Source organism: Lutjanus erythropterus, chromosome 15, assembly GCF_056507025.1.
Source record: "Lutjanus erythropterus isolate fLutEry1 chromosome 15, fLutEry1.hap2, whole genome shotgun sequence".
NCBI classification, from domain to species: Eukaryota; Metazoa; Chordata; class Actinopteri; order Lutjaniformes; family Lutjanidae; genus Lutjanus; species Lutjanus erythropterus.
This window is the reverse complement of record NC_139331.1, coordinates 17237590-17309678: the sequence shown is the minus strand read 5'-3', so window position 1 is coordinate 17309678 and position 72089 is coordinate 17237590. Positions and strand designations below refer to the sequence as shown.

General features: G+C 39.7%; 1 protein-coding gene across 2 annotated transcripts; it reads right to left on the bottom strand.

Annotated features, from left to right (window-relative positions):
• Positions 1-23116: 23116 nt before the first annotated feature.
• Positions 23117-43621, bottom strand: vegfab (vascular endothelial growth factor Ab). Of its 2 annotated transcripts, XM_084736899.1 has the most exons (8): positions 42939-43621; positions 39970-40012; positions 37879-38075; positions 36816-36892; positions 32569-32601; positions 27759-27833; positions 26007-26150; positions 23117-25002 (listed from the first exon to the last, which is right to left on the bottom strand). In XM_084736899.1, exons 1-8 carry the CDS (start codon positions 42990-42992, stop codon positions 24981-24983), a joined length of 645 nt encoding a protein of 214 aa, XP_084593025.1. In that variant the 5' UTR covers positions 42993-43621; the 3' UTR covers positions 23117-24980. The 2 variants fall into 2 exon arrangements, with proteins under 2 accessions (XP_084593025.1, XP_084593026.1); XM_084736900.1 differs by lacking the exon at positions 27759-27833 and having other exon boundaries at positions 42939-43620.
• Positions 43622-72089: the final 28468 nt, after the last annotated feature.

Here is a 72089-nt window from a genome sequence, read left to right as displayed (position 1 = left end):
GATATCACTCAGAACCTGCATGTCCTGACTTGAGTGGAAAGACTTACTTGTGAGTTGGAAAACAATGACCCCCCCCCCCATCATAAATTTGGTCATAAAAACAATTTGATCATAATTATTTGGTAAAATTTTGACATGGTGATGTTGCTAAATGAAACATTAGGAGATCATTAAAGATTCATTCTATGGGGGACATGAATGTGTGTGTCAAATTTAAAGACAATCTGTTCACAAGGTTTTAAACTCAAAACCAACACCAAATTTCAACCTCACGGTGGCGCAAGTGTAAAGGGCAGGGGATCACCTAAGTCAGTAGGCTTCATGACCATCAAAAAATGAATGCACTCCATCCAAGATATTTCAAAGGAGTGGACCAGACAACGTTGAGGACAGACTGACATTGCCATGTCTGGAGACACATTGTTAGTGTGGCTAAAAAAGTAGTACACTTTGTGACTTTTTAGGTCAGATTTATGTTGATTTACATCTAATACAACACACAGTTTCACCATCAAAAAGGAGATGAACTCAAAATAAAAGGTGGAGGGTAGAACAGTAATGGAGACAGTGAGCACAGATGGCAGGAGACGGGTGGAAAAATTGAATTATTGCTCAACGAGTGCAAGTGGGGTGGAGGCATTACGTGATTAATGAATCGATAAAGAACAGAACAGCGGACATTGATGGGACAAAATAGCAATAAAGGAGAAGTCCCCTGCAGGAAGTAGGTTAAAGGATTAAACAACTGTGGGGTGACTCAGCCAAAATATGACGTATTTTTAGTGTATCATTGAGAAGAAAAGGGTGAAACCAGAGAACCAGAATAATGATGACGATTCAATGTAATGTTCCTGCTCTTGCTCTTGCTCACCTTGACCTTTCACTGTATATTCCTGCTTAATGTTACCAGTCCCAGTGACATTCTGAACACACTCGTGGAGCCAAGGCTATAAATTGTCTTAAATCTTGCTCTGTGTGCCAAGAGAAATATGTGAATGAAAATGAGTACATTTGGAAGTATTGCATGACAGATGTCCTTTCAATATGCCACATACAAATGCACAGTGCCTATGCTGTACACACGCTTGTCATAGACTTAAATATATATTATACACATACATCCAGTCACAACCACTTATGCACTATACACAGACTGTTGATTGCTGGTGTAGTTGGCAGAGTTGAGGCTATTTGCACTGCCAAGAAAGTTCTCCCTGTGCCACTTTCTTCTGAAACCTGAGCAGCAGCATTGACATTATCTATGTGCATAAGTGTTGGTACAGAGTGATAGGGGGTTGCTGGAAAACCAAAGCACTAACACCTGTCCAGCGTGAACCTGTGTGCACCTGTCTGATCCAGTGGCTTCCTCCTAGATGTACCAGTTCCTTCTCAAGCTGTCAGAAATGTTGGGGAACTGCCTCCCACTGAATCCTTAACTCTGGCCTCGCGGTGCAGTTGACAAGCTACAACCTGTAGCTCACCCACCTTGGCCTCCAGAAAGCCCCTGGTTTGTGCTTGTGCGGCCAGCGTCCGTTAAGCTGCCAATTGGGAACACATGCCATTCCTAAGAACTCTGCGGGACTGGAGGGATCTGGTGACAGCGGCTCTTGGCTTACAGATAGTCGATGCTAAAATGAGATACACTTAGGGGCAGGCAAGTGGAGGAGGGTAGGGTGAAGCGGTGCTGGAAGAACGGGAGGTATGAACGGGAGAAGGAAGAGAGGAGTGTAATGTGGGGCTGCGATGACCACGTGCCAATGAGTTCATGTTTATCCCTCCTGACTTCACCCAGGAGTGAAGTCAGAGGGGTTCTTGCTTTGCTAAATCCTCTGCACTGTTAACTTTTCTGTATTATCTTTCTGGCAGAGAAAGAGTTAAGATTATGCGACTGGCTTTCATCTCCACTTGATTTAACATTGTTTATATAGTCTGTGTACACACTGCAGGAAGTGAAATCCCATTAAGGACTCGCCTGATCGTTGATAGGTTGGTTACATTCACAGTACCTGACATGTAGTCTTAATGGGAGCTTGTTATCACTGAAAATGTCTTATGAGGTTCATAGAAGTACACTCTGACAACTAAAGTTGCCAACTAGAACCATAAAGTGTTCTTTGGCTTGTCCTCATCGAAGAACACTCTTTGGTTCCTGGTAGAACCTTTTATAAAGGTTCTACCTGGAACCCTTTCAGAGAGTTCTACCAAGAAGCTAATGTAAACAACACTATACCAAGAACCCTGCATGAAAGGTTCCACTCAAACCCCCTATTAGAGCTTCTACAAAGAACCCTTTTATATTATAATGGCTTCAACTAGAACCCTCTCTGGGGGTTCTACCATGAATCTTTACACCTCCTAATGGTGCTAACAAGAACATACTCATGGGGTTCTGCCAATAACTACAGCCCATCCAGGAGATTCTACTAAGAGCCTTAACAATTCCATCAGTTTTGTCAAGAACCCACCCAGGGGTTCACTAGATAACCCTTTTATATTTCAAGGCTTTTATTTGGAGACTACACGCAGAGTTCTCCCAAGAACCCTTTTACAGTCCAAGAACCCACTCAAGGGACTCTACTGAGAACACCTTTATATACCAAGGGTTTTATCTAGGACCCACCCAGAGGGTATATATATATATATATATATATATATATATATATATATATATATATATACACATATATATGTATATATTCCCTTCAGAAAGAACCCCTTTGGAATCCTTATTTGTAAGAGTGTACAGATCTGTGTACAAGGGTAAAGCATATATACTGTATGTATACTCCCTCAGGTTGTAATGAAGAGTAACTGACATGTTGGACAGAGAACATTCACTTTCATGAATCCTGCATGGAGTTTATATCTGAGGCAATGTTTCATTCCTTTCTAACTTTTCCCTGAATTTGATAAATATTTGATTTAGTCTTGGAAACGTGTGAGAGTGTCTGTGTGTACGTATGTTCAGTGAGTGTGTGTGTCCTCTTATCTGTCTGTCCTTGAGCTTGAGCCTGGCAGACAAACCTGGCAGGGTAAGCCTGCAAACACAGACTATAGAAGCAGTATGAAATCTGCAGTATTTCTTGGATATTTCTTCAGTCTATGCAAAGTGGGAACAGAGATTTAACAGTGTGGGGGTTCTAGTGGTTGGGATGTATGCACCGCAACCCTCCTGCTTTCGGCCCACGTTCCAGTCTCCACAACATGCCAAATCAAAATGAATGCCACACATTTCTTCATTTTCTTCACCACCATATGCAAATAACACTAACTTCAAAACTGTAACACCACACCCCAGGATTTAGTATTCTCCAGTGTTGAGCATACCAGAGTATTAAGCAAATACTTTAGATTTGAAGTGTGTTAACTTTAAAACTTTAAAAAACTAAAAGCTTTTCATAAAAATATAAATTATAAGCTTATTATAAAATTACAAGATTTCATATACAAAAAAATATACAGTTTGTTGGCCAGCTGGCTTGCAATTGATGCTTCCTAAGTCCCAACTCTTTTTTTCTCTGTGCTCCAGTAACAGTTTAGTCCTGCACCAGCTTGGGTTCCCACGTGTTACCCCTTGGGTACCTGTAGGTACCATGTGACCAGCAAATTGTTGTGTAACAAGTAAAAAAAAATATTTACAAAAATTCACAGGTGTGGTCACAGATAAAAATTAAATAATTGCAGGCAGGCAGCAGGTGAGAACTATCATAAAACACATACAATACAATATTAAATTCTGTTACGCCGACACAGTAATATCAAGCCTGATAAGCCTAATGTGAAAGTCTGTGACACAACTTTTGACCCCACATCCTGTCAAACAATGGGATGTCACTGTTAGATGTAGCCTAGCTGCTGGCTAAAACTGATGACATAAAGTGAAAATAGCCACCAGAGGATACCAAATTGTGGACAATACATTATTAAAGGCCAAGTTGGACATTTGGGAGGATATGGGTGCGCTTGAAGACTGTGAGAATGAAGTTGTTGGACTTTGCTGCTTGTAAAAAATTTTCAAAAGTATTGGCTTTTGATAGCTACAAGCAAGGCTTTTGGTCTTTATGGGTGGTGGGTGCCAGCGGGGGTGGGTTCGCAAAGGTGGACCTGTGTAGGACTGTGCCTGGCAGAACCTAAGTCAACTTTCTCCTTTCCTGTTTCCTGTAGGCTACTTATGCTATGTGCTAGGTTTGTCTATGTTGAAAAAAAAAAAAAGAATATTGGTAAAAAATAATGCTTTGGGACCAATAAAAGTAACACATAGTCACATCTTAATTAATCTAATGTTAGCAAAACATTAGCTAACTAGCTTGCTAATCTACATCAATTATTAGGTAGGTAGTTAGCTAGCGTTTTAGTGGACCAAAGAAGTTGACTGTGGTTCTGCCAGGTATTAAGCTTGCTCAACTGTAGTACAGAGGTTTGGAGCTTGATTAGGGTAAACTGGGATGCTAGTTGACACATCATATTACAAGACAAAATTACAAAAGACAGTTCTACATTATTAAGTATTTCAATCATTGTTCCATACCTCTGATTTGTTCTTATTCTGTCAACATATCCAACGAGTGACAGAAGCCCCATTCCTGAATGCGCATACTTATTGCACACTCTCCTCTGGCCTAGTGGGTTGGCCAAGTGGCTGTGATTGGCTGGATGGCTCAATCAATTTGTCTTGACCAATGGGAAACTCATTCCCTGAAGCACTGTTCTTTTTTTTTTTTTTTTGTTTTTTTTTTTTTACAGATTTTTGTTTTGTTCCATCAGTGGCCTTCTTGGGGGAGGAACTGGTTGAATGTTTCTGTAAAAGCGTGCCTTCACAACATCTGCAAAGCTTGCGAGTGCGACGCCTATGTCCAGGTGAAATGACAGCTCTGAATAGATGTTTCACTGCGCTTGGCAGCCAAATCTAGCAGGCTTTCACAATGAAGGGTTCCCAACTGGTTCAAATCACCATTTTGTCTGATTTTACAAGCCTATGTTTTAAGGTTTGTTTAGGTTCTGGCACAAAAACAACTTGGTTAGAGTTTGGGAAAGATGGGTTAAAATTACTTCTATGAGTTTACAACCTTCATTGTCATGGTTACAATAATAACCACTGGGTTAAGGTTTGGGGATGACCGCATGATCGTGGTAAAGGTTAAAAGAAACCAACATTCCCTGTTGGTAGGAAGCAGAGAACGAATGGCGGTGTCCAGCATTTGGTTGACTCATCCAACCACCCAGGCTGCCGCCCTCTGTGGAGTCTGTGGCTCTCTAACAAAGTCACATTACTTCCACCTTTGCTCCAGACGAACAAGAGTCATAATTACCATGGCTGCTACAGGGCTTTGTCACTTGAACCTAAACATATGTTTTTGGGCATTTGCTGAAACAACTGATGCTTTCGTTTTTCTTGGAAGGACATTCTCACTAATAGTTGCTTATTTGTGTCATGCCCATTTAGACACATGGACTTAAAAGGCACCAAAAAGGCTGTCGCTGTCAGAAAGAACATTTTACATATAAAGTTACACTGTTAAAAAAAAGAAATCTGTATTTTCTTAAACTCTACATATCAATAATGCCACAATAAGGCCTCATTCTTAAACTGTAACTCAAGTCTTTTATGATATTCCAAGCAGAAGAAAACATCAGGGATGAAAGACATTTTATCAGGAAGTAGTCTTTAAATATGGAAGGCAAGAACGGCTGTGCTTGCAATCATTTTTTTGAATGCTGTTATCTTGAGATCACGAGTTAGTGCCTTTGTTATCTTGAGATAACACAGCTTGTTTTCTTGTGATAATGGGTTAATATATCTTTAAAACAAAAGACCGATTTCAAGATAATTTATCATAAAAAAACAACTTTTTATTTTCTTGTGTGTTTGGTTCATTTGATCACACCTGTATGCAGCCTTTGAAATCACTGCCATGACAAATCGCCACCTGAAATGGCGAGGACTTATCTGAATGTTATCTCTGACAGAAAGACACAATGCAATTTCTGCGTGTTAGACCTTGATTGAAGTTCAGCCTGATCTGTTGATCAATCTAACATTTTCAGCTTAAATCACTTGCTACGTGTCAGGAAACCATTCATTCATGCTGGCATGACACTCCTCATCTCTGAAGTAATAACATGGTTTGATTGTATCGTTATCTCAAGGCAACAAAGCTCATTTTCTCAAGATAACAAAATAATTAACTAGTGATCTCCAGATAATGGCATCAAAAAATAATTGCAAGCAGTAAAAGTCCCAAATGGTCTTTAAGTTTGTTTACATACTTGTTTGAATGAACAAAAAAGTTTGAAGTATTGGAAAAAAGCTTTCACTGTTGGCTGATGTGGAACAGTTTGCAAATGTGAAAATGCATGAAAATACAACAAGGTACAATAGAAACAAATCATGATGTACAAGAATGACTTAAAGCTACTAACGTCAATTTATTGTTGTTGCTGCTGTATGACCTACATAAGTTAATAAGATCATCTGCAAGAAAATGATTATTTCTATAGACAGACAAATTGAAGGCTGCCACGTTATCAGAGTCTTCTTGAAATCAGATGAAACAGCAAGATTTTTCTTTAAAAGCTGACAGAAAAAAATGGATCTGTGGGCTGATGAGGAGATTGTAACCCTCCTCAATCCACAATGAACGTAAAACCTATAGTTTCCACACTGCTTTTTGTTCAGCCTGTCCTCAACAGAAAAACACGCGTTAGCCGAATGTGCAGGGAGCTGATGCCGACTGATATATTTATATATTGTTATGTGGTGCCCCCTAGTGGACATAGTAAACATGACAGAACAAGTAAAAGGAGCAAAGAAGTCCACATTTGGAGGAGGTGCGATGGGGGCAGATAATTTCACCCAGGAGACTGGGGACTGACTCCTGTGTGATGTGAAAAGTAAACGTATAGGTATTTAAAGTTTTGAGTACTTATGGACATGACATCTGTTGCATTATTTCCACTGCATGAGTGACTTCACTTATGCCATGTGATGTTATTTTAACCCAAATCGTGATGTTTTCTTGCTTAAATCTGACCAAATGATGACCATTTCACAATGTAAACTATGCGAGTAGTGGATAGATAGATTTTCTGATAAATGTGTTCAAATTGAACACTAAATCTGGATGAAAATTTAGCTTTTGTCTTCAGTCTCACGAAAATCACATAACAAACAAGGATTATATTCCTCAGGGAGACCATTTGACCTCCCTTGGAGTTTATTTGAACGTGCATAGTGTACACAGAGATCCTCTCTATCAAGATCTGTTATATTGCACCAAGGCCACAGAAAATACTTGTTTCTCATTGGCTGGCAGGTAGCAAAAATTTAAATCAGGGCTGTTAAACTGCAGGTAACCATAGCAATAGAGCATTTTCTGCACGCCAGGTTTGATGTTAATTCTCGCTGTTTGAACAGATCTAACTGTGAGTCCAAGTTCTGTGATGCAACAGTGTACTCTGTGATGCAGCCAGTTCTCCCTGTGATGTAACAGTTGGTCGCTTGCTGCAACAGGTCACTTGGCGATGTGGCACAGCAGCTGGATCTGTCATACAGGTGCTTGTGCTGTGTTGCAGCCTATTAACCAACCAATCAAACTTTATTTATATAGCACTTTTCATGCAAACAGAGTGCAACACAGAGTGCTTCACACAATAAAAACAAAACACACACACACATAAAGCAAAGACTTTGTAATGGTAAAGACTAAAATAAAAACAGCACGGGAACTGAGGAAACACTATCATAAATGAGGAAACACCAGAGGCAGGATAAAAACTCAAAATAGAAAACAATTTTAAATCAATCAATCAATAAATAAGTACATGAATAAGTCAAAATAAGATAATGCTTAGTTATGCCTATGCTTAGTCATGCAGTAGTGGGTTCTGAGATGCAGGTGTTTTGTTTATATCGTGACGCTGCAGTGGGCAGCAGTGAGCTTGACATTGCGTTAGCACAGCTTTGAGTGATGAGGTGCCAGATTTCCTGAACGGATTTGGCAGTAGCTATCAATCCATGTATGTGAAAATACTTAAATATGGCACAGTAAGAAGATTACATCTAATCTACTTAGGCTTTTAGATTATTAGCCTAATGTATAGGCAATATACTGTATGATCACAACCTGAGACATAATGCGACAAGGTCACACATTATGCTGGTCAAAAAACAACAGAGCTTGTGTTGTGAATATGAACATGACACTTGTGGTGGATTTCATTTGCTGTTCAATAGATTGCAATGTACGTGGTAAGCAAAGTGGGTTTTGTGGGCTCATAGGACATGAAAGGGATCTGTTCTCCAGGAAAGACATGCATGTAGTTGATGTGTGTACAGTATAGACCAACATATTCAATTTCAGTATGGACGATCCAGATGACAAAATTATAGACAGGTTGTAAACAAAAACAGGCTTCAAATGACCGACTAATGGGGTCACACTAAATATAGAAACCTGGGCTAGATCTTACAACATTACCAGGACCGCTATGTTTCATTTTTAGACGATATGATAACTTATATTGAGCACTTGACCACGCAACTTGAACTCACCGTTTCCTTTCCCCCTCACATGCAATTTGACAAATCTCAACGAAGTGAAAGTAATCACATGTTAATGATTTAAGTGGTCAGAAATAGGCCGATTTCACAGAGAACACGCAGGGAATGTCTTAATCTCACCTTTTACTGGCCCCTCAAACTGCAAATCTCTCAGAAATATCTCCAGCGCCTGGACACCGTGTCTCTATGCTACAACAATTAGCCATGGCTAATTAGCAGCACCACCAGTAAGTGTGTAATAAAACAATGAGTCATGGCTGAGTGACATGGCTTCATGCTGTTTTACACATTATGGTGTCTCACATTTTTAAAAGCAGCCATTAATCATGGATAACTAGTGTACTACAGCAGATCACTTGTCTGAGGCCGGTATCTGACTTTATTGCTCATATCATGTTGCTCTGTGTGTGTGTGTGTGTGTGTGTGTGTGTGTGTGTGTGTGTGTGTGTGTGCAGAGCACAGACACAGGCCTGCTTTTCATTATACTGCATACATTATAAACTTATTTTAACACAAGAAATTCCATCGCATATGTGATCATTCAAAATAAAGAATAATGTGTCTCTGAACAAAATATAATGATTCCTTTTTCCTAATTATTTGAACTGCTGTCTAACTTGTTAAGCCAGTGTTTCCCAGCCTTTTGTCTGATGTACCCCCACAGCCCTGTCAGATGAGCTCAAGACCGGCACAACCGTTCCAGAGTGATGAAACCGGTGATGTGACTGGTTGAGACTATTTAATGATCACCATACCCGCTGAGCCTCACCTTCACCAAGCCCTTTTGCACCTTGCACTGCTGCACAAACATGAACCAAAACAAAAGGTGCCACCTTGTGCTTGGCATTTATTATTCAAATGTCAGCTGAGGGTGTAAAATATTAAGCTGAGCTGCAGACTGCGCTTCTGCACCCTTGCAGCCTGTTGGTGAAAATTGTGGTGAAAAATGGGACAATTCGGTAGTGAAAGTTGAAAAACTTGATATTATGTCTGTCAAGACTCAGAACACCCAGCTTACAACTGATCACATCTGGTCACCGTAACATAATGAATATTGTCATTATTTTAATAGACAGGTAATAGATAAGGTCTCTTTGGTAATTTCTTATGTATATTTCAGTGACATTTCAACCATTTATTCATTACTTTTATTTTACTATTTAAACTACTTATCCTATTTATTATAGCAGGTTTAGCTAGGCCCTAACTGTTTTATCTGTTTAGGACTATCCATACAATACAAATGTCCACTGGGACTTTGGACACCCAGCTTGAAACTGGGACCGTCCCAGTAAAACTGGGACTGTCCTGGTGAAACCAGGACATGTGGACACCATAGCCTGTGTATTACAGTATGTGTAGCTAACTTTTTCCAACTATTTATTTGCTATGTTTATCTAATGCTTTCAACTGTTCATTTATTATTTGTTGCTAACTATTTTAATTGTATATGAATTACTGAAATCTAACAAAACAATTTCAGCCATTTATCCACTACTTTTAGCTGACTATCATTTGGTTAGTTAACTAATTCAAAAATGTATTTGTTTTAGCAAACCATTTAAGTTATTTATCTATATTGTTCTTTTAATTAACTATTACAAACAAACCCTTTTTTCAACTGTTTATAAATTCTTATTAAGCTAAGTATTTATTCACCTATTATCCAGTACTTACAGCTTAGGATTTTCTATCCAGTAATTCTTGCTCCCTATACCAGTTATTCATGAATACTTTTAGCTTAGCATCTAATTAATTTGCAGTTGTAGTTGGTTGTCATTATCTTAGTAACAGTGTCAACAAAAACCGAAAAAAAATATTGTACAGGTGTACTTAAGCACAGTATATTACAGTTAAGTATATTAGATTTTTTTTATTTTGCCGAACTACTTTGCAATCTTGTCATGTAGGCTACTCTGGCAACCGCAAAACTACCCTCTGGTGTACTAGTACCCTGGCTAGTGAATCACTGTTTTAACCCAGCATACCAGCGTGGTGAAACGTTATCCAGTAAGAGCAGTTTGTGAGAGTGACAGGAGTTTGGTTCATTATGGGAAAAGTCAAGGAGACACTGCACAGCATGTTTATTGTTTTGGGCAGTTGATGCCAGTGAAATGTTCTGGTCAAAGTTTGTTGTGGTCAGGTCTCTGTCTGCCCCGAGGGAGTGAGATCAGAGAACTGAGTCATAGAGGAGGGAGAGAAATAGAAAAGGAGCACAGTGAAAAAACGTATAAAAGGAGGGAGAGGTTGACAAAGAGAAGGCATCAACTTTGACCGAATGACTGCAGCAAAAGCTTAGCTCCTGTGACGTGGCAGTGTCATGAGACAACACTGTCAAACACAACAGAAAAATCTGGAAAATGTAACCTTTCTGAAGAGTTACCTCTAAAATAGATGTCACCGTTGTTAGGGAGACGGTACTCGAAATGAAAGATAAGAGATACTCATCACATCATTTATCATTTCTATGTTTCTATAAAGCACCTTGTGAAGGAGTCGACATATAGGTCAAATGTTATGGAGGGTGGAGATGTTGGATTTACAGTGTATGTGGGAGAAAGAGCAAAATGTTTACATTGTGGAGGAGTCTGCAGTATAGAACAGGGCTGTATTTATGTAGGGCTGTTGTGTACATTTTCTTATTTAAAACAAAGTCAAGCAAACTGTTATTTATAGTTGAGTCATCTTCATACTGAAATGGGCATTTTGCACTAAAAACACTTGTGGGGAGGATGAATGTGTTGCCTGCTTATTTTTAATGTTTCCAAATTTGTAGATGAACAAGAGAATAACATAAATATACACCATTCGTTAAAATGCTGACAGTAGTGCCTGCAATAAAGCCACAATTCAGCAGAACTGCATGGTTATTATAATCCACGTCAGGCGTAAGCCTGGAAGAGATAATGTGATCTTGTGTGTGTGTGACCAGCAGAGCTGTAGCTTGTCCTATTCACTCATACTACTGGATCCATCACGCTAACATTTTTTGTGCATATTTATGACGGATGCTCGAGGACCTCTCCTTGTTGTGGTGATTCACAATTTTTCGAAAAACCTTGAAAAACAACTATTTCATTGACGGCTCTCTTTTATAACAAAGGCTTTTTTAGCCTTTGTTATGGCTCAAAAACAGAAATATCAATCAAAAAATTTGGTCTCAACATGAACCAGTGCATCTTTGGATTAATTTCACTCCTTTTATGCTCCACTAAAATAAGGCACAATACAATAATAAAATCTTGATACATCACTACGTATCTGTGTGGATGTCATATTGGAGCATTTCTCTTCCTCCCTGGGATTTTTATGACAGTTGTCGTTACAAACCGGCTCTAAGACTGCAACAAGAAGGGGAGTCCACACAAGGGGTCAATGTAAAAACAGGAATAATTTATTAACCTAAAGCTAACACAGATCATAATGCAAATCAAAAAAACTACAAGGTGAACACCAGCTGGAGGATGGAAGAGAAAGAGTGAACAAAGGGCTCAGCTTTTAAGCTCAGAGGCCCAGGTGAGCTCAATCAGCTGATGACCCTCCCGTGTCAGCCAGTGGACAGCTCCAAGCTTAGGGGACCAATGAGGAGCCTGTCCATGTCTTCACAGGTGAATCTCCATGAAGCCATTATCACCTGGAGACAAATGAGAGGAAGGGGGACAGAAAGGGCAGACAGGAGGAAAAAACAAGAAATAAGCTCTTTTCCTGACTGACACGTAACAGTTGTCATTCTTTACGTTGCGTTATGGCCTCCCTCTGGCTTTAATAGTATATTGTTAAGTTCAAGGTCCACTAGTTAAAAATAAGAAATGCAGACTTCACTACAAAATCCACTGTAATGGACTTAATTCTAAAACAGTTTCAACCGAAAAAACTGAACATGATGCTGGCTACTTGATGGTAATGGGGGCGATCTAATCAGCTCTATGCCAGGACATTAACTTCCTGAACAGTCACAGCTTCCACTGGGACACGCAGGCTCTGATTAATGAATAGAGACAGAGTGCAATTAAGATCGTCCACACCAGGGACGGATAAAACAATTTATTCCCCTCCATTGACTTTGTATTGCGTGAAGGTGCCTCTTGTCACTTTCCGTCTGTTAGTATACAACAGAGAAATCGGGATCGTTTCTCACAGAAAAGCACTGATAGACTGATAATATTGATTTTTGACAATATTACTTTAACATTCAGAGCTAAAACAATCCCTGGACATCTTGAACTCTAATATTTTTAGCAAGCTTCAGTAAGCAAACTGTTAGCGTTTCAGCTCTTGGTTGCATATTGTGGAATATGACATGTTGCACTTTGTCTCTGTAGGCAACATTAAGTGTGAATTCTTTATAATTTCAGCTTTAGTGAGCTTCTCCAAACATGTAGATTTCTGTGTTTATTATACTGTTGTAAAGCTGCCTGGTTGCTTTCAACGTTCTAAGTAAACGCCAGAGGACATTTGGTTACAACACCATTACACTATTCCATCCATCTTACACAAAACGGAAATTTTACTGTACACAAAAACTTTTCATACATTTATGGAAATGTATATATACTATTCAGTACTATAAAAAAAATCTTTGCAAATATATGCTGGCTGCATGTGGAAGTTCTGGTGACATTGCAGTAGGTGCTTCATTACCTGTTGCCTGGAGGAGATCTGCACTCTACTGAGTGACCCTTGTATTTTAGCTTGATTACAGAAAAAGTTCTCAGATACTTCACTTTAAAGAGTGAGGGATGAATGTCAGGTTTCATACAATAGGATTCTAATAAATGATCTTTAAAAACCTTTTGCAACATAACAAATTAACACTGAGTAAGATAAAGAGTCAAACAATAACTTTCATGCACGCACATGCACAGAGATACAGTCAGAGCTCCCTTTTGGACTCTGGGATTATAAGAATCAAGTTTCAGTATGAGAGCATTCAATTATCCACCTTCAACAAAGACTGCCAGCACCCCTGACCCTTTAATCACTGATTTTCTTTTGGGTGAATGAAAGAGTAAATCAGTGTTGTTCTTTCGCTTAATCCAAAAAAAATTTCATGCTGTTTCAAGTCAGTTTCTTTTCTGGTTTTCTGAGTGATTTGTGGTCGATCAGGAGTTGGATAGTTCTGCCAAATTTTAACACTGAGCTCTTGTGGATTCTCTAACAAGGCCAGGCCTGTCTAATACAAAAACACAACACAAATCCAGCTCCTTTTCTCCCTGATCTGCTGTAATTCCCCCAGCTCACATCACTTCCGCGCTTGCAGATCCTGCAGATATACAGAAAAAGTATTTCACACTACAGTCCCCCAAATTACCTCATAACACAGCTGAAAAGTGGCATTGCAAGGACATTACAAATGGATAATTTGGGTTCAAACATGAACATGAGTGTCCTGTGCTATTTTTGAGCAAGATACTGAAAATCTTAAAGGAATAGTTAGACATTTTGGGAAATAGACTTCTTGATTTAGAGTTAGATGATCAAAGATTGTTTCAAAATAAGAGTCTGCTAAACCAAACAAGTGAAACAGGTGCTGAACTGAATTTGAGGAAAAATAATAAAATGAAGAAATAAACAGCTTTCCCACCGCAGGACTCCAGTGTCCACTTATTTAATGCTTTATTTAGGGCATTTAATGCACTCATTCAATAACTCTTCTATCTGTATGTTAAATATTGCTGGTTGCCTCCAGACTCCAGGGAATCATTGCATACAGACAAAAAAATAACCCACTCTAATACAACAACATATTGTTTTATAATTTCTTTTTTGTATGGATTAAATAACCAAGATATGTGTTAATGAAGCCCCTTTTACACTGGCTGAAAAAACCCCAACTGGCTTTTTGTCTTTAGTGGTAAAGGGTACAATCGGCATTCATTCTTAGGTCAAATGACTACAGTGGTGATGTACAGGCCACAGTGGAGGCGCTGTGGTTAATTCCGATTAATAGCAGATGGGTCACAGGTGGGAAATAGGCTGCATCTACCCAATATGAGAGATGCTGTGTGCGCATTTACACACAAAGCACAGCAGCACTAATCCTTTCATTATGTATTTCTGTTTCTTCAGGATACTTTCCTGTATTCTGTCACATTCATAACTACAGATTTTAATTTTGCTGCTTAAATATTAACAGTATTTGCTGTAGTGACACTATTGCATGGATGAAAATGAAACTGAAAACTGCCTCTCAAATCATTAAAGTAAATGGTTAACACACAATAAAGAAATCACCTAGAAAGCTCACGCTGCTCGACATAATTTAAAAGGAAACATAGCCAATAGGGACCGGTAGACATGTGCGTGCAGGTCTCTGTATCAGAGAGTAATACATACATTTGGGTTGAGTGTGGGCGGATGATTTATGTGCACATGGGGATTTGGATGAACTCAGAGCCCATCCATGTGTCACTACTTTGCAGTAGTCATAGGTATTTATCAGCAGCACCTCCAGTTGGCAGTGATGGAACCATGACACCAGTAACTTCTGCGAATCTTTGTCATCTCAGCCACAAAGTCCATCCGACTTCATTCAAACAATGCTGAAACAGCGTTTGAAAGAGAAACAGAAGTAAGAGAACCATGGTATCATTGTCTCTAGCCTCCATGCTGCTTTCTACTGTTTACCAAACCTTTTTCCGATACGATTGAATGTGACATATGAGAAAAAAAACTTATTTTAGCCGCAGGTTTATCAGGGTTTAAAAAAAACCTGCATATTTGTACAGTTTTGGTGTAAAACTGTATTAGTGAGTTTAGAAGCCTGCAGATTTGTATTGTCTACAGAGGAGTTGTTTTATGTTGTCCAGCTGATCAATAAACTCCATCTACTCCACCACTGGCAAGCAGATGAGAACATACGTGCACAAATACACACAAACACACGCATGAACACAAGCACGCTCTCAGCCTGTTGAATGGTAATGCTCTGGTAATGAGTATAAGCTGGACTACACCCATGTGAAAAGGGTGAGTGGGTGCAGCCAGGCTGGCAAAACCACAATCGACCAGCTGGCTACGTGCTACAGAAATGTTACAGTGTGTTTGAAGATATTTTACATTTTTTGCAAGTCTGCTGTTTAATAATTCCCTTTGACTTGAGTTTTTACAGCAGTTTTGAATGAGAAAGGAGAAAGTATTAAGTCACACACTCTCTCAGCTTCTTTCTTTTTCTTTCATTCTCATACAAAGATGAATGAGGAGACGCTGCATCAGTATTCTCCCTTCCTCTACCTCTCAATCTCCCTCCTCCATCCCATTTTTTATCCTCTTTTCTTCTCCCCTCTAGGCTCAATTAGTCTCTTTTCCACCCTGCTCCACTGATCCCTCTTTAAACTGATTTTAGTCTTATTCCCATTCCGCGCTCCCTTCTTCCCTCTCCGGTTCCCTGCCTCATGACTCATGGAGGATATTTCTCAGTGTCACAATCAGTCGGAAACTTGGGTAAATATAGATCAGAAGTCTTAAAGACGTAGTACGTGTGAGTGAGCACATACCTGCCTGCACTGCGTACGCCAATCAGGGAGGGGTTTTTGCAGAGTCGTCATTTCTCTTGGTCTACATCAGCAGTGTGAGCAGATATACCTGCCTGGGAGCACGTCGCCTGGCTCAGGTCTTAAAGCCGGCAAGACCTTTAATCACACCTCCACTGTTCTACATTTCCACTCAATCCCTCTGCTGTGAGAGTGTGCTTAAATCTGATCTCTTCCCATGTCTGCTTGGACCTCAAATATGTTATTAGATTTCTCAGTCAGAGAGACATCGTATCAGTTCTTTGTATGTCTGGATTTTACAATCACATTAGAAAAAAAGGTCCTTATGGCAAGACAAAGCTGTGGCGTGGCATGGGATGTGACATAAAGTTAAAGGTCAAGATTAAGAGTGCAACATACAGTGAGATTCATTCTTTGTATTTAAAGGGATAGTTTGGATTATTTGATGAGGTACTTATTGATAGCCAGTGTATTACCTATATGCCAGATGGCAAGCCCCCAGTTTGGAGAGGCAGACAGGAGTATTAGAATGGAAGCTAAGCAATGTACTGCTGTAGACAGTGTCAGCAAAATATCTATCATAAATATCTAATTTATTGTGTACACTATATTTAGAAAGTGGCTTCCATAGCTCTAAGACAGCCTTTTCTGTTGGGAAACTGTTCTATAAACCAAATATAGCTCTTTCCAAACCAACCAAACTCCACTGGTGAAACCAGTAATTTTATCGCAAAGAACAGAGAAGTTGCTGCTCGATCTGTTTGATTATTTGTGTCATTGTGTGACTTTGGTGTTTTAAAAAGACAGTTTGGCTTCAGTGAAGCCACACAATGACATCAACAAACTAACAGATGGTGGCGGCAGTAGACCAGCAACTCCTGTGTTCTGCGAGGTAAAATGACTGATTTTACCTATGGAGTTTGGTTAGTTTGGAGAGAGTGATATTTGGGTTATACAACAGGATTTCCCATCTGAAAAAGGCTGTCTGATGGCAAAGTAAAGTGCTGAAAATATTTTAAATATATTGTACACTTAAACTACTACAAAATTTTTAGGGGGACCCTTTCTAGGTGCTGACCTTCTTCTACTGTTGCTGCAAGAATCTCACATCACTTGGTAAAACAACATTTGTTAAACACTGTTCGGCAAAGTTGGGTTTTTTAACTACAAAAAAGAGAAATATAAGAAAGTAATATAACCTGTAACACTGTGACTGAATAATGTTTTAAAGCTCCCCCTAAATGTCTCAAAGTACAGTTTCAGGGGAGCTCATGTCCTTTTTCCCTGCTGACTATGGATAAGTAACTCATATAAAACTACTTCAAATAATCCAAACTATCCCTTTAATCCATCCTGTAGGAGCAGTGGGCAGCTACTGTGCTGCACCAGGGACCAAATCCACTTCTAAGCCTGTGCCTTGGTCAGGGAGCAGGCATGCTAACTGATATGGGTAATGTGCAAATTAAATACTGCAAATTAAAAAGGACTTTTGGAGGAACGTGTCTGTTAATCTTTTTTTTACTGTTTAATGGACATTTCTTCTTATTCTGGAGCATTTAGCATCTTTCAGCTCACTGTTTTTGATTTACAGCCTGCAACTTAAAGAAGCAATATGTAAGACCCTAGTGTCAAAAAATAGCAATGTAGTCCGGTTTAATGTACAATCTATGGTTAAAGCAAGTTGTTTCCCCCTGCCCCGTCCTCCAAATCACTCAAAGCTCTTGCACTGAAACATGAAGCAGTAATTCAAAAACGACATTCAACACCAGAATGGAGATTCGATGGGGAACATGCTGACTGTAGTGTTTTTGCCAGAGAAGCCCATATTTCAACATGACATGTTTCCTTAATCTCTGATGACATATCATGGTTATTTTATGATTTAATACAGTAAATATATTACATATCTCTCCTTTAAAAAGTTTTGGTGTAGTCTCATTGTGGCACATGGATTGGCACAAACATGACTCCAAATGACAAATACTAATGGGGCTCCAAATGTTTAGGTTTGTCATTTCTACTTTGTAAGGTGATAATATGTCAATCATTTATTTACAGCTTCTTGTTCCACCACATCTAATAAATCAGTTCAAGCAGGTGTAAATATTTTATTTTCAGAACTTGATCTTATTGTTTTCATTGTGCTCAGTGTACCTCATACCATTGTTCTTGTTGATGTAACTGTAACTGTTCAGTGAGACCAAATATGAGCCTCAGGAAGCTTTTGCAGAGTCCAATCATAACACAATTAAATATCAAAAACAGATATTTTCTGGTCTAAAAAAAGGACATAAAAGGGCTGACATCAATAATGAATTATTAATCTTTGCATAAATATTACAGAATGAGTCATGTTGGTCAAAATAAACAAAACCTATAGAAACCAAACAGGTATTACATTCTACTACTATGTTTGTGTAGTCTCATTAGTAGCTGTTCTTAGGGGAGTATTTGTGTCGAAAATCTCTGGATCAGAGGCTGAGAGTTAAACAATGTATTATGGCCAGATATGGTTTTAAAGTTCAATTCAAGAGAAATGTAAAAAAAAAAAAAAGATGAAGTGACAAGAGGACAAGATCAACAGTATTGCTACAGTATCTTGTGATTTTGGAGTTGTGTCAGTCACTCTGATTTTGCAATGAGGTGTTTGATTTAACAAAGGCAGACTTGCATCATCAGCAAACAGCGTATGGCTGCAGATTACATTCAACTTTTTCAATTAAACTTTTCCCAGATAAGAACGCAAACTCTGATAAATCCTCAATCACGTTTCTCCACCCTGTTCTTTTTACCACACGTGACAAGAAACTGTCCAATGTCCAAATGGGAGTCTAGAAGTGATAAGACTCTTTTAAACTGGAATTTACAAGAAAGGGAAGTGGCCTCTCTCTGATCAGAATATGTTTACATAAAATAAGGATTACTGTACTTTGTAGTCTTCCATAAGACTCGACTGTTCTTTGGGTTGAGAAATTACAGTGTATGTTTATTAGAGAAATATTTGAAAAGAGAGTTAATCCAGGGGATTATTTGAACAAAGTTGAATTTCCTTTAACTGTTAATTAACTAAAATTACAGATGGTGTGTCTTAAAGCCTCTCTAGCAATATATATATATATATATATATATATATATATATATATATATATATATATATATATATATATGCTTTTTTGGTGGCATCACACAAACAACAACTAATTTCACCCCTTTGATACTTTCGAACATTTTAAAACATCCAAAACAATCCAAACTGATGGTAAGTCACAGTTTAGTTAACAGGCTAGACAGGCAGCTAGCTTGCTTGCTGGGTCTGGGTTCCTGGTAAATCACAGATTAGATGGTTTACAACATTCTTTGGGGTGTTTTAGCCAGTGAAGGGGGCCCCACAATTCACAGGGATTATATGGTGTGCTTTATATTTAGGTATGCACATAAAGAGCATGAGTCAGGGAGAGCAGAGCAGAGCGGAGCAGAGCATTAGCGCCATGCAGGAGCTAATCCAGTGGCAAGCAGCAAGCAATGGGGATAAGAGGGAGCGAGTTTCAAAACAAACACGGCCAAAGATCCAAAAACCTCCACTTAAGCTACGTTCATAGGGGTTAGATTTGGTCTAGGGTCCCAGAGATCAGCTACTGCTGCAGTGTCACTGGGCAAGTCACTAATCCTAGTAGCTAAAACTGCTGTTTGTCCTAGCTGGAGAACTAAAAGGGGGACAGGTGGTGTGAAAATGGTTTATTGTAAAATACATGCACAAAATGTCCAGTAACATGCCCAAGATGTGAGAATGTCGTCACTAGGAAAGTAGCAAATGTGAAAAAAGCAGTGTGAGTGGAAGTGTCAGGCAGTGCAGTCCATGAACAAAATTGGAAACACATTCCCAGGGACCTTTGTTCTAATGTTTCTGAATTCCTAAAAAGGTTCTCGGGTTCCGGGAAAAGTTCTTATGGTGGAAAAGAGCCAGTAGAGGTGGCAGCCTGCGCTCACTCCATTCATTTTAATGAGGCAAGCTGTGTTGTTTCCTGATGAAAGCTAACTCATTCACAGAGTTTGCCTAGCTGAACATTCACCTGCTAAATGACTCACCATTTTAAGAGATGCCACTCAGGATGTTTGTACAATGATGAACAAATGCAGAGTAGGAGAGATGATTCAGGTTGAAGGCTGCTTCAACTAATAGGCCCATGAATTTCATCTTCTATCTTGCTAATTTGCAAATAAAACAGTAGAATCACCCTATAAATGCTTCAAAATAACCTATTAGAACACAGCGTGCTCTTAAATGATGTTGTATGGTGTTGCAGTAAAACTTCAGTCAAGCTCAACCTTCACCTCCTCTGCATCAACACAGTTGTTTCATCGAACTGAATGAGGGAGTTGCAGATGTCAGTAGTGTAATGCACTCCTATGTACTTTAATGCTAAATTTATCCTAAGGTTAATGAGCATTCAATTTGGACAGAATTGTGTGTTTTTGTGCAATTATGGACAGTGATGGTCCTACCTATGTTCTTATCCTAACTTTAACCACACCAAGCCGTCACTTAAGTCCAGCCGTCTCTTACATTAACGACAGCATAACTGTTTTTAACTTGATTTTAAGGATTATATCTTAAAATAACATTTTTACCTTCCAAGGTGCTCCTGTCCATGCTATAAAATAAAAAGAAAAGTTGAGAAAACTTTAAAATTAAAGCAACCAGCTGCAAAGCCTTTTTGAGCTTACACAAGTAAGGACTAATTTGTAGTGTCAACTCAGACTTTGACTCCAAGTGCTATTTTTAGTTTGTCAACCTGATGAGCAGACCAACAACCCAGCTGACAAAAAAAATCTGACAAACTCCTGGCCAAGTAGATCTGCAGGTATGACGCAGCATAAACAATGTATGGATTTACTGTTTTTAATTAGACCTTAAAAATTAGACCTTAGTTAAGTAAAGGCTTTGCAGGTGGTTGCTTTACTTTTTTAAGTTGTCTCAACTTTTCTTTTTTTTTCAGAGAATACCCATTCAGGAAAACATTTGAGGAAATAAAATTAGTTAAAGTTTGTTTTCATGCATGTTTTCTTAGCTAACCATTACCAGAACATCACCTCCAAGTCTTACCGAACTTCTGTTAAGTAGTTCTAATAGTTAATGCCCCTTCTCCACGGGATATTTTTCTACTGTTATGCAATCTTTTGGCAAATATGTTACCTTACCAGAACCTTTGCAGCAGTTCTCCGAAACTGTTATGATTTCCACCAGTGCTCCTAAATGGCTGTCTACAGCTGCAGCCCATTCTCACTGCCAACGCGTCAAATACGGCAGCTTGGTCAACACCTTTATGCTTCAGATTTGAGCTTGATGAGCATAAAGAGCTAGAAAGTCTACTTACACAAGACGTTCCCCCCAGGAGACCAGGGTTCGCACTCCATGTAAAACCAAATGTCCTGACTTCTTTTAAACACACATAAGTTACGTTATGTAGTTAACTTATTCAAAGAAACAATGTGTTAAATGTGGGCACCTGTCGAACGTAACTCCAAACAAATAGGGAGCAGCATATCACCAGAGTAACTGCTACCTGCTGCTCACCATTCTCAGGCTGTAGCTAGCATGCAAGCTCAGTTATGGGTCTTTTCTACTGTTGCTTTTAGCTGCGCCGAGCCAAACCGTACCATGCCAAATTGCATTTCCATAATCACTTTCAGTGTGCCGTGCTGCGCCGAGCCACAACCTAGATGGACCTACTCTGGAGCAGGGCCAAAGCCAGCCAGACCTGCCCCCAAGCAGGTTGCGGTGCCATCTTGCCGTCAACCCATAGCGACCCTCCATTTCCCCCTCAAGCGAGTCTTGTGATGTGTGATGCTCATGTGTGCAGGAGAGCAGAGAGGAAGTCTCTTAATGTTCAGCTCCCAGCACTTCTGTAGTTTCTAACAGAATCTTTATGTTTTGAAATTTAGTTTCTCTCCTGTGTTGCTGTTTTAACTTTCAAGTATCTGCATTATTTAACGTTTCATATTTGCTTTCGGCTGTGTCGGAGTTGTGTTAAGTTACTGTTGATGTAAACATTTCCTGTTTGTGCTGCTTCATAATAAAAAATAAACAAATAATGAAAGAACAGGGGACTTTTATTGTGAAGAGACGTGTATGAATAGTTTATCCACCTCTACACAGCCACTTGACTCAAGCTGCCTCAAGCTCGTCTTCAGGTAAAAGACACACCTTTAAGCAGGTAGCCCTGTTGTAATGGAAATGCAAACCCCTGCCATGCTGGGTGGATGGGTCAAGTCAAACCAAGTCGAGTGAGGTCAGATCTGAGTATGGAAAAGGGCCATTAGCTGTCGCAAGAGGCTGAGGCTCTACTATGACTCAAGCCTGGCCGGACCTGCAGCTCAGATCACTGATGGTGTGTTTATGTTTACACCGTGGGCAATAGAAGCAGTGAACACAGCCAGAACGGGACTGAACACAGCCTCCGCGAGGCCAGCTCGATGACAGGGAACACTGTCCTGAGGTAATTTACAAGTCTAACTGGAGCAATGAAGACGGCAGGCGAGGACAAGAGAGACGTGAAGCAGGCAGGAGCGAGACATAGGCTGAGCATCAGACTGTCAGCGGGGAGCCGAGTTTCACTTTGTTTCTGTCGAGTTTGAAGACAAGCTCATCTTCTCTCTAAAGAGAGAAGGCTGTATTCAGAAGTTTTATTACAGGCAAGGGGTGTAAAAATACTTCCTTTCTTGACATTTGTGTGTTTTGTTTATTTATCAGACTAAAAGCTAAGAGAGCTTGTGAAAACAGCAAAATCACAGCTCAATACATCTCTCACCCGAAACTACAAGGGGTTAGCTGGTTAGTATGCTAACTTCAGTAGGTATCTGTTGCATAAACTCAGTCACGTTCTGTTGATAGTTATTTTCTTTAACATTTAAATGAAGTTCTGTCCATATTTTACATGTTGCTGATTTTAGTTACATTACGTTACGTATGTTAAGTGTCAGTTTGTAGCGTATGACCATGCAGCCGTATTTGACGAGTTGGGTGTGACAGTTAGATTTAACAGATGAAATTATTGCACACTGCTTCAAAGTGCCATTTTATTCGTAAGGCTGAATATCTGTCTGTCTGTCATGAAAAGCGTGCAGGAATTTCTTATTTCGGCAGGGGATTCTCTTACTTATAGATGTGTGAGCATCAGCTTGCTGCACAAAAACATGGAAAACTCATGTTGCCTACTGACATCTCTTGAAAACACAGTATTCACAACACAGCAACCTTTTCCTTATTTTATATAAAAACAATATAATTTGAAAATAAATATGCTTTACTGTTTTACATAGACACAGAAAACATGTTAATAGTGAAGACAAGACAAAGAAAACTAATAATGAGGGCTCTAAGACTGATGGCAGACTGTTATCCAGATTTAAAATGGTGGTGGTGTCGTGGTAGTGTTCGCTGAGCTGCTAGCAGTAGTTTATTTGTATTTGCATCTTGCAGGACGGACAAACACAGGTCCGCTACTTACTTAAATACTTAAATACAACTTACTAACACCTACACACTGATGTGTGGCAACATGAACACACACTCATACACACACAAGTACACAAACACACAGATACACACGTTAAAACTTCTACACAGCACCTACACCCTTAGATACGAGGCTTTGAAAAATCCAGAGGAGATGTTATCAGCACACCAGTACAAATGATCCATTTAGGGAATGTTAATAAATCATTTTTGATTCTTTTTTTTTTTGTTTTGTTTTTTTGATTTTGCGTCTTAAAGCACAGAGTTTCCATGCTGAGAGTAGCCATCAGTGACCTTACACAAGGGGGGAGATAGGACAGCTACAGGTACATAACACTGCATATATAAATAGACCAAATTAAATATGGGTAGAAGACTGAATACTGAAAAATACTCTATAACATTATAAATTATCTAGAATGGACTATGGCATAAAGGCATATTAAGTATGTACAAGTTCAAAGAAGAAGATATGTAATCAATGGATTCTGTATTGAGTTCAACAACTAATAACAAAACTACTTTGACAATCCCCTCTCCTGAAAAAAGGAAACAAAAATAATTTAAAAAGCACTCGAAAGATTTCTCAGTACATTTCGTGAGGCACAGTTTTTCAAATGGAATCAAACTACAGTATAGGATGTTTTCAGTGGTTTTCATGTCGGGCATAGCAAAACATTAGATGCTATATTGATAACCAGTATCCCTTTAAAAGTATATGGCACTCCGGAGTCTCTTCTCCTGCAAGCTGATCACAATAAGTGACATTGTGTTAAGTCCACGTCAGTCCTGCAATGTCCTCATGGGAAAAAGGGCGCAAGATCACGTCGAGACAGATTTGAGATTTCCATCAGCTGTCCCGGTAGTCCTGCTGTTGTAGTCCAAAAGCAAAAAGTAGACATTGACCGATGAAAATCCATCCATCATTTCTGAAATGAGAGCGCTCCCATGTTCCTCTTCAGCCTCACCCGCTATTTTAGCAGTTAAATATATCTCAGATTGAGAGGTTTTGCAGTTTATGATTGACACACAACCACAGTAGACTCATATCCAGTGAAGTAATTGCATACAATGAATTGACAACAAGACTACACCTGCATCACAAGCCTGTTAGAAATGCAAAACCACATGGCGGCTATTTGCTTTTTGTCAAAGGACGGGTTTAGTTATTTGTTTCTGTAGCAGCATAACAAATCTGTACTCTTTTTTTCTTTTATCATGGTGTATATACACGCACAGATATACAGTGGGAGGAAACTTCAGTTCTGTCTCTCTTTGTTCTTTCTCAGTCAGTCCAAGGGGAATGCTTTCCACAGAAAAGAAGAGCTTACGGTTCAAAGGTCAAAGTGCTGTGCTGTGAAATATTTTTAGAATATTCCTTCATCTCGTACATCTGGTGCTCCCACCTCTCTCATCTTCTTGGCTTGTCACATCTAAACAAGAATAAAACAAAACATTTATAAGAATAGGGAATGTTGCAGAAAATAGCATTTAGCATTTATTTGGAGTCGTCTTTGTCTCAAATGACAAACTGACAAATTTAAGACCACTATTCACTCTCCTTTTTAGCTCTGTTTTGGTCTCCACCATCTCCTAAGGGAAATCTGGCTCTTTAGCTGCTAAATGCACCAATATTAAGTTCACGGTGAATGTAACGCTGATGAAAGTATTATGACTCAGTAAACACAGCAAAGTTGCAGGTCATAAAAAAACAAAACAATTAGGCTATTTAATGATGCTATAAACCTTCATAGTGCTAAGGGAAACAGCAGAGTCAGGTAATTGTTTCTTTGTGTCTGTCACTTCAAGCAATTGTCTATCACACAAATGCAAAATACAAAAAAGTCATGTGACCCATTGGTAGTGCTAAAATAGAGACTAGTAATGTACCAATTACGTATCGTCATGCTCACCAAATGTTCTGATCTGATATGTCTCCACGCATTGTTCTTTCTCTCAAACTTTTCTGTCAAAAATAGTAAGACCTTGACAGGTATCTCTGAAGGAGTATAATTAGACACTCATCCAACCTCAGTTTGACCCTTTTACCACATTGTAACGAAAAAAAATTAAGTTCTGTGTAGCTGATTGGTTAATTCAGGCCACATGACCCGTGGCACATTTGGTGCATCTGAAAAGGTGAGACTTTTCTATGTCTGTGCGTCGTGAATGCGCTGAAAAATAACAAATGCGCACTGTGAAAACATTGCTATCGGCTTTGAGTGTGCTTGTGCTTGTGTGTGTGTCTCTTTTTAAAATAATGAATGTGTCTGTGCAGAGAACACAACATCTGAACAAAAGCCTAGGCCACCAGGTCACCCCCAGGCTGATTTTTTAGTATTTTGCACTTTTTCAAACAGAATGAGTTTTTCTTACTTATGCAACATAACTTTGAAGTGATAATCCCACTTTGGCTCTCTTAACTGACAGCACTTACTTGCAGGTCCTCTCGTTGAGCTCTAGCAGGCGTTCTTTACAGTATTCATCTGTGTGTTTGCAGGAGCACCGGCAGGTTGCAGGATCCTGCACGAACAAACGCTTTCTCCTCTCTGAGCAGTGATCACAACAAGGCTCACAAACACTGGACAGACAGAGACAGACAGAGGTGGGGAGGAAGAGGGAGAGAGGCAGATTATCACAGTGTACAATTACCACCCATAAGAAAGGACACCCTCAGGTCAACCCTTTCGTATTCTCCAGTTTGCTCTTCCAAGCCAAGGCCGCACGACAAGTTGTTCTGCATGTGACAGTTGGGTAGTATTGCACACAGTTTCCCACAGAGCCAGCAGACACTCAAGCAGTAAAATTACCCTCGCTCACACCCCCAAACCCTCCTTAGTTGATTGGATCGCTCACAAATGCCTTATGACTGTTAGACATGCAGTGAGCAAAGCCCTGGTTCAGTTCATGCAACACAAAATGACATATATTGGCTTTAAAAATGACAGCACACTTCTCGCTCTCACTCTTACAAAAGGCCAACTCTTGATAAAGAAGACTCAAGGGTCTGCTTGGTGCACCGTTAAGAAAGATTTCATTTTATTGAGTGAAAACTGAAGACTATATTTCCCACAGAGACACATTAGATTCAGAACAGAGGCTGAAAGTGGTTTGAAAATGGACACATAAAGGCTCAGATACTCTGCTGACATCTCAATATACAAATTTCAAATGAACACAAAGACATGTATTCTTTCACAGCATGAAAAAACATGAGATCATCTTTGTTATTTTTGAATAAAATATGGGTGCTTTTGTTTAGTTTCAGAGACTAAAGCAGGCAAGGAAAGACACAAAACAGTACTTGCTAAACAATTTGCTGGTTTACAAATCCCCCCTAGCAAAAAAAAGAAAAAAAGAAAAAAAGGCAATAGATAGCCATCACTCATATCTTTACATTACATAAAAAGTACCAGCATTATGCACAGGACAGCAAAAACCTGTTTGTGAAGATGAAAAGAACAAAGAGTGGAAAGGAGACGGGTACGAGACACAGCAAAGCGGCACAGACTCAACACTGAACACAGGCGTGTGATTACAATCCTGGTGATCCCGACACAGATACCAGGACAGTATGAGGCAGTCTGCGAAGCCATGCTGGTGAGCTGTGATGTGTTTCAGTCGAAGGTTCGAGTTACAGCTAACAGCCGATGTGTTTATATCAGCTTCTTTAAACATGTCCATTATCAGTCATAAAACGAGTTATCTGACAAGATGTTTGGGGCATCTTGTACCTGAAGTTTCTACTGTCTTTCATGATACGCTGCTGTATCTCATCCCAACCATCGACCCCGTCTCATCCACAGACAGATATATATATTCTTGCAAACAGGGAGCTGGTGAGGTTGGGAGGAGATTAGATGGGTATTTTGACAGGTGGAGATGGGTTATGGTTCATTTCTGATGTGGATAGCATGTCTGCTGTACTTCCCTAGTTATTGTGTAAAGTTTTGCTAAAGCTACTTTAGCAAAACATGTTAGCTTATGGACTGATATTTAGAGTACAAAGCACATGACTGACGAGACAAAGTTAGGACAATACACGGAAGCAACATGCTAATTGCTGCGGCTATTGGGCAAATTAAAAGAAGCAAATTAAAAGGGGCAAATGAGCTCCTCCCAAATGAGCTTAATTATGAGAAGCGCAACACTCAGGTGCAGGTAGGTGGAGAAGGCAGAGCTGACATACGCATCGTGAATTGTTTTGTCACGGTTTTTCTTTCGTTTTCTCTTTTGGCCTTTACCCTTGCCTTTCCGGGGTTTTCTGCAAGAAAAAGAGGACAACAACGCAGAGAGATGCCTGAGAGACTGAGGTGTTTAGAAAGTCCTAAACTGGTGATTGCTACAAAACAACACTGATTGATAATGACCTTTTTCAGTTACTGTAAATCAAATTTAAGTAATTTAAAACAGGTTATTTTTTATTTGATTATTGTTAGTGATTAAATGACAACTTGTATCATCATATTATTAGAAAGGCATCAGGTAGTGTTCACATGATATATGCAATATGTCTAAAATGGACAATTTCTCATGTTTTTCAGTGAGGGAGGACATGAATTTTTCACAAAAAACTGTTGAATTAACTTTTTAAATGAAGAAGCAACCAATGACATACATCCTGATTTAAGGTTTAAATATACATCCACAGTACTGTAGCTGACTGTGGGTGGTTTCCACACATAGTTTGAGAATATGATGAATATCAAATGTTCTATGTAAAACACACTATATCGTCCAACTTGGGTTAAAAAAAAAATCTTCTTCTTGTTCTCATAAAACAGTACAATGACTTTGCAGCCTGTAAGCTATCAATAGTTAGAGGTTTGGCTCAGCTGGCTGTTCTGAAATTTCCCAGATGGATTAAGGACAATGAGCTTGGACTTCACCAAAACTGCATCTGGGTCAACTCTTTATGGCTGATTCAAGTTGTTTCAGACCACAGCACAATGAGAGCAAGCTTGTAAGGCACACACCTGGAGTTTCACAGGTGCAGGGTGGATTTAAATATCAGGGTGCGTGTTCAGATACAAGCTGTGTTGCTGTCTAAGATATATACAACTATACAGAAAACTTTTGCGCAACTCAAATAGAAATGCAAAACCATGTTGTGACATGTCTCAGTGGACACTGATGGTGAGTGTATATACAGCACATCAATGCAGATATTTTTAAAGCAGAAAAAATGTGATGGAAAAAATACTCTTTTTACTTCAGCATGATTAGTTCATGGCAAAAGCTAGTGTGTTCAGTAATTATTATATGTGCACAGCACAGCATTATAGAGTCAGACCCAGCATTTGTGATGTCAGCACTCTGCGTACTCTAATCCTTGATTCAATCACATATGGCATTCCCTGTGAAAACCTTAAGGAAAAGCCAACATTTTCAACCTGTTAGCAGCAGGTTGTGTCTGTATTTCCATGATCAGAATGATATAAAATATTTTCTTCTATTAAATCCAAGTAGCACAAACTGTGCTGCTCTGGGCCCCGTTTCCCAGAGCCTTCGTAGCGCTACGTGCATTGTAAGTTGTATTTTAAGGTCTCCCTTAAGGTTACGGGCTGTTTCCCAGAGTTGGGACAACCTTAAGGGAGACCTTAAAATACAACTTACGATGCACGTAGTTCTACGAAGGCTCTGGGAAACGGGGCCCAGATCTTTTGCTTTGCTGGAACGTACATTAGGTTTGCTGTGCAGGTCATGGAAGTAGCTGTCTCAGTCTGTGGGAACACTGGATTTAAAATGTTGGTTTTGCCCTTGGCAACTAGACCCTGCAAGTGAACAACGGGTAAAAACAGCTAATTTACCTGACCACGGTCTTTTCTCAGCCTAAGATACATCAAATGTGGTGAAGCATCACCTTCTCTTTGAATAAATAGCACAACACAATTAATAAAATAACATTTTCTGTCTCCATTTTAAACTTTGAGTATAACTTCTTACACTGTTAAATGAAACAGTGGTCTACAGAGGTTTCCTATAAAGATGTTCCGATAGATTTTTCTTCTTTCCCAGTACTGATTCTGATAACTGAATTCAGTTATCAGAATCAGTTTTTCCAAGACATGATACAATACCAGCGCGCTTAAAAAAAAAAAAAAAATTAAAAAAAATCAATCCACACAAAGAGATTTTGTTCTACCCGAGAACCTGAAAATAGTCCAGCACCATTCACTGTCACAAATGAAAGACCAAAAACAAAGTTGCCCTTTTTTCATAGATCTCCAAAAAATAAACCAGGAACTAAAGATTGAAATTACAGCATCTGTATCTGTGGTTCAGTAACAGAGATTTGTATAACATACACTAGGTACTCAGAGTACCTTGGATACGTCAGTCAGTCCTTCAGTGACTTAGTCAGTCAGGTTTGCAGCATTGGCCTTAACTCCACTAAAAAGCTGGGAAATTCACAGTCCATGGGATTATTCCACCTTCTGACTCCAAAGACCTTCTGTTTGCCACGGGCTGGCTTCAATGACGCCAACTTTACCACTCAGTTTAATGTCTAGGTAAAGCTGTCTCCTCTCTCCTCCACTGACCATTAAATTTGGTCTATTAGCCCAGAAACGGGACCCTTCTACTTTCCAGCAGCATCCAGTTTCAGGGCTAATAAATTATAAGGTATTGGATCAGACTTGCTTACTTGTTGATGCCCAATTCTGCATTTTAGGTGGTTCTGGAGGTAGTACAGGAGGCATTTTTGGACACTGGTATTGGTGTCGGAACAACCCTAGATTCCTAGCTTGCGTTATTAGCTGACATCTGCAGCTGTCAAGGTTGCTAGGCAACAGGAGTGGCGTTAAGTGACACAAGGGTAAAAGAGAGAACAACTGGTGATGCAAACAGGAAATCCTCCATAGACCAGACCATGTCATTGATTTTTCTCAGATATTATGTTTAGCATGTTCACCATCTTGGTTTAACATGTTTGCTTGCTAACATTTGCAAAATGCGAGTCCTGCACTGAGTTGGGACCCTGGGATAACCAGCAAAAAGGTTGTGTAACAGGTAAAAAATATATTCATATAAATTTACAGGTTTGGGCATGAGTAAATGGTAAATGTGTAAAACTGTGGACGGGCAAAGAAATATAATAACCCAAACATTACAATAATATGTTTTTTTTATGACTATTCAGTATTTTTAACATTTTAACATTTTTATTTTATGGCGAAAGCCTACAACACATCGTCCCACATTTGGCCAAGTAATTGGACATCACTGTCTGGTGTCACAGTGATATAGGCTAGCGGATAGCTAAAATGAATGACATTAACGAAAAATAGCCAATGGAGGATAACAAATTGACTGTGAAAATAATGCTGTCACTGTGTTTACTGCTTAAAATGTGCAGAAAAAAATGAGCTTTTGATAGCTGCAAGCAAGTGACATTGTTGCTATGAAAAGTTGCAAGAACACAGGTGCTGTGCCAACTGAGAACACAAGTGAATGACTGTGTTTCTGTGTATAATCACAGGTGCGGTTTTGGCTGCGGCATTTATATCAACAGTTCTCGGTGGGTCTGGATTTGACCTGGAAGACATTGCGGGCAACGGATCTGTTCTGGTACTCAGCTTTGCAGGTGCAGGTTTGCAAAACTGTACCTGTGCAGAACTCTGCTTCGCAGTCTACCAAAACCATGCTTTTGAAATGTTGAACTTAGACGCAGTAGTAGTGGATTGAGCTAAATGCTAACAGCACACAATGTCATACATGTCTAACATGTAGATGTTTTGCAGCTATGATCAGCATGTTCACCATTTTAGTTTAGTGTGTTAGCATGCTATCATTTGCAAATTTGCATTGAACACAAAGTCCAGCAGAGGCTGATGGGAATGTCATTAGTTTCGCAGATATTTAGTCAAAAAGCAAACAACTTTTGACCAAATGGTTGAGCTACATTAAAGGTCAGAGGTCAGGTCCTCTGCAGACCATGAATGTGTTTACCAACTGTCATGACCGTCCATGCACTCGCTGAGGCCACAGATGCTAAATCAGACCCAGCTGGGATTGGATGACGCATATGACACCATTCAATAAGGTTATCCAAGGAACACGTTGAACCTGACGTGTAGCAAATGTTTCCCTGTAATTGTTCAGTTCACTGTAGACATCGACAGTTAATACGTTTCACAACCTCAGCAGCATGACTCAACCTAACAGAATTCCACAGTCCCATCACCGCCGCGAGGTCAGCGTCCAACGTTAAAACCAACATGAAAGTATGAAAGGATCAGAAACAGGAGTTGAATGACCCCAAGACCATCACTTTGTAGACGCACGCCAACCAAAGCCGCACTCGTAAACAGTTAAGGCAAGGTTAAAGAGGAGGTCTCAAAACTAGTCTTTATCTATATGACAAACGACCTGACATAAAAACCAAAATACATCCAACGGCCACCCTGCAATAGAAAGATATTAACAACCGTTCGCAGAGGGAAGATTAAAGAGTTTTAATGACCCTTGGCACACTGACTTGTGCTGCATGGGAAGGGAAGAACACTTAAGCAAGGACCATAAACAGAAAAGTTTAACAAGTCTTCAAAACCACTGTTATCTATAGATATCAGACCAACCAGTAACAGAAGTAACAGGAGTTAAGTGGGATGTAAACAGTATAGAAGAGAGGAGAGGAATGTAAAGATGAGATAGAAATGGGAGGAAAGGTGTAAAGGACAGGTACAGAGAGGGCAATGAACTCATCAAGTGTCACTCATTCACCTGAATGGATTAAGGTGGTATTCCCCAGGTTTATCACCTGAGAGCTGCATGCTAATCTCATGTCATGAGTGTTTTGTGTGTTTTTGAGTGTCTATGTGACAAAATGGAGAGACAGAGGAAAAGGCAGTGAGAAAATAACAAATTAAGTAAGGCAGAGAGTTGCAGATGACGAGAGTGAGTTTGTTTTCAGAGCAAAACAGGAAAAAGATCAAATCTCAAGTTCATTGTTTCCCCCGAAAAACCAAATCTCCATACAGAGAGAATTCTGTACTCACTTTTCTCTCTGTTCTTTCACTTCTTTCTTTAACCTGAAAGGCAGGAACAAAACAACATGACATTAGATCACAGCATGCTGTTGTTTCCTGGTAAACAGATACATATCAAGATCATCAGAGACCAGAGGCTCATTATCAGCATGTGTGGGCTCCCATCAATCTTTTCAAATCATGTTATGTCATTGTACTTTGCCAGAAACTGTGATAAAACTGGCTTTTACTTTCAAATCTTTGGCTTAACAAATGGACCACGTTTATTGGGAAATACGGTAATAGGCACACAAAGGGGAGTGTTCACTGATGGATACACACACGCGCGCGCACACACACACACACACACACACACACACACACACACACACACACACACACACACACACACAAACACACACACACACACATGCACGACTACTGTGGCAGGTTGTCAGGTTTGTTTCACTTCTTGTCCATGTGACAACTCTTGCCGATAAGAGCATGTGGAGCAATAAATTGTCTGGCAACAGTTATCCAAAAGTGTTGGGAAACTTTGTTTCATTCAAGAATGTCACGGACACAACGCCAAGTTTCTATTTGAAACATTGGCACAATAACTTTACTGTAATAATTTCTATTTTAGTGACAGAAATCAGATAATTTACTTAAACATACTAGGAGTTTTACCTGGTTAAGAAACAGTCTCAGTTTGATATTGATGCCTCTATATGACCTACATAAGCAAATTGACTATTTCTATACAGTTTAATGCCTTGAGCCTCTAAAATCAACACAGTATGAAAGTTGTAGTGGCTTTAAGTAAAAGTATTAATACCACTTTGTAAAACTACTTGATTACAAGCAAAAGCACTGAATTCAATTATACTTCAATTAAAAGTAACAGCAGTTGTAACAACAAAATGTTCTAAATAAATGTATGATGTGGTGGGATCTAGCGATGAGCTTGTAGATTGCAAACACCTCATCTCACTCTCTTTTTCCAAGCATGTAGGAGAACATACAGTGGCTGTGCAACTCGCACTAAACGCTAAAGTCCATATGTAGAACCAGTGTTTGGTTTTTCTGTTTTGGGCTGCTGTAGGAACATGATAGGGGAACTTGGCGCACTCCGTAGAGGAGGACCCGCGCCCTCAGTAGATGTAAACGACTCATTCTATATGACTGATAAACGCGATTCTTATTTTCAGGTGATTATAGATTAATGAGGTATTACAGTACTCAGTGTTACATACTGAGTATTTTAGTCCATTTCTGCCATATTCTCCCTATAGATCTAAATCTTACACACTGGACTTTTAAATTTAATTATTGTTACTGCTGCACATAGAGCAGCACTTAAATGTAGATTCTTAAAGGTACAATTCTAAAAATTTTCCTGAAATGAACCGCCCTAACAAAACAAACAAACAAATAAATAAAAAATCCCATTATATAGGATTTTCTTAGGATTATATATACGATTTCTGACAGCTGTGGAGGGTTTCACAGGAAAATGAAACTTGTTGGCCAGTTTTACTGTTTTTGTCATTCAGCCTCCCTGTTATTGTTCCCTCTTCTGCAGATGTATGAATGAATCCTGTAACCAGGAAATTAAGTAGCATATTAGCACTTTCAGTTCCCTTGTCTCAGAGTCAAAGGTTTTTTTTAAATGGGTTTTTGGTCAGATGCCTGAAGTAAGGTCTGTGATTAACACAAGCTTAAGAGATTTTAATGTTTTGTTCTGTGACATAAAATAGATAAATGTCAGTAAACACCCCATTTCTGAGCATTTACGTGGCTTAAAAAAGCGTAAGGTTCGCTTATGGCCTAATTTACATTTTTACCTTTGCTGATTGTACTTATGCTTCGAACATCACTTTAAAAAAGGTTTTTATGTGTGAAGATGATCTTACTGAACAAAACTTGTCAGTATCATAAAGGGCCTCAAAATTAATGGAATTAATGTACTTGAGTACTTTACACCACTGGTTTTATGTCATGTTAAATATTATTTGTTTTTCTGCCTATTTGGAAACATCTAACATTCAAAATTATTTTTGATCTGTTAATAGCACTTAAAGTCTTTATATCCTTTCCAGAACAGCATAAAAAAGTAAAAAATCTAACAGTGCTAAAGCAACTGGGCCTGTAAAATTTTATGCAGCTGCTCTAAAAGTTTATAGGTTCATGTAAATGGTTTTATAGTGAAGTATTGTGTCATCACGGACAGCAGTTCAGACTGACATTTCTTTATAGACAGGGGGGTACACACTCTGACTGGTGCAGTCTCACTGAGACAAACATAATGCAGAGAATTGGCATAAAGTGACAACAGGGCTCGGTTGTCTGCCAATAGTCCTATAATAGTGTTTGCTTGCTTTTTAGTTTTCCTGTAAACGTGGGAGGATGTGTCCCCTCTGTGCAGCTGTGACATATTTTACTAATTAATGTCATACAGCTAAAATCTCAGCCGCCACAATGATCTGATCTGATAAAACATCAGGACGTGATGCGCCTCACCCCTGCAGCCTCAAACAAGAGCGATAAAAGGTGACATATTTGTTGATGATTGACCCGGAGAGCGACAGGATCATCTGGACAAGATGATATGAAGATGAAATATTTACTTTTGCCTTGCCAATTCCTTCATGTCACTCAGCACATGAATATGTCACTAATTTGATCCAGACTTACTTACAGTTACAACACTTCTCTGACTTTACAACAGGCTTTCATATATTATATTGGCTGCCTATCAAAACAAAAGCCAGAATAACAAACTGATCCATAAACTGTATTAATCAGAACTCATTGAGCCTCAAAACTAACCAGAAAAAGTTATAGTAACTAGAAGCCACAAGGAGGACACAGTACTTATCTCAGAGATCAATATCTAAAGCTATCACACCAGTGCAGTTAGAGGTATTACTTCTACATTACCCTAAATAAAACAAAGCATTAAGTAGTGTTCTTCTTATACAAATGCATCTGCTATACTTGACCAATGTGATGGAATAAAGATCAACTAAAACAGTATGGTTGATGCCTGCCAGGTGTGCTTAAACCCGCTTAAGGGCCACATTACAGAATCTTCCTTTCTTAACTTTATCTTATCTCACTTAATCCTATTTTATCTCAGGTTAGGTAATCCTAAATACTCAATCCAACCTAGTTTATCTACATTTCCTAGTAACCAACAGTGGCTTTTTCATACAGCCAAGCAAACATACACAAAAACAAAACAAAACAAAATCAACAATGGGCACTCAACTTCAAGACAGATGATGATTAGAGGTTTTGGTAACATCTATAGAGAAATTCACTGATCTTTTTGGTAAATTTACAATCCATTGTGTGAGAAACAATAAAAGAACTGTCACACGGATTAGACAGCCATATGGTTTGCTTAGTTAACACTACTGTTAGCTACTTTTAGCACTACTGTGAGCAAAGACCACCGTTAGCTACTGTTAGCGAGCACTACTGTAAGCCACTTTTCATGAACAGTCTACTATTAGAGAATACTACCATAGCTAATACTACAGGTGTGAAAGTGAAAATCAGGACAGTTTATTGATTATTCTACAATTAGGAGAATTTATTTAAGATTTTCGGAAGTGCTAACTTGGAGATAAAAGAGAATGGATTAAGATAGCTGACACAGTCTCCACTGTGTCTGGTATCCATTGTGTAAAAACAACAACAACAAAAAAAGCAGCCACCAGATCAAACAAGTCAGCAAATACCATTAGCTATTGTTAGCAAAAAACTACAATTAGCTACTGTAAGCAAATACTACCATTAGCTCCTGTTAGCAAACACTACTATTAGCTGCTTTTAGCTTGCTAGTAGGTTCGCAGCTACTACTGGTGGAAAAGTAAAAATAAGGACAGTTTAACAAGTATCCTATTGTTGGGACAGTTTATTTAAGATTTATTTAAGCTAAGATGCTTGTGTAATACCGATTTAAGTTAAGATAGAAACATTGATTTAGGAACTTTTCATCTGTAATGGCTTTATTCTCAAATTAGGTCAAATCAAGTTAGGAATCAAGTTAAGAAGTTTCTGTAATATGGCCCCAGATTTTTTTTTTTTAAGATCATTGAAATAACAGAACCAAAGATAATGTGCCAGTCTACCTGATGCATTTGTTGAGTGTGTCAGAAAACAATAATTTTACATGACGTTCAACTTCTGCTGTGCTACACAAATGCATAGTCGTTAGTATTTCATTTACATGGTGTGTGTTGCAGTGTGTGTTTAGGGTTTCTTACCTACACTCACATGCGCTGTGTTCTGTAAAACTCATGAAAATATCATTTTGTTGCCTTTGGGGTTTTATTCTTTTAATCTGTAAAAAAGCAGAAGACAGAGAAATCGCCACAGATTTGAATGAAATATACCATGATCCACAGTATTCCTAAACATCTAGTTGTATGTGTTAGAAACATAAAATTCATGACATGGACAGACAAATGCAGAGGGAGAAGGATCAACAACCCAAAGAACTCAAAGACAGAGGATCCACGTGTATTAAGTTTAAGGTGAAATGATTAAGTTTCTTATCTAAAGGTTTCAAACCAGTCTGCATGCAAACTGAAGAGAAAACATCAGATGTGCAGATATACTGAAAAAATGGACCTACTGACAAAGAGTTTGACATAATTCTTTCTTTACATATAAACATCTTAAAAAAAAAATTCAAAGCACATAAAATGCACTTTTGAATAGTGGTCTTTTTGTTTAAGGAAGCCCGTAGATGCATGCGTTCTATGAGTTAATAGATCATTGGTTATCAAGAAAAAAGTTTCTGAATTTGAAAATGATACAAATCTGATGATCATTACTGTACTTATTTTTTGTAATATGATTACATAATTCTTATTACATGTAAATGGTAAGTGCCTAGTCTTAGTTAGTATCACTGGTAACACCTGTGTTTACCCAACTATTTCATATCAATATAACTGGCATGAAAAAGGTATATTTTTCCAGAGGACAGACTGAATCGAGGCAGGAGTGAAAATTTAAAAAGGGGCAAGTATAGGGTTGATTTTTGCCCAAAGGTCACACTTGAGCAGCCTTTGAGCAAACAGCAGGGGCACAGGGGGAATAATGCCAACCAGAAGGGCAGTTGGAGAGCTCTGGGCCAGTCAAAGGAGCATATGTGCCCTCTGGTGTGGCATTTGGGCAAAAATACAGTACTGAACTGTCGATGTAGGTCGCAGACATATCCTGGATAAATAAAGGTGCAAAAAAGGTCATTTTAGAAGAAAAAGCAAAAACACCCCACTGCACAAAACACAAAGTACTGCTGTTGTAAATAATGCTGCTGACCTCCATTGTAATGTTATAGCTGGATGTGGGCATGCACTGCAGCATCTCATCGTTGCAGCAACCAGCGCAGCGCGTCAACACCACGCAGGACGGGATGAAGATGTGCTCCACCTCCTCCGGATACTCCTGAAGTATCTCCACCAGCAGCTCCCGAGGCTGACACAAACTCTTGTTGTACACCTCCATTAAAGGGATCACTGGGAGACAAGAATCACAGCATACGTAGAGGGTTATGAAACGGCAGCAGAGCCCTCTAGTTTAAACCTCTGACCCTTAAATACTACAGTGCTGTAACAATAACACAACTAAAAGGGGACGTGACTTAAAAAATGCTGGCAGGCTCATAGGGGATGAAACACACATACAAGCACACACAGGTTTTACTCTCTATTGTTCCATTCAGATGCACTGGTTTATACAAGTAAATAGAGATTTACCTACTTAAACACACTCACGCACTTTCCCAATGGAATGAGCAACTACTCTACGCTCTTAGAAATAAGGGTCCCAAAAGGGTTCTTTCTGAAGGGCTAAGGTTCTACCCAGAACCATTTGCTTCTGATGAACCCTTTGTGAGGAATGGGTTCCTCAGGGGTTTTCTTTGTAAGACTAAGGGTTTCATTACTAACCCTTTTCATCAAAAGAGCCCTTTTTGGAAGAAGAGTTCTTCAAGGATTGTTGAAATGCTTGATGAACTCATTTGTCAAGACATTGTCAAGGGTTCTTTGTAGCATAATATAAAAGGGTTCTCAGTCGAACCCTCTTAGTGGGTTCTGGATAAAATCCTTGGAATATAAAAGGTCAAAGGTAATTATTTGTAAGAATAAGAACTCCATTAACAACCTTTTTTATCCAAGAGTTGGAATAAAGAGTTCTTCAAGGATTGTTAAAGAAAGAGTTCTTCAAGGATTGCTGAAATCCCTGAAAACTCCCCTCAGGGGTTCTAAACCCTTGGAATATAAAAATGTTTACCTCAGAAATCCCTTGTTGGATTCTTATTAGCACCCTCTGAAGGTAGAAAAGTTCTGGATAAAACCCCCAGAGAGGGTTCCGGGTGGAACCATTACACCATAGAAGTGTTCCTCTCTGAGGTTTTTGGGTGAAACCTTTCACAGACCGTCTCGGTATAACACTTTATGTTGGGTTGTAGGTAGAACTAAGAAAGGGGTCCAACCTTTATGAAAGGTTCCACTTTATAACTTTTCTACAGATCCCACTTGTAACTCTTTCACAGGCCTTTTCCACCAACGTGGAACTGAACTAATCTGGTTCAGGCACCTAATTATGAGCTGTTCTGAGCATTTCCACCAAAAATAAACTGGTTCAGAGCCCTAAAAGTTGGTTCACAGCTGGAACCAAAAATGATCAGGTTTTCCTTGGGAACCAAAGTGGCCGTGTCATATTCTACAGGTTATTGTGTGTTATGTAACGCCATCTGATGATGACATCCTTGATTACAATCTGTAATCAATCTGTATCTGTCTGTCTTGAGCCCATCAGATAACTGCTGGACTTGAGTGTCACTCCACTTTTACCTTCAGTCTACTTGCCCCCTCGCTTCTCTCTGTCTTTGCAGGAGTTCTTCTTGAGAAATATATTAGCAGACAGACACGCAACACCTCCAAAATATCACTGAGAGCCTAAAACAACCCCGGGCTGACAGCCCTCTGGGAAGCCAAACCAAATACACAGGGCCTGAACAATATCATGAAGTTCAGCTTCTTGATTGTCCAAATTAGATTGGGCAACACTGGGATTGTGCAAAATGAAATTGTGGGCCAAGAGGGTGAAATTCCATTCTATAAATGTGTCTGCTCACCATTACATTTCCCCAGCTTAACCTCAAACAAGAAGGAATGCTGTACAGATTGGAAATGTCCAAGTGTTGAGATTTAGGGGTGAAACTGCACACATTTACTAAAAGAAAGGGAGTTTGAGGGGATGAGTTTGGACAGTTGTCCACCAGGAGGCGATAAGTTCCCTGTAATGTCAAGGTAAACCTCAAACCCTGCCTTTTCTCCCTTTTGGCTGTGTGCCAGCCAGGGAGCCCAGTGCAGACTGTATTCCCACGGTGCCCTATGGGACACCTACCGGCATGTGGACCTCGTTCTGGTTCCTTCGGTATGTGGGCGCTCTGCAAGGAGAAAAAAAGGGCTGTTAGTTACAGTAGATTGTGCAAGAGCTCAGAAAAAATGCTCCTCATGCCTTTTACTTATCCAGAGTTGCGCAAAAAATGTATTTGCATGTTGACATTTCTGTTGGCTACTGCCAGAAGCCAGTAAATGAAAAGCACATTACAAATCTTATCTTGGAGAGGGTGCAAATGAGACTCAAATGTTTATACCGTCTTGTATAAGCACTGAAAAAATAAAATAATTATAGTTTTTAAGAGCATGATTCTGATCCTACACCACATCTGAAAATGTTCATGAATTTTTACATTTAAGTTCAGCCAGTAGTTATTTACATATCAGCATTTAATTAAGTTACTTAATTAAGTTGTTGTATAGCCTGTCACGTGCCTGAGATGTGCACATATTCATCAAAAAGTGTCTTGTTACAATTTACATACACTTGCTCATCAAATGTATCAAAAATAAAATCAAAATCATGGTATGAGAAAATTATTAAAATAGAAGTAATTTGTAAAGTGAAAAGATGGAAATTCATTATATACAAAATGATATTATCATATTTTAGGTAATTTTGTCGTGTAAATATGGGTCTGAGCTGTTGACTTCATAATTCAAAGAAATCGGGAGCAGCATATCTGCAGCTAACTGTACCTGCTATTAGCTAGTTAGCTGTGCAGCTAGTGGTTCAAAACGCTGTGGGAGTGTTGCTAAAGGAAATACAGTAATTCACAATGAGCGTGTAGCTGGACCAGACAGAACACCAATTCATGTGGTTAACTTGACCCTGATTATTTTAATTGTTGTACAGTTTTCCTCTACAGTTAAACCCAGGGGATAAAATTTGTCTTATTTGAGAAAAAAGTGCATATTAAAATATTTTAAATCTACTACAAGATGTTTTTAACTGGTTATGGAATAGTAATTAATAATTTAAAATAATAATTTAATACCAATGTCTCTGTATGACCTATACAAGCAAACAAGACTACCTGTGATCGGCCTTTTCTACATAGTTTAGTTATTCTTGCCTGACACCATCAATTCACCTTGAAATCAGATGAAACAAGCCTGTTTTTACATTTTTCTGCCAGTTATGTGTGTGTGTGTGTGTGTGTGTGTGTGTGTGTGTGTGTATGTGTGTGTGTGTGTGTTTGTGTGTGTACGTGTGTATACATATATATACATATATATGTATACAGGGGCCCCCAGAATCAACACAATATGAAAGTTCTTCCTTGTAGTATCTTAAATAATGTAGTTCAAGTATTTCAAACACACAAATACGCGTTCCTAAAGTATTTTGTTATTAACTTATTACAACTATTTTTTTTGCTGCCCAGCAAAATACAAATGACAAACTACTAAATAACAATAAGTAATGAAATATGTATTTTTAAATACATTTTGGTGAAATAGTGCCAATATCTGGCCAAATATTTGACCAAAGGTCCAATGTGCCACACAAGCTGACCTAAATCCCTCATCAGCTACGTGACCAAACTTCAGCTGTTGAATTAACTGTGTTGGTTTTGTATCAGTTACCAAATCTTTAATGTGCGCCTCCACCGCCTCTTGGCAACGCGGATTAATAACAGTTGCCATTAAAACCGGTAAGAATTTCAGCTCGCTCCTTTCCCTCGCAGGGGGTAGCTGTCACCACACCAGTCGGACCACAAAGGACTTTTGGCAGCTTTCCATCCGTGCGCACACTGCGCGCGACTGGATTTCGCCTTTACACACACAGCCATCTCTTTCCCTCACTCTGTCTCTCCCTCCCCAAGTCGCGCAATATCTCGAAATATTGCGTGAGACCTACCCTGCAGCGCCGGCTTGTATTCAGAGAGAAACTTTCTCTCATTCCTTAATGAAAAGTTTAAAAAGGGGGGTCTGTCTGTCTGTCTGTCTGTCTGTGTGGGTGTCGCAGTCTCCACCCCTTTCTGGTGGTGAGAGGGTCCAGTCTTGTGGGCTGAGGGACCCCAACCCTCCAAAACACGATATACTGTATTATTAATGGGTGGGTGTGAAGCTGCGAACACCGGCCCCTTAACCGAGTGATGATAGGCTCACTGATTATTTGCATCCTGATACTATTCAGTGTTGATTGTGGGGGCTTAGCTGTCATTAAACCAACCAGTTAGTTAAATAAACACTTAACTGGACTCTGTAGACGGGGGATATTCCATTAACTTAGACATGAGATGTTGTTGCAACCTAAAACATTCTTTGATTTCTATTAGAAATAATCATTCAGAGTCCAATCATGTTGCTGGAAAATGCAGCCTCCTATTGAAGTGGCATGCTGTGTGTGTGTTTTTTTTTTTTTCACCTTGAAACCTTTGCTCAAAGCCTCTCTGGGCACACTGCGCCTGATTAATGATTATATGGAAAACGATTTACAGTCAGCGGGCTGTCAAACAGCCATTAAAACTCGACTCAACCTCATTAATCTGTGAAGTAAGCCTTGTTTTGTTCTGAAATGGGCGTTAAAAGTCGTATTTCTTCTTATTGAAGCGCCATGAGAAGAGTCTCAGTGCCAGCCAGGAAGAACCTGCTCACATGTCCTAATTCAGAACGGAGCCACTGTGCCTTTAAAGCGTAATAATATCTCCAAGGTGGTTTTAGAGCAGGCCTGCAATCACCCAGCGTCAAACTTCACAACATTATCTAAAAATCATCACATTTGCAACACAAAAAGCGCACCACCCACGAGTGTGTGGGCTCGGTTTATATAGTGTCGGCTTTGCGTAATGGCTGTTTAAATCTCCCAAAGCCACTAAACATTTCAGCTTGTTTAAACATGAGCGATGACCTAGTCGGAGCAAAGGCAAGGACGAGCTACACATTAATGACCACTGGCTCGCAAATAGAGGTCGATTCATGTTTTTTCTTTCTGTTTTTGGGTCCAGTTTGCGCTCTGCGACTCACCTTGACAGCTGACAGCGTCAAAAATAATAGTGTCAAACTGTCAATAAAGTTCATTGTGTTGGAAATCCAATCCAAAGGCAGGCGACGTTTTTAAAATCCAAGAAGAGGCCAAATGTGGCGATTTGTTCTCAAACAACAAGTACAACAACACAACTAAAACTTCTCTAAATAAGGGGCAGGGGGTTGTGGCAAATCCATGTTGGTCCCGGGGTTGGAGCATACAATCCTTTGCGCATAACTTCTTCCTTTCTCAACTGTTGCCAATAATTTTCAAGATATCCAGAAACACGAGAATCCAACACGCATAACGTGTCACATTGTTCCGCAGCACACCTTTATTTTCTTGCAAGGGAATAATAGCAATCCACATTACAAAAATAATCCCATGCTTGTTGCGCCAGCCGTCTCCAAGTATCTGTTCATTGGAAACTTGTAGCCTACTCCTCGGTGCAACTTGAAGCCATGCACCAGGATGACGTTCAATGAAAGAGAAAACCGCACTGAGAGATACTCGTCTCACAAACTTTGTCTATGTGCCCCGCTCTTTCTTTTTTTATTCCTCTGTCACTGCGCACTGAGCGGCTCAGCTCTCTCCGTCCACCTCTGTCTCTGTCTCTCCATACCGTGTCTGTGGAGTGGCAGTCTTACGGTCCGGGGACCAACTGATTGGTGGACGATCGGGACAGGGTAGGTGTGTCCTCTATGGGCTGATGTACAACACTCTGAAGTCTTTTTCAAAAGTTTTCATTAAACGTCGACTCGTGATCACATCAGCAGCGAGCTATAAAAACGCGGAGCTGAGTTTAGACGTGCCGGTCTATTTTTATTTTTTTCTTTTAAGAAAAAAGGAATGAGGGCATCCTGATAATGTGGTTGTGATATGTCATACTGGAGTCACCGGTTGAAATATCAGCCGTTGTTTCCATGATTTTAATCCATTTCATCATCTCACAACGGCAGGTACACTCTGAGAAGTACAGGTGCTAACTGCAATCATAAACGGTTCTTCAGCTCGTACCCCTAGGGGAACCCTCATTGGTTCCTGTCAGAGCCTTTTATAAAAGTTCCACTTGCAACTATTTCAGTGTTCTTCCTAGAATCCAACATAAAGGATTATACATTAGAACCATCTGTGAAAGGTTTCACCCAGAACCCCTTATGCGAAGGTCTAGACCACATCTATGGTGTAATGTTCCGACTAGAATCCTCTCTGGGTTCCTTTCTAAGGGTGCCAACAAGAACCCACCCAGGGAGTTCTACCAAAAGCCTCTATGTACTCCAGGTGTATAATTAAGAACCCAGGTTCTGCTGAGAACCCATTTGTATCTCTGAGAACCCACACAGAGTTATCTATCAAGAACCTTTTTATATTCCAAGGGTTTTATCTAGAACCCACCCAGGACCCTTTTGTATTATGGCATTAAAAAAAAACCTTGACAAACCCTCAATGAAAGAATTTAACAACCTTTGAAAAACTCTCTATTATTTTGATGAAAACTGTTCTCAGTGGAACCCTTGGTCTTTCAAAGAACCCTTGACAAACTTACTTCAAAAGCAAATGGTTCTGCGTAGAACCTTAGCCCTTCAGGAAGAACCCTTTCGGAACCCTTATTTCTAAGAGTGTATGGGCTGCAGATTTAAAAGCTCTATGAAAAATGCACAGTGTGATAATAAACAGCAACCATACTATGGATTAATTGCTGCACTTTATAGTTGTATACAAACCTCATCCTAAAGAAGTCAATTCTCTGTGAGGGAATTAGTGTAGAACACATTTACACATTGACCAATATGACCTTGGATGTTCTCCTTGTGTGATTTCTAGCTTTAAAAAAAAAACAATTACCTTCGCGATTACTGATTATAAAAGGGTCAAATGTGTATAAACTTTCAGATGAGTGCCCCGGTTTCTCATTTCCACTTGCTCTGATGACATTAGGGCAAATATTTTCCAGTCTTGTGGCTACTCAGGCTTGCAGGGGAGCTGTGTGCCAGGACACGTAGCCTATACGTCTGTCTGCAGCGTGCGTGCGCCGGTCAACGTTGCCTTGTGTGACGAAGTTGTCGCCGCCACATCGAGCCGGTCGGTCACTGTGCGCACACTCACGGAAAGTAGGACTGTGGCCGTCGTGACTTCCTCCTCGTCACTTCACAGAGGAGGAGAATGGGTTTTCTGTGTGATGTCTCGGTCAGGTGGTCGAACCTCCTTTTTTTTTTTTTTTTTTGCAGGCAACAGCTGAGACATCACAGTGAGGAAGAGGAGGGGATGAGGAGCAGAAAAGAGCGAGAGAAAAGAGCGACTGTCAGTGGTTGATAATGGGAGCGAGGTATACAGGGAAACAAGTTCACACAGCTCCTATACCACGACTCTGACTGTTATTATTGTTGATAATGATGAGGATGATGATGGTGATGATGATGTTATTCAGGACAGGATGGATACAGCTTCTTCTGTCCAACATTAGGTGACTGAACATATATACGTGTAGGGGAGACCAGGGATGGTAATACCAGTTTGTTTGAGCATCTCTAACAGGAATGCTCCAGATTACAAATACGTTAATAGATATTACATTTACCTATGACATTTACCTATTTATACTGTGCATTCAACCAAACAATAGTCTTTTTTATAATGATCTTGAATTTTAACAGTACACTTACTTATAGACCGCATTCTTCAGAATTTATGTTTGTTTATGCACCCTGTTGTACATATTGGTACAACAGTGCATTTTTTTCTTGCTTTTTCTTGTTACTCTAGGACAATTAACATATTTTTACACACTTATAATTCAATTTTCTCATAATTTCTCTGGGCTTATATTTTTTATTCATGATTGGTAACACTTGTAATGAGAGCCAATTTCACCCCAGGGGTCAATAAAGTAATTCTGATTCTGATTTTAGTCAAAAAGAGTAAAACTTTAAACCAAAAATTCACCTTAAAAAAAGGCACTTCAAGGGTGTGTTAAATATGCAGAGCCATGTTTAATATGTATAAACAATCTCATGTGAGATGCCTTCCATTACTAACAAACTGATTCAAATTCTCTCAGTTGTTATGTCTGTTATATTTAATATCATTTGTGCTTGTGGGAGCTCCACATAGTAGTGATGCCCTCTGCTGGACTGCCAGGTTACTGCAGGGAACAACATTTGCAATGTTGTGTCTACCTGGAGCGCACTGACAGATTGACAGACACCGAGGAAGTGGAAAGAGATGATAAGTATGTAATGACACAAGTTGGCAGCTATGTGCCTGACTTATTAGGCTTACTTGCTACAACTCATACCTTAACGTGCATATAAATGGAATGAGGAAGGGAAAAAACGGAGAGAGACAATGAGACTTTACAGCAGAGAGAATTGAAGCATGATGGAGCAAGAAAGCAGAGAGGCAGAGTGAGTGATAGATAAGGAGAAAGAGGGCTTTTAGGAGGAGAAGGACTCGGCTGTCATGTAACTGGAGCAGTCCTGAGAGGAGTTCCTTGGCTCCGTACCCGTCCATAGTTTAATTGAAGAATAACACTTGGGTTCATTAACGGTGTCACCAAGCTCCTGTTTCTGCTGACTCAGAGTGTGTCTCTTGTCTCTGTGTGTGTATGTGTCCACTCAAGTGGGCAAGATTATAGTGGACACAGTACATGTGTGAGTGTAATCCCAGTTTGTGCTGACTACATAGATCCACATGCGCAAACACACACACTTTAATGAAGTGGTCCTTTCCTGCAAGTACAACAAACAGCCTCCCCTGCATTGATCTGCACACTGACGCACATTTGTTAACGTCATAATGGTACCAGGAAATCAGGGTGATTCCTGCTTGTGCTGGTGATACAGCTATTTTTAATGTGTCCAGGTTTCAGGAGGTGGCTCAGGAAAATGCTTTCTTTTGCTAAAACTGAGCAAACTCATTTTAGCAAGTGTGGAAGCTGTTTTTGACTTGATGTGACCTAACCGTACCACTTAGATCAGCTCTGCTGCTATGTTGTATCTTTGTTCTGTGCAAACCCTGCCTTATTATGTATGCTGACTGATATGGTGGCAGACCCCCAACGATATGTACTGTTTTGTTGGTGTTTTGTTTTTGGTCTTTTTGTTCTTTCATACCCTTCTGGTTTGTGGACTGTTCTTGGGAGTGTGAACGTTTATGAATGCCCCTTTTTTAATTTGTGAGGAGATACTATGTGTTTTATGTCTGTTTTGTGTGTTTGTGTGTGTGTGTGTGTGTGAGAGAGAGAGAGAGAGAGAGAGAGAGGGGGGAGAGAGAGAGAGAGAGAGCATATGAGGATGAAAGTCACATTGTTTAAATGTATAATGTAACAGATGCATTCCATTACCAAAAGCCTAATGGCTGACTGCCACACTCTTTTATCACCTGGCGCCCAATTACACATTCTTCCTCTCTGTTCCCTCTCCTCCTTTCCGCCTTGTACACTCCCTTTTATAAGAAGTTCATGAGCGCGCAAGCTGCCGGTAAGTTTGTGGAGGGGAAGTCACTCGTACAGCAAGGTGCGTCTGACCAAGTTATCGGAGTCGAGATCTTCACCAATCTTATATAAATTATCCAGGAGTTGACCTTCACTGCGTGTCCTGATAATGTGTTCTGATAACATTCACTGTGAAACATCATGTGACCAAGCTGCATACGTGTGTGTACACATTTAAACATATGAGCATGACTGAAGCATTAATGGGGTTTATGTGTGTGACCTGCAGTCAGGCAGGTTGTTTTGGGCTGAACTGAGGTGGAAAGTAACCATGTACAAAAACTTTGTTGCTATACTTAAGTAGAGTTTTCAGGAATCTGTACTTGAGTATTTATTTTTCTGACAAACTTTTACTTTTATTACCTTCATTTTAACACAAGTCTCTATACTTTCTATACAATGTAAAAGACATAACAACATGAAAATGACAAAAGAGGGAGACTTTTTTTTTCAGTTAGCTGTGAACAGAAACTAAAATATATTTCAGAGGGCTACTTTTTAATTTTATACTTTGAGTACATTTCAAACTTTGTACTTTTTCATTTTCACTTGAGCAAAGACCTTAAATCAATACTTCTACTTTTACCAGAGTTTTGTTTACACCAGAATCTGCACTTCCACATGAATAAAGAAAGTGTGTACTTTTGTCACCTCTGGAGCCCATTATGTACGTGCAAATGTCTGTGCTTGTCAGATTAGGGTTTTTAAAATGACACATCTACTGTTACAACTTTCAGGAACAAGGATGTGTGTAATTCACTTGAAAATGACTGGAAAAGATGAGAAACAAAGACGTTTTTTTTCTATTTAGTTAACATTTCCATTCCTCACAGAAAACGTCTGACAGCCACTTGGACGACTTCACTCTCTCCTGATAGTGGTGGTATAAATCATTAGCCAATCAGTGCTGTGACCGCTGACCCTGCCCAGCTGTGAGGAGCGTGCCGCACAGAGGCAGCACACGTCCAACCGACCTTCATTACCCTCCTCCATCCTGCTCTCTCGTTAGGATGAGCAGATAAGTAAAAGCTTTTAGATGAAGTATAAGCTAAAGTTCAAGTGCTTCAACAAGCAAGAAAAATGCTTTCCCCTTTTCTTGTCTTGCATGTTCTTCCTATTCTTTAGAGAGCATTACATTCCACCCCCTCATCACTTTTCTCTGTTCTCTTCACTTAAGTTTATCTCCTTCAGTCACTTCCAGTAAGTGAGTTGGATTTTATGTACTCTCAGTCAAAGAGTTCAAAGAGTTCATAAGCCTATTTGGTCAGCGAAGAAGAAAAATGGAAGGACAGAGCGAGAGAGAGGAGAATATACTGTCGTTTAACCCGACCAAAGGCTAGGCCTGTCAACATTGATCATATTCCAATATGGGACTAACACTGAAGGACCACATGTTCAGGAAGTCACACTGCAGAAACAAGCAAATCTGGGAGTTACTGAAACTAAAGACAAAGAGGACCGGTGCAGTGTGGGTTCAGGTCAGTCTTCTTCATTAAAATGCATCTGTAGTTGCTAACTTTAAATGTCCTCTTCATCGGTTTGGTCGCATGACTTATGTTTTTTCTAATTTTAGCCACTAATCCGGCAAAGTTTTCTTGCAGGTTTTACAACTTTTCTTGTGTGCCCAGAGAAAAAAGAAAAATCTGATTCTTTGTGGCAACATAAGCTTTGCTGTACTGAGAGAAGGGTTGTTCTGATACCAATATTGGAAGCCTAAAATGTTATCCATTATGAGTCTATGTACTGATCCGATATCACAGACTTTATTAGCCCCAAAACGTGAACCCTGCTACTTCCCAGCAGTGTCCTGTGTGCCTTTTTTTAAACCCAAGCCATGCCATACACCAATGGCAAAGGAATTATTCAGCTTTTTTCCACATGGGCAGTCGTATTCCCCAAAACCTATAAGCTATAAGTAAACCTGTAAGCTATAAGGGGTAGGTAGGTGATTTCAGTATAAGACCCAGAAAAAGATACATTGAACATCTGACCTTGGGAAAAATGTTATTGCTAACTTTGTCTTTCTGCCATTCATACAATCGGTTAATCAGAACTCTTTGCTGAAAACAACTGCCTGCTGAGCCTGGAAAATTATATTGATGAAAGCAGCAAGACTGAATCCAGGCAGTAAAGTTGTAAAACCATAACAATAAACTGGAAGAATCAGAAATGTTTTGTAAATCTGAGGGAAAGTCGGGTGAAAACTCCTCTGTGGAATTAAGGTGAAGGAGAGCTTTCTCATGAATAAAGAGAACCAGTGTTGACTGCTGGTATGAGACAAGACACAAACCCTGGCCTCCGTTTGTTGAGCTAAGCAAAGCTAATCTCATTGTTTAATCTCATTCCGTCTAAATACCCAGAGAAGTAAAATTCCTCGTTGAGGATACAAAGTAAAACCTTATCCGAGCCTAAGTGTCAAGCCATTTAATGAATGGTATTTGCTGCAGATGTCTCAGCTTTTATCTCTTGTGAGAACATCTCCCAGGTGTCTTTGGGAACACTCACTTGAAGTCACTTTTCTTACATACACACTGTCTTATCTGTGTGTGTCTTTCATTGTGGGCCTGCCTCAACTCTCAAGCCTTGGTCTGTTGATGACCACACAGGAATCCTCACAAGCACAAACACAAACACACAATTACTTATCCGAATGCACTGCTCCACACAAACACTAACCTGTGACCTCAGGTTTTGACCTCAGGTTCGGGCATTGTGAAGCTGAGATAAACGCCAGCTGATTTAACAAACTAAATACACCTGGACCACTTAAAACCTCTACATTTTGCAGATCAAAGACAACATCCTGTCACTGGATGCTTTCTGCTAAAGAAATAGTCCTGATGAAAACTGTTGATAATGTGTGCTATGGATTATCCCGAGTACAGGGGACACAGATTCTGGAAATAGATGTTGCTTTTGACTTTTTTTTAGCCATGCTAGTATCTCTAGAGAGGCCAGTGTTGGTTGATCTGTCAGTCACTATTAGATGGACCATCATGAAATTTAGTACTGCAGTTAATCCGTTGATCGGATCATAAAAATTAACATTATGATTAAATAGGTGCATTTATGAATGAGTCACAGTACAATGAGTGCTGTGACATTATGGTGTGTATGGAAACTTTAGCACGTTAAGGTACTGTAAGTAAGATCACTACAGCAGATATTGTTCATTTTTAAGCAGCCAAACAACAAACTGCAGTTACAAACTTGACTGGACAGAGGAAACAGAAATTTTCTTTTTAGATAGCTCTAAGGGAAGGCAGGATTTATATGACCGCTTTACTCCAAAAAAGAAATCACCGTATGAACTTCTACTGTTTGACCTTGGATGTGTAGAACACAAAACATTAATTAATATTAGATTCTGACCAATCCTAACTTATTTAAACAAACATACATGAACTTACAGCTGCTGCGTGTAAATGCTCACAGCATCTCCCTTAAAGTAGAGACACTCCACCTGGAACCCATCCCGTATTAATCACAATCTATGAGCCATGGTTTAACTGCAGTTCCCAAGGAGCAGAGTTTATGCATGGTGTCAGAACTTGTCAATGTAGGCACATCTTACATCCCGTAAATAACAGGAAAATTCTGCGGAATTGATTTGACCATACCTCGTTTAAAGACCAAAACACCCATGGGTGCACAGGTGGGTACAAGTACATTTGCTACTTACACAAGATGGGTGCTGGTCATGAAAATGACTACTGCGTCAGTCAGAAGACAGAAAAGACAGCTGCACTACATTATGACCATGTGCGACACAAATCTTAGAGAGATACTGTATATCTCAAAAAAAAAACTACTTGCATGAATTAATACCACTAGAGGTAATACTGAATTTCTTTATTTGTTCTTTGGTTGAACCACCCCTGTAGCTATATTTACTGTGTTATGACCCTTTTTTGTCTTTGGAAAAAAAAGCAAACCAAACACGGCTATCACTGATACAAATCACCATTGTTGCCCTTCATGTTGTCTCACGTGTGATGATTAAAGGTGGGATAAGCAATTCTGCAGAAAGACAGTCGATTGTTGAGTCCTACTGTTTTATTAAACGGCTCAGTCTGAGCCACCGAATGTCAGCGTTTGATGACCCGAGAATGAAACTCATCAAACAAATATCTTTCTCCAGAATCCTTGGCATTTTACAAGCATGTCGTTTAGCAGCACGGTTTGCAAGTTTTTCCTCTTTTCATTAAAATTGTAAATTCAGCACAGCTACTGTAATGAGACCATCAATCTGAATTGGAACCATTGGATTTTCCTGCTTAAACCACATGTAGAATACTGCAGGGCATGAACTCAATACACTCACTCCACAAGTATTTACTCCCCTGACATCAAAGGAGCCTTACCCGTAAAATGCAACACGCTCCACAATTGCATCATAAAGCTCTTGATTCATAAACTGGCTCTGTAAACTTCATACTGTTATGATGCCCCACCTAAAGCTCTTTGAAACACTTTTTTTTGGATCAGTAACCAGTTGTGTTATTAATGTGCAGTGTAAAGCACATGTTTACACTGCTTTTTGCTATGATTTCAATAGGTGTGTGTCTTTACTTCACTGTGTACGTGTTGGAATTCCAAGTAATCAAAAGAATGGAAATTAACCCACAAGGTAAAACAGGAAGGTAGAGAGCACCACCGCCACCCCACTTCATTCCTCCCCTTGGAGAAAGCCATTCACCGCATTCCTGAGCACAAGAGCATGAGATTAAAATACACAGAAATTCAATGTAAGGACACACACATTCACATGCACGCCAGTATATAAATACACACAGAAATATACATGGGCACCGATCCAAAACCACAGTCCAAAGGGCAAAGCTGAAGACAACATGACCTACAGTGACACAGTGGGTACTTGCAAATGTTCAAAACCACTTTTCTACTTATTATATCTATAGATGTTGCATTAGACTATAAAGATATACCACCTCTCCCTCCCTCCCAGTAAGAAGTTCAACCTCCGAACCATAATCACAGCATCCTGTCAATAGGACTGCGCATGTTGTTTTTCCTCAGAGAACCCTGCAATTAACAACGAACACGTCTGCCAGTCACATGCCAAGTGTCCAGTCTTTGCTTGTTTGGAAAGCGAGCGCATGAGAATATATGTCCTCTTTCAATTGGTTAGTAAGGATGCAGTTACTTCTGTGAGAAGTCACATTCAACCTGATGGATGAAGGACGAGACAAATATTCACTGACTGGCAAGTCAAAACTAGAGGTGTTAAAGTAGAGGTAGCGCACACTCAAGCATGTTTTTTGAGCTGTAAACTACAACCCCAATTCCAAAAGAGTTGGGACGCTGAGCAAAATGTTCAAAATAAATAGAATAGAATGGAATGCAACGATTTGCAAATACGTTTGACTAAATTGATTGAATACAGTATAAAGACAAGATACTTTATATTCAAACTGAACCGAATTGAGGCACCGGCAGACCAGAAACTACCGGGTTCTGTGAGGTAAAATGACTGTCTTTTGTTAAAGGAGTCTGGAGCAACATAACGGTGTCAGTTCCCCATAGTTGAGTTGGCTCGAACTCAAACAGACAGATAAAGCGGGAGCTTTTTTTATGACTGGTTTATGGGATTAATTGGATAATTTTCATAATAAATATCCAAGGATAATCACACTCAATTCAAAGTCAAGATTAGGAAACAGTACAAAAACTGACAATATTTCAAATGTGGCTTAAAACTAGTTAGACAGCAGAGTTTGGGTTTTCCAGTGGTTTTAGAAAGTGATACCTCTTTTGTGTGTTTGTAAAGGCTGCAATTAATGAGTCATTCTGTGAGAAGTGACGTTCAGTCTGATCGATGGGGGAAGGCACTAGCATTCACTGACTGGTGTGGTAGCTTTCTGGTCATGGGAGAATTCACACATTCAAACTTGCACTCTCCCACACACACATGTAATAAGGGAATTAATCCATTTTTAAAAAGTCGTCCTCCCCAAAAGGTATGGACAAGCTTTATGAGGACGTTTACTAAAACAGAGGATCCTCCCTATGGCAGCGTACTTTCACTGCTTTCACAACAGGAGCGTCAGGATGTTATTTCAAGAAACTATAAAGGAGTTAATCCTCACTTTCTGTAACACATAAACTGTCTCACATGTCTGCAGCCGTTTATAGTAAAAGGTATCAAGATAAGCTGCAAAGAAAATAATTTACAGTCAAATCAACTGTGTGAGCGTTTGTCTACATATTGGTGAGTGAGAATCAAAGTGCTGCCAAAGAATTCCTTGTTGCTACATGCCCTAATCAATCAAACAGTGGAAAAAAGGGAATCTGCATTTTTCCCACAACAATAAAGCTCCGTCCTGCGACATGTACACTGGAAATGCGCCATCATTGAAATGTTTTTTCCCCACACATAATAGATGACCTTAGTTCAAGATTCACAGTTACAGTAGAGCAGTTGTCTCCCCGTCTAATCAGACTTTTCCATGATGAGCGCCCATAAAATTCTGCTCCAGAAGCCCCCACTCTCTCATGCATGGCCTGTCTGACCCTGTGACCCTGGCGGGAATAACGGACCAACCCAGTGGGTGTGACAGTGATGAGAAAATGACGAGAAACTGGAGGCATTTCTCGTTAAAAATCCATTTTTATAATAACAGCAGTTTTGGTTACTTAAACGCTTGTTTATAATTAAAATGATCACTGAGTTGATTCCTGTAACTTTAAGTTTGATTGTGTAATCATTATAATCATACAATATAACAGATAATTCCCCCAAGACACATTAGCAATACTATGTTCTATAATCTAATTAAAAGCTGATTTTGCCGACTACAACCTACTGATTTCCCCTGAGCTGAGTGAGTAATAGTGAAAATTTACCAATTGCTGGAATGACTGTAAAGCAAAAGACCCAAATTCTGGAAAGAAAATGACACATCCTTAAAAACAAAACTCAAGTTTTTGGCTGTAATCACTTTTTCAACCTCAAACTGAAACTGGAGAGATTTTGCGTTTTATTCATGTAATACAGGAGTTTAACAACAAACTTTATTTTGGAAAAAACAAGGTAAAAGACCAGTTATTTCCTAACTGTGCATGCAGGAAAGCATGCAGGAAAACTGGGATTAATTCTATACTATAATAATATAGTATAAAATATGTGAGAAAGCCTGATGACTACCAAGCTTAAGTCAGCTGGTTATCACACTCACAGTGTTGGCAGAGGCAGAGGAGAGGAGCTAATGCAAGACATGAGGGATTTTCCTTCATTGAAACATGTTTTTACTGCGAGTGTTGCAAATCTAGACTTTTAAAAACTGGGACAGGGGTGTAAAGTAAGGGGGCCAATAGGCCCTAACCCCACCTACTTCCAACACCATTGGCTGGCCTCCATGCCAATTTGACGCAGACGTAGAAAAAACGTGATTAAGTCCCATGTTTCTATGTTATGTAACATTGAGAACATTGTTGAAAGAAAAACTGGAAATGGGAGTAAAGAATGGGTAAAACAACTCCGGAGCCGCCTCGCAACTCGCCCAGCTGTACACAACGAGGCACCAGTGAGGCGAAAGTTGTGAAGCATTTCCCTGGTTTAAATTAAAATTGTTTTATTGTGAACAAGTGCTACACCTCTGTAAGAAAGACACACAAGGAACTATTTAACCATTTCAAGGCAAGTAGAGGCCAAATCATTTTCTAGCATGTAGGGCAGCCTACTGTGTTGTGTTTTCTCCACTGGAGAGGCACATATTGGGCAAATGAGATCACAGTTCCACCCAACAGGATAAAGAATAATGCATATAAGTTGCAATAACCTCAATCCTACCCACTTTTTCATGTTGGCCTACTCAGCTACATACTACGGGTTAAAGCAACATTATGCAAGAATTGATATTCCTTGCAATCTGTACAGCTGCACTTGTGCATCTGATTACATTACTTGTCGAAAGTTAGCCAAGCCAGCTAATATTACTTACTAGTCCAACAAGAAGGACAGCTCTGCATCTGTCTATCTGTGTTTTATTTCTCAAAGCTCTCACACGTAAATGAAAAGCCAGTTCAACATTTACTCTTGTCCAGCATCTTGCTCGGTCACGGCCTCTTCAGTCTTTCATTTCTTGCTCAGCCGGCTCTGGTTCTGGTGCCCTGCATGTCCCATGGCGTAAACACTCCCTCCCAAGTTCCCAGTCCGTACAGAGTCAGCTAATAGGACGCTTAGCTGCACAGCTAACTAGCTAGCAGCATCTAGAGTTAGCAGCAGTTAGTGCTTATTTTAGCAAATGTTAAAGCCATCAATCCATTAAAAAACAGAAAACCAGAAAACATTTTCCACATAAAATATGATCCAGTTTCACCAAAATCAATGACATAGTTGGTGGTGTGTCTTCGTGCTATAAAGCGCTGTGCTCCAATTGTAGGCCTATCAACCCAAATTACATAGTGCATTGTGGGAATGATAGAGGCTCCATTCACCCTATAACAAGTCAATGTAGCATCAAAATGATTTTGAAGCTGTCATGTTGCAGTAAAATAGTTACATAATGTTGCCAGATTCATTTCTTGGTAAACTGGTGAGTTAATTGTTAAATTAATAGCAACCATTCAGTGATGTATTGACCCAGTCGTGAAGTGCTGGGGAAAAAAGGATGCAATCTTGAAGCCGACATGTTTTGGCCCCCTTTGTGTCAGAGATCAGGATCACCTACAGAAAAGTGCTGCTGGAGCTGGAAGGGATTACTCATGGCTATTTCAGTGGAGCAAATACCTGCTGAGAGAGGAAACTAAAGAAACATGATCACCACTCACACCTCTTCTGATGCCCCGAGGAAAGGACACACAGGGTGAAATATTGTCTTGTTTTTGGCTTTTCAAAGAAGGGAAAAGAGGTCAAAGTGAAGATTTAATTTTCCACGGTATGTTTGTTCTTTTGGCATCAGTGCACTTCTTGAGAGACAAGATAGTTATGCACTGCTAATACAATCATCCAGTCTGACAATATAGAAAACCCAAGCCATTCATACTCAAACAGTTAAAACAGTTTCAAACTAAGTATTCCAGAGAACTGATGTGGTCTGTGTTCATGTTTGTGAAATTTGTGGTTTGTTCACTAGTTCCAGTGAATTGGTGCAGCAAGATCATTTGGGAATACTTGCTGGGAAATGTGTGCACATGGGTAAACAAATATGTGTTCAAGGAGAAATATGTAACGTATTTACTCTAATAAATCAAAAATGACAGCCATATGTCATCAGAGATATAGAAAACATGTTCAGATGAAATATTAGCTGCTCTGGCATCAATGCTGCAGCCACTGGGTCCTACTTTTAATTGCAGGAGGGAATAACTGTTTTTGTATGCCTGTTTCCCATTAATTTGAGTTCAAATAAATGCAGAATGTTCACTGAATGACTTTGTGTCTGAGTCACAAAAAGATCATTAGTAATCATGTAGAAGGCTTAGATGTTCATGATAGTTCAATTGAGCAATATGTTAAAGGAGACTGGCAGGCAGTGAAGCAGGCAACCACTTAACTCCAAGTAAGTCCAGAGTGTGTATTTTCAGAGCAGGGGGTTTTTGTTTTTAGGATTACTATGTTGCAAGTGTCCTGCGTTCCTGCAACCTGCAGAGCTTCCCTGAGTCTGGGGATGAAGGAGCAGGGGGAAATAATTTGTTTTGAACTTAGATATTCAATATGATTTCAACCTTTAATATACTGTCTATGGCACCAACTTGTTATTTGGACTGCAGATGTGCAATTGCTGCATATTGCTCCTTCAATATATATATTTTTTCATATTTCTATGTAAGCGATTGAGCTAAGTAAGACATTGACATTATAGCAGGCTTTCTTAATTGACAAAAATTGTGTTAAAATTCCTGTTCAGAAAAAGTTGCAACTTTCATATTCACCATGAAAATTTCGCCCCCTAAAATACTGTCAGGTTGAACTGAAAAACATGTTTGATGAAGCAGATGTTAAAGGGATAGCTTGGATTAAATGATGTATGGTTATAAGTAATAGTTGGTGTTTTCCCTACATTAGATAGCCAATCTATTACCTAGATTGTATGGCTTATATAATGGTGGTTTAAAGCGGTGAAAATGTGAGCATAATGCACGCATAAACTGATATTGTTTTTTAGGTAGACCTTTTTTGAGTGGCTAAAATACCTTTACTGACCCTGTCCACAGCAGCCTCTGTGCTGGCATTCCTGCAGCTTCTTGAAACTGCCGTCTACTGTAGGTAATACACTGACTATCAATACGTACCTCAAACCACCACACTTCAAATAATCCAAATTATAACTTTAATCTACAGAAAATGAAATAGGAGAGAGACTATATGTGTACAGTTTGCACAAAGAATGTGTGATTAAAAGCAGAGGAACTTCACAGTGTAGAATGTGTGTGTGTGCGTGTGTGTGAGTGTACGCGCGTGTGTGTATCCTCTTTCAGGTGGCTAAATTGCCTTGTCTTTGTTAGCACTGCTTGTTTCGCTGACAGAGTCCACAGACTGGTAGTGAAACCTAACACTCACTCGGGGAGAAAAGCCTTTCCCAAAACTCTGGCTTGATTTCTTTACGAGGTGCAGTGTCACACTAGGTGGGCCTGCACACTGGGGAGTCTGCAAAACCTGACACTGAACACGCCAAACAAGCCCACGCCACTTAAAATTTACTCAAAGAAATTAAGACGTTGTGTTTTTCTAGAGCAGGATGCCCGGGTTTTAATACGGTGGATGTAAATCAAAGGGAGGGAGAAGAGACTCGGAGAGAAAGTGGAGTGGATCAGACAAAGTTGACCCCTGTTCTTTTTCGGAGGGTTATTTATGTGAACAAGGTGAGAGATCAAGTTGGGGTTATGAGGAGGCTGATTTCTGGTGTTGACAAGAAACTTTGACATTTGGGGTAAAAGTGGAGTTTGCTAATGACTGAGAGTTGTAGTATTTCAGAAAGTTGTGCTTTCCTGAGTACATATTTTGATAATGTGCTTTAAGCCGAGATGAAATTAAAACAAGCTCTTTAACCCTTTTAGATCACATCCCCAGTGTACCTATTGTATGTAACAATATATGCAAAAAAACACATCAAATCACAACACACACAAAAAAACACTGTATTTTTAATATAAAAATCATGGAATTTTTTTTGTGCTAGAATCAATCAGTTTCAACCATTAATATAATGACATGATTTTGACATAACTTCGCTTTAATAAAACATTTTCCTAATATAACAGCTCCTTTTCACATTCATACCTGTCCAATTTTCCACATGTTATATGTCTTCCACTTCATCCATCTCATTTACCATCCTCTGGCCTTTTACTGTCTGTTCAACCGATATCACTGCTATTTATCAGTCAAACACCCCGTCCACACACCAGGTCTTTCTTTCTACAGCCCTTTTAAATCACAGATTGTCCTCAGTTTGTTCATCTGGCTGCCAGACATTAAACGATATATGAACTCATGTTCCCTCTCACCCCTCGTCCTTTTGCTCCGGCTGTAAATCTGAGCGAGCTGCTAACTGTCTTATCTGCTGTGTATATTGGCTGTCTCTGGTTTGCCCAGGCAGAGTTTTAATGAGGATACAGACACCCTCACTTGCTCGGTGTGGTCTGCTCGCAGACTTAACGATATAACACTGCACTCTATAAACCTTGGGAGGCCATATGATCAGCTAGCTGCGGTGCCCAGGAGACACTCTGGAAGAGATGCTAACAGGCTTTTGCTAACATTATGACGCATGTGTCTGAGTCAGATAAAGCAGCAGAAACAAGTAAACCCACTCTCATTACAAAACTGGAGGGAAAAGCAATTATTTGAGAACAAACCCTCACTCATGAAGTCCTTGAGCCAGTGTTACAATCATACAAATGTAATGCAAAGATACAATGTGCTGTGAAGGAAGATGATTTGGACGATTTAAGTCTGTTAGCCAAACACCAACAGCAACAGGCTGGAGACATTTCTTGGACACAGGAATAAAGAAGCGTGGGCTGCAAATGCAGTCAGTGCAGTATGACCCAAACTGTGGTTTTATTAAAGGATATAATTATGAATGATATCACTTGCTTAAGAAACCAAGAAACTAGGAAACTTTTTTGTCCATTTCTAGTCATTTTATGTTGAGAGGAAGCGGGTGAAATTTGTCCACATACGGGAATGATCCTGCTTCATGTGTGCAGTTTTGGGCAGTAATTACTTACCAACACGTGACAGTGAAGTGATTATGTTTATCTAAAATTCAGGAATTATATTATAGTTAGTAATCCCAGTAACAAGGATTTAGTTGGGATGTTTTTGTATTGGAAATGCAGGCAGCAGCTGACTTCCTTCTGCACATATTACAGTTACACACATGCACACTAGAAAACATGATGCATATCTCCTGACAGCAAGAAGAGCTCCTTTGTTGGGCTGCAGATCATACAGTACTCGAAACAAGAGACCAGTTTGCTTTTCCAGCACATGCACAGTCTGTGCATTTGTAGCAGCCACAAATTTGGGGCGGCACACGGACGTTCCTGAAGGACGCTGTTTCTCATAGACTTACATTGTGAAAGAAGCAGCTGTAAAAGGTGGATAAATGTTTTTGAGCATCATAACCCCTGTGAAATTACTTGTTTCAATATCAGGATTTGATCCATTTGGTTGCGTAAACCAGAAGCTTGGTGCTCGGGTGGAGTGGAGGTAAGCGGGGATAAGAAACAGATGAAATGGGACTTGAGACCTGATCCACCACAACATCCTGGATCAAGCTGTTGCACTTGATGGGTGGACCAGGTCTGAGCTGACAGTTCGCAACATCCAAGACTCCAGCAGGTCGAGGGGAGGAGGACTCAAACTCAACTCAAAGTTGACTGACAATGTTTGCTAGATGTCAAACATTTTATATGAAGATGTTGACCATTTTTTCATCATTTTGTTGCTGGTATTTACATTCAACCTGATGCATGTAATAACTATATATGTTTATTTTACTTATATTTTATCCTATCCCTGAATCTAATTGATTATCTGTATATATGCTGTATTTGTGTGTACCATGAAGGAACCACAACTCTCATTTAGTTACACAAACCTGTACTGCCTGAACCCTTCTACTGAGTCATGGTGTTGTGTCAGTGACACAAAGTCTAGAGAAATTAGTCACTGCAGCTTGTTACGACAGAAGCTCACGCAGCATTTGGAGGATATCGTAATGACCAATAAGTTGTAGTGACTGTCACTGAAACATACTACAGTACCATGTTTGCACACCATCACCAACACCATCCTCTACTGTTGATGTAGAAATATATGTGTAGCGTTCAGATGTGTAGAGTGAGTCTACACACCTGCAGCTTCCCACATATGATCATCATGTGCTGTGGAGCAATGAAAATCTTATTTACTACCCTATTAAATTCACTCATAGGTTTATGATAGGAAACTGTATAGCACAGTGCCTTCAGGAGAGAATCAGTGTGTTGATGTTGAATCCCGGGCTGCTAAATGATAATAAACTGGAATAAAAACACAGAATTTATGCTTAAAAAACATGCACAGACACACACACACACACACACACACACACATAGAGGCCCTCTTGTTTCTGATCTGTTTTAAGAGAGTAAGCATTGAGAGTTTTGAAGTTGTAGTTTTAAACCACTGACCTTTTTTAGCCTTGGCTTCCCACGTTACTTTTCCCGTTGCAGTTGTTCACCCTACCGTGGAGGTTGCTGATGCCTCATGTCGAAGGCTAATACTTGAGCTTCTTTGAAGATGACCCACATTCTACACATGGCTGAGGACACAGCAGGAGAAAGGACTACTTTCTGACCCTGTGCTACACTGACCTACGGATAACCTCTGCTAGAGATCTGCTCAGTGAACACCGTCAACCAAAACACTCACCATTAACATGTCAGTCTTCACCAATCAGAAAGGTGGTCCATGAACAAAGATAGTGTCAAACAAAGGAAGAACACATATATTTTAGTTTCTACATGTCTTCTACAAACCTCAATTCCAAAAAAGTTGGGACACTGTAAAATATAAATTATTTACAACTTGTATTCAACTGAATACAGTACAAAGATGAGATATTTAATGTTAAAAGTGAGAAACCTTTTTGGTTTTTGGAAATGTACACTCATTCTGACTTTGATGCCTGCAACACATTTCAAAAAAGTTGGGACGGGGGCAGCAAAATACATGCAAAAAAGGTAACTGCATTCCATTACAGTTACGGAAAAAAGATATAATCAGATTACAGTTACATTTAGTAAAAATGGACGTTATTTATCAGGATTACAATTTTAAAATACATTCTAAAATAAACAATATACACAAGACCCTGGCTGGAATAAGTTTATGGTTATTTGCTTTAAGTTTGATGTGTGAATATCATACTTAAAGTACAGTTAAATGCGCATATTTACTGCTGTTCATCTAGATGGAATTGTGCTTAACAAAGGAAGGAATATCACATGATGACGTGACAAATGATTTGTGATACTGTATAGATTCTCAAAACAGTTTATTGTGATAGTTTGATACATGGCAGTGCTTAATTTTCTGTTGTGTTTAAAACCCCGACCACTAGATAGTAGTATTGTTATCTATCTTCACTGTTCTGATTGCATCAAAAAGCAAAATAAGATTTTATGTATATGGGGTGTGTTATGCATATGGCGTTGTGTTCTTTATACAATTACAATTTTCCCAAAATTAGATTAAAAGATAGTAATATATCACATCTCTTATAGTATTGCATTATATTGCAATATATTGAACTGTAACCCCTGTATTGTGATATGTATCATATCACCAGATTCTTCCCAGAACACACCCCAACATAAAACATTATATTACGCTAATCAATTTCATGGGTACATTACTTTGGATTTGGTTACTGACTATATTTTGTTAAGGGTAATCAATAATTGTATTAAAATACATTTTTAAAGTAACCCTCTCCACCCTGCACAGTGTAAACATGACCCTTTCCCAACATTTTTGGAATATGTTGCTGGCATCAAATTCCAAATGAGTGTATATTTACAAAAAAAAAAAACAATACGATTAATCAGTTTGAATGTTATATAAATATCTTGTCACAGGTTGAAAAGTTTTTTGCAAATAATTGCATTCTTTTTTTATTTTTGTTTTACACAGCATTCCAGCTTTTTTGGAATTAGGGTTTGTAATTAAGAGCCAGGGTCAAACAACATCACCTGACCTTGATCTGGTGATTCAAGCTGACATCTTTGTCTCTTTTTTATCCAGAAAGCATCTGCTTTACCAAAACATCCTCTGGCAAAACTATTTCCACCATCTTTATTTGAAAATGCTCCACTTGTTGCCATGATTAGATCATCCTGTCTGGAAAAAGAAAACATCTTTTGGGCAGGTAAACAATACTGGAGGAAACCGCGGCCACTGTGGCCTCAGACCTCAAACATTTCAGTAAACCACTGGTGGTTTAGGAAGCACTCACACACCACCAAACGAACAGGCAGTGCAGGCAGCTTGATGGATGCCTGTTTTTCTTCTCCTGAGGTAGTTCAGCACACGAGGATGTTAACTTTACCACCTACAGCACACACACACACTTAGAAAAACACATGATTTTGTCCCATCATGATAAACATCTGAGGTAAGCCACAAATGTTCCTCTCCTCTTGACCTCTTTAAATGTAACCACGCGAGTGTGTGTGAAATGCCAGGCTGTGTTTTTAGGCCACGATTTCCTGTAAAATCCTGCATAAACCTCCACCACCACAGGGAGTTCTCACTCTTACCAAAGCGATAAACAGCCAACCACAGTGAGATCACCGCTGTTATGACAGAAAAACAATGCCAGTGCTCAGTTATTTAAGTTTATTCGTGTCTGTATTTAAAACAGGATTTCAGATTATTCAGGATTGTTATGGAATCATGACAGGTGGCAGGTGGAGCTACCTGCCAGTCTTGGATCATCACCAACAAGTTCCATAAATTCAGTGTTTTTTAACGTGATGTTAAAAGTCAATCGGGAAAAACTTATACGATCAGATCAGAATAAGTTTTATTCACATGCATACCACATACAAGGAATTTCATTCTTTTTTATTGATCTCAATGTAGTTACACATAAATGTACTTAATAGCTAAAAACAAGGACAACAATGCTTAACTAATGAAGTTGTTTTTGTTACATTACAACATAATAGTATGGTGTATTAATAGCACACCAGTTTTAAGAACATTTCGTGTGTAATATCTACACATTTTAAGCTTTTCATGTGTCATTTGAGGCTGTTAGTTCAGCACATTTTATGAGTTTTGGACACAATAGCCAGGTGACCTTTACTGTCATGGTGATGTTCAATGTGAAACCAAACATTTTCTTTCTCTGATTCACTGGCTTTCTCGTTACTACTGCTTTCTCTCTTCACGCAATGAGGCTCTGTCTCTCTCTCAAACAAATGGACACAAACCAAAAAAAGCTTCTTGGCGTAACTATTTTGGAGCATAAACTGCAGCCAGACCCAGACGTCGAAGCTGAGTACGACATAAACTGAGCAAGGATACAACTGGGAGAGAAGGCCCGTCATTGTTTATTACATGAACTCTGCCTGAATAGTCCCTGGATTCAAAGATATTCAAAGCTCACTGTGGATCAGTCTGATTGCTGGATGATGTGATTGGCCACTGCAGGGTGCCAGCGTGACGGGTTACGTTTCTCCAAAAGTTACTGTTCTGCCACAGGCCGCTACATCTCTTTCAGCCTCCCCTGTGGCCCCAACCATCGCCTGATTCTGTCTGAATGTGACCTTAATGTGATAGCACTGCAGCCTGCAGGGGGTAACTCAGGGCAAAGAACTGATGCTCCACAAATAGGCTAGTATTTTTTTCCAACTCACACTTCTCATTTGACAGTTTAGAAGCTGCACTTTTTAAATGATGCAAACAATATGTAACTTTTTTTTTTTAATTTGAATTATGAGAAATTGCAAAAATAAAGCCAGACAATTGTACAATAATAGGATGATAAGGTTAACAAAGCAGTCTGCTAAGAACTGTTATAAATGACCATCAGGTTACTAAATCTCTTAGGGAATGTTCATACAATACGTTCATACAAAAGATTTTAGCAACTTAACACAATGTAAGCAAGGAGAAGAGGAAGTGCAAGAAGTTAAAGTAAAAAAAAAAACTGTCTGGGGAAAACGTACAGCAGTCTGTGTGTGTATGTGTGTGTGTGTGTGGTTTTGCTTGCCTGCACCTCTAAACAGGCCTGCTGGGGCCAGGTAGGGATGTGAGGAATAGTTGTCGACAGACAAAAGACTGCGCTTTTTGTCACCCAGAGGAAGGCTGCATGCCAAAACTTGTACGTGATGTAGACAGACGACGGGACTGACAACATCGACAGCGTACGGACAGAGTGTGTGTGCGCGCGTTGGTCTACATGCGTGTTTTTCGTGTGCATGCACAAAGTACAGTGGGCCTCAAGAGACAGATTTCTCTGTTTGATTAGTTTTCTTTCTCAGGCCTGAGCTCCCCTCCTCCAGCAGCTTAGAGAAGAATTCATCTAGAAGAACAGTCCGTTTGTTACTGTCTCGTTTCTAGTTTATGTTTCCATCAGTCAGCCTTCAATCAGTGCCTGATATTTAAATGCTTACTTATTTAACCTAATTTCTAAAACCAAAATTTCAAAGCTAGACTCTTAAAATAAAGATGCTACTTAGAACCATAAAAGATTCTTTGGTCTGCCCCTTTTGGTCCTGGGTGGAACCTTTTAGTAAGGTTTCACTTGGAACCCTTTCAGAGAGTTCTACTTAGGAGCAAACATAAATAGTTATACCTAGAACCATCTGTGAAAGGTTTCACCCAGAACCCCATTCTATCCTCTTTCAACAATTTCTAACAGGAACCCATGCTGGGTATTCTACTGAGAACCTTTTTCTGTTATCTAGAACCCACTCAGGGGGTTCTACTGGAAACCTTTTCATATTTCCATGGTTTTATCAAGAACCACCATATGCCAAGGGTTTTTATCTAGAACCCACCCAGGGGATTCTACTGAGAACCCTTTTATATTATGTTACAAATAACCCCTGACAAAAAAGTTCTTCAAGGATTTTAACAGTGCTACATGAAAAGATCTTTTTTTCAAAAAAAGTTCTTTGGATTAATGGAACCCTTAGTCTTACAAAGAACTCTTTTTTTTTTTTTTAAGTTTTTTTTCAGAAGCAAATGCCTTTAGGTGGAAGCCTTGCCTTTCAGGCCTTTTGGAACCCTTATTTCTTAAGAATGTATCCTAAAACAAATTGTGTTTGGGACCAGAGACAATCCAGATAAGAACAGAGTAAAGTTTATAAGACAACATGCTGATTGATGATTAAAGTACCTGCAGCCTCAAATACTCTCTGGACCAACTGGATGTCTCTTTTTAGGCTCCATGTTTTCTGTAATGGATGACTTACTGTCACATGGGAAGTTTTCAAATGGTTTTTGTTCTGTACATAAATAAATGGTGGCAAAAAGCTTCTTCTGAAGGGAGGAAAATCTCTAACGATGTTGACTTTGAGCTCATGCCAGCGTCAATAATGTAAAGGCGTGGGGCACCCAAACAAAAAGTCTAGCGGAAAGCCTCAGAGAACACACTGACATCTCTCTCTGTCTGGCTCTCTCTGTCTCTCTCCAACTTTGCTGGTTTTGCAGAAAGTCAATATTGACCTTCAGTCATAAAGCAGGGTCTCAGATCTGATGTAATTTACTGCGTACAGTAAAACATGGAGATGTGAGGGAGCGAGCCCCCCCACGCACAAACAGACACACACAAGGATGCACAGAAGATTATTTTGATTCTCTGTTTATGTTACCACAAAAGCTGTGACACGTAAAAGATGTGAGGGAGACGAGAAGAAGGAGAGGATGATAACACAACACAGAGGGGCCTGGAGGAGGTGATAAAGGCCAGTAGGTGAGAAAGTTTAGCGGGGGGGCAGACAAAAGAGAGGCGAAAGCTTGAGAGGGCAGTGAAGAGGAAGAAAGAGGGGAGACAGGAGGGGTGAGAGGAGTTTCAGGGTGGCAGTGAAGGCCACTGAAGCTCTGCAGGAGTTTGGGAACCAGTGAACCTTGCTCTACCCCCCCACCCCTCCTCTTCTCGCCCCCCTCTCCATCAATGTGAGGAAAGCCTCCTGGCGTGCCGGTGATGCGTTTCCCATGAGCTTTAACATGCGGTCCATTAACCCTTCTCTGTAACATCCTGCGCTGTTTTTATTCTGCGTTCTGTGGAATCTTAGCGGAACACAAAATAATATTTTGCAGATCAGAGTAATATTTTTGGGAAGGCTGACGAAAATAAAACAATGGATCAGAGAACAGTGGCTGTGTGGAGGATAATGATGCTCAGTTTCAGGATGATGACACAGTGGTTATGATTTTCAGGGATGTCAGTATCATCAATCATTCCTCTACTTTATTCCAGATTCACAGCCTTTCCCAGTCTTAGGGTTGCGACTCAAAATGGGCCACAGAACTGTTTATACTGGGGCACTAAGTGAATGGACTTGCATTTATAGTATTTACACTTTTGTAGTCTTCCGACCACTCAAAACACTTTACACTACATGTCACCTTCACCCATTCACACACACATTCATGCACTGATGACAGAGACTGCCATGCAAGGTGCCAAATGCTCACCAGAAACTAATTCACTCACACTAACATATCAGAGGTTATGTCCTCTGAAGCAGTTTGGTGTTCAGTGTCTTGCCCAAGGATACTTTGACATGCAAACGTGGGGCAGCCAGGGGATTGAACCGGTTTAGTTGGCAACCAGTTTAGTTGTTTAGTTGATGACCTGCTCTACCATTGAATCATGGCCACCCCAACTGGCAGAGTAAAATGCACAACAATTCTATGATATGCAAATAAATGTTCCTAATTAAAATGGAAGAAGAGGGCTACACACAGATTCATAGAACTGGACTTATTTCTTTTTCGCTGCGCTGGTCTGTTCAGCTCAGTTCTCATGAAATGTGAAAACATGTTTGCGCTCTGTGACAGAGGTAACATTTTGTGCGACTGTGATTCCCTCGCTCTCAATTGAGTACATTAAACACAGAGGAGAAGCCTCAGAGGGTTTCATTTGAGGAGATGCTCAGTGATGAAAGCTTAAAAATTAACAAACTGGACAGACATTTCCAGTGGCGTAGTGTTACTTGTAGTACCGAAGCACAACTATGACATGCCTCCTTAAATTATGGCTCATTTCAGGTCATGTAACCACTTAGTCAACTATAACTGACCACAAGATCAGATGTTAGACCGAGGAATAGTTTTATCATGTTGAGATTATTATGCAGCAGTTAGTCCACCTGAGTTCTCTGCTCTGTCTCTCTCTGCTGTAACTGCGAGCCTGCAGAAAACAACTGGAAATACCTGCAAAAACTGTGCTCTGACTGATCAGGGCCATACATTTTAGTCATGATTTGATCTTCAAGCGGTTAAAACAGCTGGATCATGTGAATGTGGATACTCTATTTCCTCACAAGAGTGTTTCAACACCAGAAATGTAGTTAGTTTTGTTCTTTATCACTCATTTATAAATCTAGATGTAGATGTTATGCCAATTCATGATATATTTGATAGATTTGATGATATAACCTGTCAAGTTAACTTCTCATTATAGAGTTAACTATTTATTGCCTAGTATATAGGGAGCAGTGCGAGTGAGTGAGCGAGGAAGTGATCACACATTTTTCATAGAAGACATTCATGTTGGAAAGTCACATGAATAAAAAAATAACATGATAATGGATGAATTCCACTTAGGTGCTTCAGTTCCAGGGTGATGGCGCTGTGCTTCCATACTCTTTGATTTTCTTGTTTTTGGGTGTCATGTTTTATTAAAAATTTGGGATTAACTGTGTAATAAGACACTAACAGTTTTTCCAGGTGGATTGTCACAAATCTGACACTTAATATTCCAGAGCCACATTCCACTGAGACACAGACTAATAATTAAATGTTCTTGAAATATGTAACTAGTCACATAACTGGTGGAAAGAACTGATTCCTCCCTTCAACAGGAAAGAAATATTTTCCCAAATAAGTGACACGTAGTGAATCCGCTGAGGACGTGTGAATAGGCAGTGATTAGATTGAATGCAAAAGCCCCTATAGGAGACACACCCGGACACGCAGACAGACAGCTCAGAGCTAATCCTGCAGAATATCAAAGAGGGTCCAGCCTCTGGGGAGAGATGGAGGGAGTGACCACGGAAGAGAGACAGACAGATGAGGGAAAGAGGTCAGGACATAGGCAGGCGAGTTCAAACAGGGAATGGAGAAGAAGAAAAGGAGAGAGTTAAGAGAGTTCAAGTGTAAAATTAAGAGAATAAAACCCTTTGTAATCTGCTACTCGCCCAGTGGCCAATCACTGGTTAGCCATCGTTCACTGGACCCCTTAAACAAGCTAAGGCTCTGTAAGCTGTTTTAGATTTATGCAGGGCTTTTCATCATCTTAAAGTCATTTTATTGCAAACTTGATGTATGATTGATCTCTCTATTTTGTAAACACCTGTAATTATTTGCATTAAACCTTTCTTACTGTCGTTTCTGACAGTGCAGAGAGCACTGTACAGTAAGGAGGCCAGTGTGGAGTGTGTTTTGTCTGAGTGGCCCCCAAAGCCCGGAGCTGGCCTGCTTCATCAGCCTCCTCTTGTCCTGTTGCCCCTGGCGACACATCCCACCTGGAGCGAAGCCAGCACCCCATTAAGGAGATCAAAGCTGGGTAAAGTGGATGAAGCTCTCTCTTTCTCTGTCTCTGGCTCTCCTCTCTTTTCCACATGTGTTTACACCTGACATGCTTTTTTCTTTCTCTTTGCAGTTTGTATATGTATCTCGCTTTCTTCTTAATATTGTTTATAAAAATGCTCACACTTATCTTTTTTATCGTTGTGACAGCGGGTCAGTGGAGTCAAGCGACAGATTTGGTTCTAAACATTAACAGTGAACAGAGAAAGACCTTCAGACTTAAGGCAGATTGGTTAAGAATCATTAATGTGACAGTCTACAGATGTGATTGGCCACACTGGCAATTTGACCTCCCACACCATCTATCAGTGTTTTCAGAAATGAACAAAAATGAACCAGGCATGTTTTCCTCCCCAAACCTTTAGAGATTAATTACCAACTGTCAGCACTTTGGTTAAGCTGCTGCAGTGCAGGAGTTTTAAAATCCTAACTGGCTTCATCACACACATAAAAAGAAACTATACAGATGTTCTTCTTTCTCATCTCTAGTATGTACGCACAGCAAGTTTTTTGTTTTTTGATAAATGCATCCCCAGAGGACACACAATGTGCAGAGTATGTATATAGATATAGGGAGCATGATCTCACATGATCTCTTGGGGAGGCAACAGCTTGCTCTAGTAATGTTTTACAATGAGAAAAAAACAAAAGAGGAAGGCTGAACGAGTCTGGAGGAGAAAATATTTGGGGAGCCACAACCAACATGGGTTGTTTCTTGAACTGCAGGTGAGATTTTAATGTCAACAGTACAGTAGTACGTTAACTAACGTTGCCCTCTGTCTTCACTGCAAGTGAGTCGGATGGATTTTTCACTTGCACTCTTTTCTATGCAGTTGTCTGCACCAGCTCACATCTCAGCTGTTTAACAGGGGTAGATGCGACCTGAAACATTAATTTAGATTTCAGGTGTATTTTTTGGATAATACACATGTAAACATGAGGTTGGTGTCCAGTTGAAAGGCACTGAATACATATATTTGTGCACATTTTGTAACCTAGGAGCAGAGTGTGCTCCAGAGCCAGAGAGCAGCTCACTCTGCTCCGGTTTGTAAGTTGCAGCTGGGATGAAAGGCACAGGAAGTTCAAGAACTTCTTCTGCGGTGTTTATTTGTGGGCAAACTGTACATTTACTTTAATTTTAATCCCTCTGCTCCAACCACCAGCACCTGTCTGCTCTGACCGCAGCCACCCGTACTCTCATTTTCCCTTTATTTCTCTGACTCAGCTATTCGTATGCACACACACACGCACACTGCTATCTTTATACCACAGTCACGTATCATGTTGAATATTCACACAGAAAAGGAGGAAAATGGTGCACTGTACAAAATGTTTGGGTGCTCATTTGCTGCTTGACCCTTTTGTTTTTAATCCTTATGTTTTTGGGCTTTTCTTGCCTTTAGTACAGCTGAAGAGTAGACAGGAAAGAGGGGTAAAGAGAGAAGGGATGACACGCAGCAAAGGGCTGCAGGTGGGAGTTGAACCAGTGGCTGCTGCAGAGGACTGACAGCCTCCATACATGTGGCGGATGCTATACCAGCTGAGCTAAACAGCCACTCCTGCTTGACCCTTTTAAAGGTGTAAACAATCTTATATGGTCAGACGCTTCAGTGTGGCATGAACGAGGTCATCACGTGATGCTGACCTGACATTTGGGGTCGAGACAAGGAGTTATTGTGAAGGGCCAAAATCTTTACCACTAATTCCATCTCCTTGAAGACTCTTTCATTGGATATTGTGGTCCTGCTTGGAAAGTACTGGTCATTCAGATTTAACTTCTTCATATGAGGCATGTTTGAAAATTGTCAGGGTGGGCCTGATCAGTCACGAGGTCTCAGTAAACCCCTCTGTGCAAAAGCTTCGACCAAGTCCCAGACCAGATTTCTCCTCTGATTGTCAGAAGGGGTGAATCAGGGATAAATCAGCTCAAAACCGAGCCCTGAGCCCAGCATTTGTGGGCAGTACTTTAAAGACAAAGTCATCTGCTCAATAACACCCACAGCCACTGACCCACTTCAACCCTTCATATTTAGCAATGTTTGGTTACATTGACCACAAAAAGTCATGCTCCCTGTTTGTGTAAGTTTTAAATATGAAACATAAATAATGCAACAATGACAAAGTCATCTACAAAAGCAGTTGGAGGCGGCCTGGTAATACAAACAGAGAGCTGGTGTTACTTCATGTCTCCTCGCTCCGTTTGCTCTGTTTTAAGGAACAGTAGCGAAACTGTGAGGTTGTCTTGGACGCCCTCGTTCTCTGTTCACTCCAACTGAGTGGAAAGTGGGAGTCGTCTGGGTGGAGGCCAACTCGCAAGCCAGAAACTCTTCCAAAAATAACTCCATTACTGTAAGGGTAATATACAGTAAAATGAATTAGAAGAGACTCGTAATTCTAGCTCTCACTTTCGTAATCACAGTAGTCCAACAGGGAAAGTTGGCCTTTTGTAAATTCAATCATCTTTTTCTTACACTTTCTTATAAAAAAAGCAAATTAGCATCATTGAACAGCAAATAAATCTCTAAGTTTAATTCCAGGAGACAGCTGTATTATTCACCTCGTGTTTCCTGAAACATTATCCAGCAGTATATGTTGTAGTTACACATATGTTACATACAGTCCACGCATAGTGTCTGCATGTCTTTGACACCCCTGTCAAAAAATAAAACAATACTGACAAGTGGCACCTGTTACAGCTATTAAACAGTCAGAGACACGAGGTGAGTGTCACAATCCATAAATGTTCATCCATGATTTGGCACCTTGCCGCCCTGTAACCTCTTATATGAGATACACATGAAATAAAAGTGGGCGGTAGAGCAGTAATGATGTCATGTATGAAAGATGCAGTCACTCTCCTTGTGTATTGAA

Bases quoted from the DNA above. Each gene is read 5' to 3' on its own strand.
- vegfab (XM_084736899.1), bottom strand. From the start codon at position 42,992: ATGAACTTTATTGACAGTTTGACACTATTATTTTTGACGCTGTCAGCT. The intron at 32,602-36,815 runs GTAAGAAACCCT...CCTGCCTTTCAG, and splicing joins CACAGCGCATGTGAGTGTAG to GTTAAAGAAAGAAGTGAAAG. The intron at 27,834-32,568 runs GTGAGTACAGAA...TTTTTCTTGCAG, and splicing joins GTGAAAGAACAGAGAGAAAA to AAAACCCCGGAAAGGCAAGG.